The sequence below is a fragment of the Rousettus aegyptiacus genome, unplaced genomic scaffold (assembly GCF_014176215.1).
Source record: "Rousettus aegyptiacus isolate mRouAeg1 unplaced genomic scaffold, mRouAeg1.p scaffold_m13_p_5, whole genome shotgun sequence".
Taxonomy (NCBI): Eukaryota; Metazoa; Chordata; class Mammalia; order Chiroptera; family Pteropodidae; genus Rousettus; species Rousettus aegyptiacus.
The window spans coordinates 7,403,831-7,474,130 of record NW_023416308.1 but is presented as its reverse complement, the minus strand read 5'-3'; the positions used below and the strand labels follow the sequence as shown (position 1 = coordinate 7,474,130).

The 70,300-nt window shown below is 50.1% G+C and overlaps 1 protein-coding gene and 1 long non-coding RNA gene across 7 annotated transcripts; one reads left to right on the top strand and one right to left on the bottom strand.

The window, feature by feature from the left end:
* Positions 1-18,396: 18,396 nt before the first annotated feature.
* LOC107517129 lies at positions 18,397-24,912 on the bottom strand. 3 transcript variants are annotated; one of them, XR_004950996.1, is made up of 5 exons: positions 23,741-24,912; positions 22,682-23,354; positions 22,330-22,481; positions 19,259-19,423; positions 18,397-18,983 (listed from the first exon to the last, which is right to left on the bottom strand). It is a non-coding gene; the product is annotated as an uncharacterized LOC107517129 (long non-coding RNA). The 3 variants fall into 3 exon arrangements; XR_001598455.2 differs by having other exon boundaries at positions 22,794-23,354; XR_004950995.1 differs by having other exon boundaries at positions 18,397-18,980; positions 22,794-23,354.
* On the top strand, positions 23,388-67,593 carry TBX5 (T-box transcription factor 5). Of its 4 annotated transcripts, none has more exons than XM_036221412.1 (9): positions 23,388-23,571; positions 27,708-27,892; positions 29,576-29,670; positions 31,843-31,962; positions 32,605-32,752; positions 36,358-36,510; positions 43,594-43,685; positions 56,763-56,989; positions 65,833-67,593. In XM_036221412.1, exons 2-9 carry the CDS (start codon positions 27,746-27,748, stop codon positions 66,408-66,410), a joined length of 1,560 nt encoding a protein of 519 aa, XP_036077305.1. In that variant the 5' UTR covers positions 23,388-23,571; positions 27,708-27,745; the 3' UTR covers positions 66,411-67,593. The 4 variants fall into 4 exon arrangements, with proteins under 4 accessions (XP_036077305.1, XP_036077306.1, XP_036077307.1 ...); XM_036221413.1 differs by lacking the exon at positions 23,388-23,571 and adding an exon at positions 25,002-25,192; XM_036221414.1 differs by lacking the exon at positions 23,388-23,571 and adding an exon at positions 25,359-25,995 and having other exon boundaries at positions 65,836-67,593.
* Positions 67,594-70,300: the final 2,707 nt, after the last annotated feature.

Below are 70,300 nucleotides of genomic sequence, written 5' to 3'. Positions count from 1 at the left end.
CTGCGGTCATATTAAAAAGAAAAAATAGGGTACTGTTTACAAATTTAGGGCTGCTGCACAAATGGTAAACTATCTATTGACTTTTGAAATGACTGCTTCTTGATGAAAATGCATTTCCTTTCATAAGTGGCTTCGAGCATCATTTACTTAAATCGACTCCTATCCTGGAATAAGATATCCCACCTTGGGTAGAAGGCGTTTCCCTTGCATCCTTTGCAGAGAATTAAAGGGTGGTAATGGAGAGCTCTCTCTCTGGCTGGGGTCTGCGGTTTAGGGGGTGTGGTTAAATGTCTCTACCTTATGGTGACAGTAGCGAGCGAACACTGGGTTCTTCCCTGGAGATGTGTTTGGGAAATGACTTCATAGATTTTTTTGCAAAGATCATCGTACAGTTGGATGGCGAATAATGCTTTTCTTTTTTTGGTCATTAGTAAGTAAAATCTATCCCTCCTTCCTGCCAGGGGGAAAAAAAAAGCCCCCAAAATAGGAGGGTGACGAGATTACAAATATGCTGATTGTGGGCTTCTTCTCATGGCCACATAAGCAAAAATTGCGTGGCCTTTTTCTTTGGCCTCGTAAAAAATTATTTAAATACAGAAAAGTACATAGATTAATATCTCTAATAATACCTGTGCACTTACACTTGGGAGGAGAACGCCTATTAACATGTAGTCACAGTCACTTCGAATCGTTTTTTTTAATAACAGAAGTAAAATATTATAAAGTTGAAGTGCTTTTCCATTTTCTGATCTCATCCTCCATCTCTTCCTCTCCTTAGAGGTAGGTAATCACTACCATTATTTCAGTAAATATCTGCAGTCCACATTTTTAGACTTTTATATAGAAATATGCACTTCTCCATAAGTGATACAAAAACCTGGTTTGTATTTCTTAATTTTCATGAACTTCATACTATGCACAAAGTTCTACAATTTGCTCTTTTCATTCAACGTTATCTTTCTGAGTTTAATTTGTAAATAGATATGTCATTGCAAATATTATATAAATATATTTTTAATTCATTTAAATTGCTACGTGGCAATTTATTATATAACAGCAATCATCGCTAACACATACATAGCATTTTCCACATACCGAGCACTGTTCTAAGCAGTTTAGGTAATAAATTTACTTAATTCTCAAACCTATGAAAAAGTTGCTATTGCAGTCCTCATTATCTAGATAAGGAAACCGAGGCATACAGAGTTAAATAACTAGCCCAAGGTCATTTTCTCTGTTGATGGATATTTAGATTTTCCCCCTTTTTTTTTTCTGCCATTATAAACAATGATACAATGAACATCTTTGCACCTATTCATATATCCCGGTGATAATTCTATGCACAAGCGTTTCTATCGAGTAGAGACTCCAAAGGCTTGTTGGGACTTCGAGCGTATAGGACTTCGAGCGTATATACTGCTGTCTTTACCAAACATTTTCAATGTCACACTTGCATGTGAGATTTTGGGCAGCCCTTACCTTGCTGACCTTCGGTTTCTTCCTTTGTAAAATGGAGACATAAGGGCTAGCTTGTAAAGGTTGAGGTGGAGATTAAAGGAGCTCTACGTGGTAAACACTCAATAACTAGTAGCTGTTATAGCTAGAAATAAGATTATTACTGTCGCATTGTACTGGGGCAATTTTGACCAGATCCTTATCAAGGATACACATTCCAAAGTTGAAAAATGATCTTTAGGACTCAGCTAACAATGCTGCTGAGTTGTTATTATTTTATAGGCTTGAAAATAAGCAACAGGGACTTCTGTTAAATTTTTATATTGAACCACATCAAACAGCGCAGAGTGAGAAAAATGAAACAGGGACTTCAAATAGAACAGGGCCAGTTGATGGCGGCTGTGTGACCCTAGGCAGATCACACGAGCTTTCTGGGTGTCTCGTCCTCCAGAGCTCAAGGAAAAATAATTATATTTTCTTGCATTGCAACAGGCTGCAATGAAGAAACAAAGGTGGACAGGTTGTGGGGTGAGCGGCGGGGGTGTGAATTATGTGAATCCTTTTTAAACGATTGAAAATAAAAGATCTGAAGTCTACATAAATATGTTATTTTACATGCCTAAGATACAGATGGAAATTCAGAAACCATTTTTCTGCTGCATACATATCCCAAACGTTTCAGACACTTTATCTTAACTTCTGAAACTGAGAGATTAAGGGAACATATTATATCAGTGTGTTACAGAATTTTTCTCATATTGCCGTGTCGACTTCTGGTTTATGAAAGTATTAAGGCTTTGTCTTCCTATGTAAAACGGTTTAGGCAGGAGAAAGACGGGAGGGAGAAGAAACTATACAGATGCAACTCAACCACACGGTTGTTTTGCAAACAACTGGTTACTTGATGTAATTCAATTCACCGTTTTCAAAACATGGTGCCTGACCAAATTCTGTGTCTTTCCTTTGTCTCTCTGCCACCACTGCCAAGATGTTTAATCTCCCAACTACGCAGTTGTGTTTAAAATTTCTTCAATCAGTTATCAGCCAAATTCAGCTTCTTTTTATGTCAAAAATAGCTCACTGGTAGCTTGAGTAAAGCCAACTGGCTTCTTTTCAAACTGGTTCGTCTGAGGCTTGGGGCCACAGGAAATGCTCAGGTCCTGCCTGTAGCCGGGACCCCATTGATGTCAGTTGGAATTGGGCCATTTTCATTTGCTAATAAAGCCACAGAATCCATGGCGAAGAACTGATGAAAGATGTTGGCTGCCGTTAGGTGCAGGGAAAACAATGCACCATATCCTTGGGGGAAGGGAGAGAATCAGACACGAACTTCACCAGCGGTCCTAACGGTCTCTCTCTCAGGCAAGTCCTGGTGGCATAATGGCTGGCTTAGTTTTCCAGAGGCTGGTGATGTGGGAATAAATGGGGCTGGAGAGAGAGAGAGAGAGAGAGAGAGAGAGAGAGAGAGAGAGAGAGAGAGAGAGAGAGAGAGAGAGAGAGAGAGAGAGAGAGATTGGAGGCAAATGATGACCTAGATGAGTTTTTTTTCTCCTTCTTCTTCTTTGTATCAATCAGCTAGGAGAAGAATGGAGAATGGACATTACTCAGGGACAAAAAAGAGAGTTTGCATCCTCTGGGGAGAAAAGGGTTAGCGTGCTCAGTTGTGCTCCAGTATGGGGAGTGCTGTACCAGGGTTGACAGAAAATCGACTTTGTTACTGTCGTTAGCAGGGGATAAAATATGGTTTCAGGAGATGTGTGTGGGTGTCAAGCTGACAGGGAGTGGACTGTGGTGGCTTTGCAATGTGTTTTCATGAATTTGTATATTTCAGAAGTCAATGCTTCCCACGGTTCAGTCATGGTCGAACTCACTTCATCGTTTTTGCCATATTTGGGCACTCTTTATTCTATTTTCCTTTTTATTCACTGTTCTAAAGCTAAATATCTACTTTGGACTCATCCTAAGCATTATGAGTTTGGTGGGTTAGTCTGTTTTTTAAAATATAATATACATTAAAATTGATATATAAATATTGATCTTTCTTCTTTAAAGTTCATCTGGCTGCCTCTAAAATCATCTTGAGAATGGCCAAAATATGGGACACTTTAGAGCGGCGGTTAAGAACATAGGGGTTGGTGTCAACTGGACCTGATTTAAATCTCAGCTCTAACATTTAGCAGCTGTGTAGCTTCGTTCAAATTACCCCCTTTGAACCTCAGTTTCCCCATCAGTAACACAGGGACCATGGTGCCATCTTTCTGGGGTTGTCGTGTGAATTAAATGGATTGGGCACGTAAACTGTTTGTACAGTGCCTGGCGCATAAGTTCTTTGACGAGTAAGCAAAAACATGTTATGGGCTGAATTGTGTCCTCAGAAAAGTCCTCTGCTGAATTTCTAACCTCCGGTATTTCCGACGGTGACTGTATTTGGACGTTAAGTCTTTTGAAGAGGTGATTAAGGTACAATGGAGTCACGCAGGTGGACCCTAATTCATTACGACTGGTGTCCTCATGGAAGGTGGATTAGGACATAAACGAACGCAGACAGAGAGGAAAGGCCATGCGGAGACAAAGGGAGAAGGTGGTGGCCGTCTAGGAGACGAGGAGAGAGAACGCAGAAGAAACCGGCTCTGCCGACACCTCGATCTTGAACTTCTAGCCTCCAGAATCACGAGGACATACATTTTTGCTCTTTAAGCCACCCAGCCTGCAGCGCTTTGTTATGGCAGCTCTGACAAATTAATATAAAGCATATTGAGTATATATTCACGGGAGGCCCTGGTTTATAGCCCTGGTGATTAGCCATATACAGACATGGACTCAGGTTCCATTTAGATCCAAGATGATGACACAAACCACAGAAAATAATCGTGGAAACTGGATGGAAGTAGTGCCTTCTCGTTGACTGCTTGGCAGAATTCACAGAAACGTTGTCATCCAGGAATGTGGTTATCACACGAGAAGGGTGACTAATCCCTCATGATGCTAACCATCATAATTTTTAGGTAAGGATTCTAGGATTCTATAAAAAATAAAAATAAAAAAATAAAAAGAAAAACAGTCACTTTTAATCAGGCTGAAGTGTTCTAAAGAGCTTCTGGCCCCGAGCCTCGGCTCAAGATGCAGTTAATGTTGTCAGATGTTTCTGATGGCCTCTCAGGCTTAAGAAATTAATGTTCATCTAAGAATCTGTTTTCAGCTACTCTCTCTTGGCAAATGTCATTAACTCTCCCCACCTCACAACCACATGCTCTTCCAATCACCAAGTAGGCTATTTATATGATTTAATGAATTCCAAAAACATTTCTTAATTATCGTTACATACCAGTCTCTAGCCATTTTATTCCTCATAAGCTGTGAATGCGGTTGGCAAAGTAGGGTACGCAGGGTCATGTACCATCCTTCGCCTTCGTGGATGTGTGATGGTTGATCCCTGTAGAAACAGCGGTTAGCAAAGAAGGCACGCGAAAGAGGATGAACTTGGGCTGTCCCCACCAGGCCAGAAGGAGAGGTTCGTGTCGTAATAGCTGGTTATGTGTCCACCTCCTTGTTTGACCATGGTGAGACCGTCAGACGTAGGGGATCCATCTTTGCACGCCCGTTGCCTAGCACAGTGCCTGCAACAGAGTGGTCCCCTGATACAGCATCGCAATAACGGTCAGGTCTCATGCACGTCTCAACTTACTTCACCGAACTGACAGAAACACAACTCACACTGGTTTGAGCAAAAATGATTTTTAAAAGGGGAGGATTCTATCGGCCCATTAAATTGGGAAGTTTGGCTTCAGGCATATTTGGATCAAGGACCTAACAATGTTTCTTCATCTTTTGGCTCTGTTTCTTTCTCTGCTGGATTCATCATCAGATAAGATGTTTCCAGATAGTCACTAGATGCTCTAGGCTTATAGCCAACTACGCTCATAGCACAATCACGTATGCGTGCGTGGTCTCTCTCTCTCTCTCTCTCTCTCTCTCTCTCTCTGATGGTTTAAGGAACCATTTGAGTAAGTTAGAGATATACTTCCCTTTTACTCTACACACACCAGTAAGTATTTACTAAAAACAAGGCTGCTCTCATATGTAATCGCAACACTATTAACAAACCAGAAAATACGATATTGAGGCAAGAGTCTCAGCAAATCCACATTTCATTTCCATCATTCGCCCCAATAATGGTCTTTATGGTTGTCCCACCTCCCCCCACCCCCCACCCATTCAGAATCCAGTTCAGGATCACGTATTACATTTAGTCGACATGTTTCCCCTCCTTTAATCTGGACAAATTTCTGAGCCTTTCTCTGCCTTTCTTGACTGTGATGTCTTTGAAGTGTACGGGCCAGTTGTTTTGGAAAACGTCCCTCTATTTGGGCTTGTCTGATGTTTCCACGTGCTTTTTTTTTTTTTTTTTTTTTTTGTGAGCATAATGTTTAATCCTTTGGAAGGTGACGGCTTTTTCATTAGACACCTAATATAACATTGCTCCAAGCCTTTGGTTTCTGTGAACTCATGGAAGTGGGCTTTGAAGGAAGCCCATCCGAGTTTCCTGTGTTACTGGCTCATGGTTTCATGATGCTTGTTGGCCCAGCTTTTATGGGTGCTGGGTTTTTCAAAGACCATGTGACTTTTCAGAGCTACCTTAAGCCCACAGGCCATTTTAGGTCATCTTCAGCTAGGTGTGCGTCCATAAATCTGCTTACAGATTTGGGTTCCTCTTAAGATTTGTTCAGGAAGGCAGGCTTCCTGTAAAAACATAAAAGCCTTTGTTTCCCTTTATTTAGCCATTTACATTCAAATCATTACCATTGCTCCATATTCCAACTTGTCCGAATTTACTTCATACCCTTTAATCCGTTCCAATAATTGAAGGCTTCACGTACACCAATTATGGTGAGTTCTGAAACGATTCTTTGTTAAATCCAATCGCTTTTATTATCTGAGCCTCAAGTGTCCTCATCCACTAACAGGAGGCATGATGGTGCCTACTTCCTGGGTTCTTGCGAGAATTAAATTTGCGTTAAAGTAAGTCACACATTTAGTAGGACGCCTGACACAGCATTAAATCATGTTCTGTGTCTCCAGCCGCGTTATTTGCATGTGTCTGTGTATCTCTATTCACCTCTCCATATGGGTAGAGTCCACTCTTTACTTTGTAAATAAAGACCTGCGTGGTCCTTTCAACAGCATTTGAGAGAAAGCTGGGGATGAGGCGGCCAGCGCTGAGTGGTGCAAGCCCCTTATTTATCTGTGGTTGAGGAGCGTGCCGTCAGAGTATGAGCTTCTTGAGGACAGAGATGTTTATTGATTTTGGTCACTAACTTCAGCACCAAGAGTGGTGTAGACAGTGCGCACTCGGCCGATATTTATTTAAATTACATGCTCCTGCTGCTTGATAGCTCTGGAAGTTGATTTTGGAATAAGATGGGGCTAGAGCATGAAATGAATTCCATGTCTAGCTCAGATCTACACCTGTTAAATCGCTTTCATTTGGTCCAGAGAAACTGGTAGAAAAGAATTTCTCAGCCTTAGACCAGCCGGGCATTAACTAAGTACGATGCTGGAGCAGAAGGGAGTGTTAAAGAAATAGCAGTGAACTAAGGCTTAGTAAATCCAGCCCCATGGACTCTCGACTGGATTCACCACTTATGATTCTAATTATACTCTGTCTCCAGCAATCGTGTGTCTCCCCTGTACCAGGCCCTGCATTAGCCTTATCTGTCATCCTTGGAATCATCCTACAAGGTGGGTGTTCACAGTTTCATCTTTTCAGATAAAGTCATCGAGGCTGAGGAACAACCTATTCAGGATTGACTTTTCTTCCCGTTAAAAGGCCCGAACCCTTTGTTGTGGGTTAGGAGAAGCAAATTTTCTCAGCTTTACACATGGACCACAGAGAGGAAGAACGGTAATTTCCCTACATCTGGTGGCCCTCTGTCAGTGGTGTGTTAAGTGTTCTACATGAATATCTTACCTAATCCTTTAATCCTCTCAGCGATCTTGGAAGGGAGGGTCTAGTATGTCCATTTTGCAGAAGAGGAAACCGAGGCTCAGAAAAGTCGAGTGACTTCCTCGTGGCCACCCAAGTCTGCTTGCTCTGAACTGTGATGCCCAAATGCCCTTCCCAGGGGCTTCGGCTACTGAGCTCCATCGAAAACATGTCTTGGCATCGAGAATCCCTTTCTCACCTCTTGTCTCGACCCCACAACAAGCCTTAGCCAAGGAGGTATTGGTTTATTTTCACGTCACACAAGAGTGGGCTAAGAACTTCATCCCTTTTCCTCCACGTCAATCAAATGAGACGTTAGATAATGCATGGGCCAGGACATGCTGCCGTACTGGCATCTAAAGAAGCGTTCACTGAATCCACGAGTGACCATGTGAATATGCCCATCCAAGCCACTGTCCAGAGTTACCGAGCTGTGGAAAATGGGCCGTAGCTGGTGCGAGTGACCACCAGCTCAACCCTCTGGCCACCCAGCTCCAAGCAGATGGTAATGACTTTCAGCCAGAATGTGGCCACAGAGATGAAAGGCCCTATTTAAGATTTCCCAACCCTTAAGCAAGCCACCTTGACTTTAGGGCCACCCTTTGAACTCCCTTCATAATCCAGCAGGAGAGGAACTATAAGTCAGCCCTAAGTAAGACCGCCCCCCATTAGTGCTTAATAACCTCCTGGGGGTCTCTTGGTATATTGCATCCCCCTACTGTTTGCTTTCTTTTTAGGGGTGTGAAAAGGGAAATAAGGCTTTGATATAAATAAACAGAGACTAATATTCCTGGGAAAAGAGGATGTTGTTACCGTGATCCATGCGGGCTGTGCAAATATCTTTCATCATTGAAAAGTAAGTTGTTCCAAGTAAATTACCGAGGTCTCATAGGAGATGATGGGTTAACACACATTCACTGATTGTCTCTTCATATAAATCGAGGCATGACTACTTTATGAGCTCTAGGGGCAGGGGCGGGTGGGTGGTAAAAACCTGGACTGGGACAGCCTACAGCTGCATTGTCATAAAACGGTGTCTAGATATCTCTAGGTGTTTGAACCGACACCTTTGCTTTCGGGCTTTGAGGGGCTGTTACAATCGCAGCTTCGTTCACTGCCACTTTCCAGACGCTTCCTTGCGAATACGGCACGAGTGGACGTCTCATGTGGAAGCTTCCTTTTCCCAAAGAAACGTGTCCGGCTTCTCCCCAGAGATCTGAGTTGGGTGATCTGCAGCAGGAATTTAGGGTGCTTTGTCTTGCTCGAGTCTCAGCTCCAAGGATGTACGCCACAGTGTGCGTGTGTCCTTAAACTATTCTTCAAAACTGAGATTAAAGCGAGTATCAGGGAGAGAAAAATGGAGGCTGGGGGTGGGGGGAACCACTAACAGTAACTGAGCATCCAGTAGGTTGCAAGCACCGTACTTGACACATATTAGTGAGTCAGTTAACTATCTCCCGGATACGATGAGGTGAGTCCTGAAATTATCTTGATTTCAGATGCGAAGGAACGGAGGCTCCCAGAGTTTATTAACGCACCAGGGCCACCCAGTCTGTAATTGCCAGTGTCACTGGAACCCAGCCTGACAGACCCCAAAGTGTACCGCGTGGTTCGTCAGCGACAGGCCCGCCACCTTTGTTTCTTCCGTGTGACGTCACTTAATTCTTGTCACACCCTTTTCTCTCCCAACAAGCCCATGTAACGGCGGAGGAAGTGGACGCGCGGAGAGAATAAGCCATTCATCAGGGTCACAAAGCGAGAGGCAAACCCCAATTTGAAACATGCGCATCCTGGTTGCTTTTCTTCTCTTTTCAGAATGTCCGCCACGTAGGCATCGCTCTCATGACATCTCTCTGGCTCATGGCTGTGGATTTCAGTTAAACAGATGCTGGAAATGTGCCTATAGGTCTGGACAGGCTCTGTGGGTGAGCACAGAGGGTACAGCCTTGTTACGTCCCTCCCCCCTCAAATTCATGCATCGAAGTCTTATGTCCCTGTACTTAGGGATGTGACTTGTTTGGATATAGGTCTTTATAAGGTAATGAAGTTACAATGAGGTCATTGGGGTGGCCCTAATCCAATATGACTGGTGTCCTTATAAAAAGGGGGAAGTCGGATACAGACGCACACATGGGGAGAACGCCACGTGAACACAAAGGCGGAGATCAAGGCGATGTGTCTACAGGCCGAGGAACACCGAAGACGGCCAGCAAACTTCTAGAAGCTAGGAGGGTGGCATGGAACGGATTCCCACAGCCCTCAGAAAGAACCAACCCAGCTGACACCTTGGTGTCGGACGAGCCTCCACAACTGCGAGACAATAAATTTCCATTGTTTGAGCCACTCCATCCCAGGCACTTTGTTACAGCAGCCCTAGGCTATTGTCACAGGGAAGGGGTACACTGAGGATGGTCCTAAGGATGAACTTCATCCAAACTCGACTGGTCCTCACTGCAGACCGTCGCTTCTGCAGCGGCCACATCTGCGTCTCTGATGACCAGGGAGAGTTCAGGGTGGCTCGTTTCAAACCTCCCCTCCCTTGAGCAAGCCAAAGGACACGCCTGATTAGAGTCAGGATTCTCTTCACTTGAAAAGAACGGCTTGAATTTTTACTAGCGCATCTGGGAGTATACGCCATACAATATGTTTACCAGCATCTATGTGCACATGGAAAGCATCACAGAGACGTTTATATATATCTGCTCATTTTTTAGTTACAGGTTAAATAACAATTACAGATCTCGGCCAATGGTTGCACCAAATGAATCACGATAGCTAACATTTATGGATCACTCGCCTGGTGCGTTTCATGTATTATCTCATTCAGACCCTCACAACAATTCCGTGAGGGGACACGATTATTATCTGTTTTTCACATGTGAGAAAATTGACTCCGAAGAATGTCGAGCCCTGGCCCGTTTTCGCAGGCGCCCCCTGGTGTAACAAAATGTTGGCCAGCGACCCTAGGCTTTCCATCCCTAAAACTCTTTTAAGCCCAGGAGAAAGACAACTTCTCTTCCCAACGTGTCTGGAAAAATCCCGCAGTTACTTCTGATTGGCTAGAACTGGAACACGTGACCGCTGTTGAACCAGTCATCGTGGCCGGGGGATGAAATATGCTAATTGGCCACCTACTGGGTAATGACAGGGGGGAAAGGGCCATTTCCCAGGGAAAACCGGGGTGCTGTAACCAGAGGAGGAAATGGTCACTGTCCCCTGGGGTGTGGCAACTCGTGCTACGGAAAAACTTGCCTAGGATTTGTCGGAAGGATCACTCGCCCCGCCTCACTAAGCCCAGGTCTATGTGTTTTAGATTACCAGGAAGTTGCTTCGGTGTAGACCTGGCTCTGCAGGAACGAACGCTCCTTGTCCGCTCCAGTTTCCATGGTTTGAAGCCAGAAGCACCAATCTCTTTCCGATGTTTTAAATACCCGCCCTTTGAGATGAAAGCCAAGGCCTGAAAATGTGCAACTGGAACCTTAGAAGTCCCTTTCTTTGGCCAAACCCGGAATGCGGGGAAAGTCAGGGTTGGATTCACTTCAGGGCTCTGTGTCAGGCACCTACTGCCACAGTAATGCTGCGTAACAAATAGCCACCAACGCCAGCGGCTACAGCAATAGCATTTATTTTTGCTTATGAATCTATGGGTTAGCTGGATGGGTCTCCCAACTGGGGCTTACTCAGGTGTTTGCGATCACCTGCGGGTCATCTGCAGTTAACTGGGTGGCTCTGCTGATCTTGGTTGGGCTCTCTTACTTATCTAGGGCCTTGGCTGGGACAACTGGGCTGCTGTCTCGGCTTTGCGTCCAGTCCCCAACAGGCTAGTCCAGCTATAAATGGAGAAGGACAGGAGAGTAGAAGTGCACAGGATGCCAAGTTGGTTACTGTCCTGTGGCCAAAGCAGGTCCCAGAGGCCACGTTTAGAGTCAGTGTGAGAGAGGGCCCCCCAAGGGTGTGGGTGCAAGGTGGCGTGCCAAATCGGGTCATTAAATGTGATCACTCTTTCATAGGCTCCAAATCTCTTCTTTTAGTTTCCTGATGAGAGGGTAATCAAGAAGTCAGAATGGTGTCACAGAATACTCTCGCTCCTAGCCGCTGCCTCTGGCTTCATCGACCCCCAAAGCCAGGACGACAAAGCCAAAGGTCTCAGTCTCCATTCAGTCTTTCCGCCGTCCACTCGAGCGGTGTTCAATGGTCCGGGAGCTGGGGGACAAGAGTTACACAGTACCTGCCCCAGAAGGGCTGTCTGTCTCCCGAGGGAGAGCCAGACTGAAAGTCACTAGTTACATCTTCGGTTCTTAAGTGCCTCGCAGATATACAGGAGGTCCAGCAGCCAAACTGGGGTGAGGCAGGGGGTGTCTCTGGGACCTTCAGATCAGGCCCCCTACTTCTGTCCTCACACGGCCTCTCATGCCCCAGAAACTCTGATGAGTGGAAGCCCAGCATCTCCTTTCAGATACTGGAGGTTGGCACCAACGCTTTCCAGGGGACCAGTTACAGATGTGGCTGCCACAGCCGGTTCCCATCCTCCTCTCCCGCCTCCTCCTTCCTGCCACAGGCTGCATCTCCCATAAAACCTGCCTCTGCCCACCTCGAGAGGAGTAGCATTCTTCAGAACGATGCATTTATCGAGCCTTGCTCTAAGCCCAGGCCAGAGGTTTGACGTGTATTATATCACTTCGTTAGCCTTCACACCGCCACCTGAGGCTGGTGTTCTAATGAGGCCCGTTGCACAGACTGAGACACTGAGGCTGTGAAGGACAAAGAGACCTGCTCCGTTCATGCCACCGGGAAGTGGCGGGGTCCGGATTTGAACTCGTGGTGACGTCTAGGAGCTGAACCACCAACCCAGCTTCCTCTCCACACCTTTTCCGCCCTAGTTCTTTGCTCTCTCTTCAGTCCCTGGTCACAGGTCGGGTCTAGATCTGCTCTAAAAATGTAATACAAGAAATACAGTACAAGAAAGCCCTTCTCCATGAGCCCAAGAGAGAAATGGAGAGACTCCAGCAAATGCTTGTTAAGCGGATTTTTCTCTCGGCTCCCGAAATCTCCTCTCCCACTAGGAGCCCAGTTTTCTTCTCTGCCCCTGGGAGCCTCTACCCAGGGGGACCAGGGTGGGCGACAGGCCAGCAAGATCAGCCAGAAACAGCTTTCTCTTTTCTGCCGGTGACGGGTCCACACCCTGGGTGCATAAATTCTTTCTTTTATTTTTATTATTATTACAGCTCAGGGTCCAGCTTGGGCCATAAATGGATTTAAGAGGCTGCTGGAGTATAGAATTTAATATAGTTGGCACCATTAAATAGTGGCATAGCGAAGCCACTTGGGGAAGTCCGGGACCCCTCCCTCGCCACCGCCCCTCTGCCCCGTGCCTTCTCACCTACCTCCTCATCCTAAATTCTCCCGGTGAAGGTTTCCCGCGGGCCCGCCCGAGGGGGAAGGGCAGAGGGGAATGGAACAGAAGCAAGAAGGCCAGGGAGGGCGGCTTGTATCACCTCTCTCAGGGTGTCCGCAGCCCCGGCAGAGAGGGCACTGGGCAAATGACCAATTAGGGACGCTTGGGGAGATGGGACAGAGCTTTCTATAGATAAGCGTGGTTTTTATCAGCCTATAAAAATACCACTTTCATTTATCTGCTATCTACTTCTCTAGGCTCCTGGGAACAGCGGGAAGGGTAGACAAAAGAAAGGCCCAGAGAACAAGGGAGGGACGGCCGGGGGTGGGGGGCACTTGGGGCAGGGAGAGAGGAAGCAGTTTAGGCTTTGAGGCTCAGAAAGCTAAAAATATGCTGCTGGGTTTTGTTCCCTCCAAGCTTATTGCCAGTTCAGACTTCTATTTTTATTTTATGCATGGAGCGGGGCGAGTTCTACAGTCTTGTACGTTTCACTGATTCCTTATATATGTTTTGTCAGTCCTTGGCTCTGAGTCCATCAGCTGTAATGCCTTTGTAGATTTCATTCAACAAATATTTATCTAGCGCCGACTGTGTGAAAAGCGATGGGCACCGTGTCAAATGAGACAGCCACGATCTTTGTCCTCAGCATCTTGGAGTCCAAGGTGGAGACGGATAATAATAAATAAGCACATAACAAAAACGATGGGAGGCGGCGGCCATGAGGAGAGTGGGGAGCGGAAGGCACAGGGTGTGCAAAGGTCCTGAGGTGGCCACAAAGGTTGGTGCAAATGAGGCGCAGAAGGAGGTGGATGGAATGGGGAGACAGAGGGGAGGGCAGGAGATGAGGCGGGAGGGGCAGCTGGGATCCGGTTCCTGTGGCTCCTGCGAGGCCTTAAAGATCCAGGAAAGAGTTAGGGTTTTATTTTAAGACCTTTGCAATGCGCTTCGAAGGGTCGTGAGCAGCGATGGGACGTGACCAGGTGCCTCGTTTTTGCTCGGGCATCGTGGGGGCTGGACTGGGCCGGGGGGTGCAAGGCTGGCAGTGACAGTGATGAGGGTGGGGGTGTCCAGCGTAGTCTGCATCGGGGCAGAGGATGGGGTTCCAGTCCCAGCTCTGCTCCGAAGATAGGCAGTTCCCTTTCCTATCTCTGCACCTCTAGCCCTCAGTTTCCCTATCTATAAAATTAAAGAGTTGGACTTATTATTGCTAAGGACCCACCTCTGGGATGGGTTTGCGTCAAAGCCCTGGGGCCTCCGTGGGGGGTGCATGGGCAGCTGGCAAGGAGGTCGGTGTATCTGGAGACTGGCTTTTCCCTTGTCTGCTGCAAAAAAAATCACATGTCCTTCCTTCTGAACTGGTGATTCCCAGCCTGGGTGGGGGTTCTCTCCAGGGGAACCTCGCCATGTCATCGTAGAATGGTCCCTGATGGTGCCCACCCAGTTGCTTCTGCCAGATTGGACAAGGACAGCCCGACTCAGTGCCCCGAAGGGGGCCCAAGGACACAATGACTGAATTCGAATCGCGAATGAACGAATGCGAATGTGGCCGTGCATGAGAGCATGTGTGTGCGTGCAGGCACACATGGCTGGTGCGTGTGACGCAGGGCGGAGAGCTGTAACTGTGTGTGTGGCTTTCTATGCGTGACTTTGGGCAAACGCGACTGCTCACGATTGCGTGTGTGACTGCGTTCATGTCCACATATGTGCAGGCGTGAGCCTGTGGGTGGCTGTGTGTGACTATGGTTGTGTGTGTGTGTGTGCGTGACTCAGTGTGCATATGTAGGTGCGTGTCTTTGTGTGACGAGCATGGGAGTGTGTGTACGCGACTGAACAGGTGTGTATTTGAGGGTTTTTTTCCGTGTACGTTGATGTGAGACTGCATATGGGAGTGTGTCCGTGTATTTGTTCGTGTGACAGCGTGAGTATGTATGTGTATGTGACTGCGTGATGATGAGTGTGGTCAGCGCTGTGTGCAACGGACTGCTGTATCTACACACGTAGTGAGTGACTCTGCCTGATGTGAGTGTGTGTGCGTGTGTGTGTGTGTGTGTGTGTATATACTGTTATTGTCGCCCTTGGCTATGCAGCAGGTGACTGTGCATAGTTGTGTGTGCTACATGTGACTCCCAAGTGGTTGAGTCTGGGGCATCTTGTCGCTTGACCCTTTGGGGACAGAGGGCCGGGCCAGGGCTCAGGCAAGCCCCTTTCCTCCCGGCACCATGGGGCAGAAGTGGCAGAGGCCAGAAGCATTGCTGCTTTTAGCGCGGGGCTGGTGGACGGCTGGGCTCAGAGTCCCCAGGGCCGCAGGGAGCAGATCTACCCCGTGGGAGCCCACCAGGCCCACAGACTTGGGGGACAAGGTCAAAGGCTGCCTGGGAGTGAGGCACTTGGAGCAGCCGAGCTGTAGCACCCGATCCCTTGAGACCAACTTCCAAAAGTAAACATAATTAGGGTTTAGAGTTAAGGCTGTCCTGGGGGTAGGTGCACAGCTGGGGAACGACACAGTGTGCTTGTGCATTAACTACCCCAGCGCCTTAATCCCGCGTGCTCAGGAAGTAACTGTGCACTGCCTCCCATCAAGGTGATATCTGGGCACATTTCTTGACCCTGACATTTCTGACCTGCCAGGGGTCTGGGGCTTATCCATGCTCTGGAAGGTAAGGAGGATCTCTCTCTTTTTTTTCCTTTCCTTTTCTTTCTTTTCTTTTTCTTTTTATTATTTTATTTTTAATTTTTTTTTTTTAATTTTATGACACCGTCCCCTCCACTCTCAGGCACCTTTCGCCCAGTTCCCAGGAAGTGACTGAGGAATTTGTATCTAAATATAGACTCTGGTGGCCCCAGCGCCTGCAGGCAGCTCCTCCTTAGGCCTCCCGTCTGCGAGGCAGAACTGCCTTCCTGGAGACCCAGGCCTGCTGGCCCCCGCGTGGAGCTGTCGGTAAAAAATAATAATCATAAAAGTGGCCAATAAAAATGCAGGGGAGTTGAACACTGGGTTATGAGCCCAGGGCACCATTTGACCTGTGGTGACGTTTGGGTGGTGGCTGCCTTGCAGGTGACACACATACACACACACACACACACGCACACACACACGCGCGGGCATTCCACAACCACACCCGGACCCACTCGAGCCCGCACCACACACACGCGGGGCCCACACATACAGAGCGGACTCACAGGTGTTTTCACATAAGGAGGCACACAGAAACAAAATATAGAAATATTCTTAAATGGCCTCTCTCAAGGAAAGACACACAATGACACACACACACACACACGCACACACGCAACAGCAGAGCCGGGGGGGGGGCACTCCAGGTCCCTCTGCTAATGACACACCATCATCCAGGGAGACTTGAGGATGAGGTCATATTCAGCCACACAGAAGGAGCCACACAGCCCACCTGTCCAGGTGCATAGTAAACCCGTGGCTGGGATGGGGGGCTGGGGAATGAGGGAGGACGGCCCTGGGCGGAGTGGTTCAGGTGTTCGTGGTCAGGCACTCACTCCTGGGTCCTGGGCACTCACCAAGACACTCTGGGAGCCAGGAAATCCGGCCCTTGGGGGAGATCTGGCACGTGAGAGGTCTGGGAGAAACCCCCAAACAACCCAGCCTGGTGTCTGTGGCCAGCATCCTGGGATAGGGGGGTGTGGAAGTCCCCAGGGATGCTGGAGATGGAGCAGCCACAGGAAGAGTGCATTTTGCGTGAGAGCAGGAGGAATTGGTCCCTGAAAGACCGTGGGGTCCTTGGTGGAGGAAATCAAAGGGAGGAAGTTGGAGGGTGGGGACCCCTTGAGCTTCCCACTTGGGCATTCCTCCCAGAGTCTGGATCTCAGAGGCCCCAAGCTTCTAAAAAAGTCCTTTCTCTTTCTAACTTGGACTTGTGGCAGCCGGCACTGTGTGAGCAGCCGAGTGGGACCGCTGTGTGCTGTAGGGGCAAACAGGAGACAGGAAGAAGGGTCTAGAAGCCAGAAAGTGCGTTAGGGGAGGGGGGCTGAGGGGAGCTCAGCTGGGAAGTCTGAAGGACTGGCACTAGGCTTAGGTCTCTCCAGGTCCCAGGTCTGGGACCCCTAAGAGGTCTGGAACCTTGCTGAGACCCACCACTGGGACTTTGAGGTGACAGGGTCCCACCAGCCCTAGGAAGCGTATTAGATCTTCAGTGGCACACAGGCAGGAGGCCACCAGAGAGAGAGGGAGTCCAGGCCTGGGTGCTGCTCTCCCTCTCCCTCCACCCTGAGAACCGAGCATCTGGGAGAGGATCGATCGCCAGGACCCCAGGACCCCGTAGGGCCAGGATCCCATAGGGCAGCCCCATCCTAGCGTGGCCTCCACGCCTCCAAGGGGCACTTAGCAGGCTGAGTCCACAGCCCCACGGGCAGCTCCACTGCGGGAGCCGCTGTGATTGCCTTTCGACCTCTACCCGAAGGCACAAAGCCTAGGGAATGGCGAGGAGCTGGTGCATTTCCAGCAGAGGCTGTGTGACTTGGGCAAGTCCTCACCCTCTCTGAGTTTAATCATTTGCTTAAAAACAAAACAAAACAAACAAAACAGGCAAAGTCTTCTCTTTTCCCCTTTTCATCCCACCCACCCAATTTCCCTCCCTCCAGGGAACAATGGGTACTGGTTTGGGGACAGAACAGCTCAGATTTGGAGAGGAGAAGTTAAGGTCTGCCTATCCTCCCCCTCTTCCTGTATAGGCTCAGACTCTGGGGCTGTGTACGCCGAGAGGCCCTTTTCCAGGTCCCTCTGCTTCCTTAGTGGGAGTGAGGAGAGCAGGAAGAGACATAAGAAAGAGAGATCGAAGCCTGACCCCACAGACCCAAGGAGCAATTGCCTTCCGTTTCAGACTGAATGTACCGCTAGTCGCTTAAAAAGTGTCCTCTGCGCTCACCCAATGCAACAGACCTCTTCCCAGCCCCCTTCCCTGCGTTGGCGGAGAAGCCCTGCTTTGTAAAAGAGGCCCTTCTGGAGTCCTTCTGCCTGGGATCGAATCCCACCAGTCCGTGATGGGGCCAGATCTCCAGGGACCACCTTCTCATAGAGCTATTGAGAGCTAAATAAGCAAGTGAAACCGTGTTTCAACAGTTCTTGGCCCGCATAAACGTTGGTTACGATTGCTCCTCAAATGCTAACAGATTTTTGAGCCTCAAATATCCACATTTCTCTCTTTGCGGCTGTGTAGACACAGGCAGGATGCTTCTGAGAATATGAGTGCAAACCGCTGGGGAGGACAGGAGACGGGGGTCTTGGGTGAGGTTGAGGGCACCTCTGTGGGCTGCCTGGGACTCAAGCTGGAGTCCCTGAGTGGGGCACTACGGGCCCGTCCAGAGCTCCGGAGGACATTGGACGGTCCATGAAAAGGAGCAGAACACAAGTTCGGCCTTTCCCGACCAGCAGGGAGGCAAATGAGGCCCACAGCAAAGAGCGAAACAAGGAGGGGAGGGTCCCAGAGGGTTTGTGGCTCCGGTCCTGTGACCGAAGACCTCTGAGAGCAGCACCCAGGCCTGGACTCCCTCTCTCTCTGGTGGCCGTCAATCAATCACTGTCAAGTCGCTCAGTCGGAGCCGGTGAGAGGCCTCGCTCTTTCTCAGAGTTTGCTGTCTCCAAAATGGAAACAGAAAAATCAGCCCGTATTGTCATCTGCCCACCAGCAAAAGAAAGAGGGGTACTCCTCTCCCCCACCCCCTATACACACAGGTTCAAGAAGAAGGCCACGCAACTCCCCCGAATGGTTATTTTACTGCGATTTCTATTGCGACCACAATCAAAAACGTTTTCTCGAAAAGGAGGAGTAGCATAATTTATTCTTTCTCTCAATAAGCCCGTTTAGTTCCACCGGGTAGTTCCCGACTTTTCTCTTTCCATTCAGAAGTTATTCCAGGCAGGCGAAAGGGTCGCTTGGACCGAGGTGGGAGACCTTGGTTTGAACGGGGGTGGACTGTAGTTGCGTTGAGGTCGCACGACTCCCGGAGTCCCAAGGCCCCGGCCGAGACGCGCGGGATGCGCGCTTCGATGAGCATGTCGCGCCCGCGGCCTGCGCGCGCGACCCCGCGCTCATCGCTCTGAACCCTGAGTGGGGGCTTTTTTGCTCCACACCCGAACTTCCCAGGCAGAGATTCCCACTGAATCTCGAATTTTCTCTTCTGCTGAAAAAAGAAAAAAAAATAAGAAAAGAAGATGAGGAGGGGTTTTTTTGTTGTTTTTTTCTCCAATCCCTGCCTCGTCGCACCCTCGGAGGGGGCTCCGGAAAGCCAAGGGCCACGAGCGGAAGCGCCTCGTGGGCCTCGGAACGCGCCGCAAAAGTGCGCAAATGTCCCCGGGCCGCCGGCTTGTTGTTCGACGGGACTCCGGGGTTGCCATGGTGACCAGGAAACCGAGGGCCCTTGCGGAAACAAACTCCAGGAGCTTTTCCACCACGAACCTCTGTCATTTGCACCCCCCAGTGTTTTCCGGGTGTGATTGTGCCTGGGGAGCCAGGCGTCCTGGGTCCCCGCTTCCGGACCCTTCTGTCGCAGCGGCCCCCCAAAGGCCGGAAAAGCGGCACCACGGGGCCAGAGGAGACTCGCTGCGCGCTCGCAGCCCCGAGCTGAAAGGGAAGAAAAATTAGAGGTCTCGACCAAGCAATCGTTTTGGTGACGGATCCCTCCAGTTTGGGGTTTGGCGGCCCTCCTCACCCGCACCCCCACCCGCCTCCCTTCACCTCCTCAAGGTCATTACTAGAGTTTTCACTCGAAGCTCCAGGAGGGGCGGCTCCCCTTCCCTGCGCGCGCAGGGCTCTCGCCTAGCGGGGCCTGGAGCCTCCTCTGCAGGCAAGTTTGTCCCCAAAGAAGAGAAGTAAGGGATGAGGGCGTTAGCCGTGCAGATGAAGATGGCTATTCTAGAATCCCATACAACAGCTTTTTAGGTTCTCTCGACACAGGGAGGACCAAGTCCGAAAACCTGGTCAGATCTTAGGAATTTCCAAAACCACGGGTCTGGCTCATTTTGGCCATCGCGTGAATGTTACCTGAGTCGTGGGGACATAGCAAGCCGCGCTTAGTTACAGGGCATAATTATTCTCACAATCCCTACCTCCTTTGTTTTCTTTGAGTTCTGACTCTGCGGTGTAGACAGAGAGGAACCATCGCCCCTTCCCCCTTAAATAAAGAGCTTTATGAAACATCGGATCGAATTCTCTCCGGTGGGGACGCCTGGCCCTGTGAGCCTGGGGCTGGCTGGAAAGGGGCCGGCGAGCAGCCAGAACTGGAGTCGTAGTTTCGTCTCTGGTTTTGAATCCGGCCCTTTGAGCAAGCTTAACACGTGTGGATTTAATTTCCCTCTCTTTCTTGCTCTTTTCTCTCCCCCCCCCGCCATGAGGGAACAAGAAAAATAGTCTGCCGTGTCGACAGCGCGACACCATTCCCTTTGCCAAAGAAAATTTGTCTTTCCAGAGCCCCGGAGAGCAGCAGGCTCCCAAGTTTCCATTGCACCCTCCAGTTGAGGGAGGGGGTATCCAGACAGGCCCCCCGCCTGCATCCCAGACCTGGAGGTATTAGCTTGAGTCTCTATCTTACCGGGTCAGAGGCCTGGAATTCAGTATATTTTCTCCCACATCTTTGGAGGCTGTGAGGATGTGCTGATCACGCAGACCTGGTGACTACACCCAGAGGCCCCTCGATAGTTTCTGGCCAGCAGATATGGCTGGAGGGCTCAGGCTCCGTGCAGACCACAGGATAGGTGGTCGCTCGAGGTTCTCCCAGCTCAAGACCCTCACCCTTCTCTGCCATTGGGAACCCCACGTTGGAGCGGGCAAGGAGAGAGCTCCTTTGCATCCTAACCGGGGCTTGTTCCCACCTTCTGCAGCTCGCAAACCTCCAGCCTTGGTATCCCAGCTGAGCCTCCTGAAGGATGTTCCACATCCATTTTTCATTTCATGACCCTGACCCCCGGAGGGGGGAAAAAAATCTCATCCACCAAACTTAGGGGAGTGAATAATGATCAGTAAAATAAGTAGTAATAACAATAATTGGTGGAAATATGGGAGAATATTGGATAGTCAAATAATAATAACAGCAGCTAGTATTCTTTCCAGGTACATCTGGGAAAAGGGGAAGCTAGGAACCGAATAACACATCGGGAAGGGAGATACTGCAGTCCTGGAAAAAATATAATAGAGCCAGATTTAACTAGGCAGGAGGGAAAGTGACCCCCTGAGAAATGAGGGAAATTCCCACCCTCGGTCTGACCCTCTCTTTCGAAAAATGAGTTGGTCAAAGTTTAGTTTTGTCATCATTTCTATTGTTATAATTCTTATTTAATTTTTCCAGTCCCAACTGCTCTTCTCCCTACTTTTTTTTGCCCTTCAATGGGGACCCGAGTCAGGCGGGGACACGTCCGGAGAGAAACAGAGAGGGAGTTGGATTCCTAACCCAGTTTTCTTCCGAGAGGAAAGAAATATGGTGGTTTTGGATGCGACTTCCTAAAAACAAGGCAAGAGTGAAGGGAAGACGTCAACGGCCATCCATCCTTGCTTTTGTTTTGGGGTTTGACTTTTTAAATAGAAACCTCCGCTCTCTGATCCACTGCAGTATTCAAATTAGGGCAGATTTTTTTTTTTTTTCCGAAAGTGAGGAAAACAGATTTCTGGAGAAAATCGAGCTGGCAGCGGGTGGGAAGAAGCGACAGTTCTCCGAAAGAAGGAAGGGATGAGGGATGTTGCCATTCGCAGCTTCTCTTTTCTAGTTTGCTGCCCAATGTTTGGGGAAAAGGATGAGGATTCTCAATTCCAGTTGAGGTCTTTATTTATCCTCCTCCGGGTGCGGCCTCCGGGTGTGGGAAAGCGGGTCTGGGAAGCTGAATTTGATTGAGGAATCCTTTGTGCTCCCGCGGGCGGGTTTGGGGGCCCGCACCAGGGATTTGAGAGAAGAGAGTCAAACGGAAAGGAACGCGCCCCGCTCGGGGTTTCGCCTTCCCCTTCTAGCCCTTTTCGGGGGCCGAGGCCTCCGTTTCCAGCCCACCTCGGCTCATAGGTCAAATAAGAACTCATCTGGAGCCTTGGGGTGAAGGATTTGGGGGTGTGCTCTTGGCATCTGGGAGCAAGCGCTGCACGCGTGGGCCTCGGATTGGGGAAGAGATAACTATGAATAACTTGGGAAACGAAAGCGAAGCTCAGGGAAGCCACCGCGGCCTGGATGAGGCTGGGGACACGGGATCTGCGTGCTGGAAGTTGCAAAGTGTGCGACACAGCTGGCTCGGATGCCCGTGTCCGGCGCTGGAAGTCCCTGCCCGCTCTCCCCGCGGGCCTGACCTTAGCTTCTGGGGCGGCTTGGCCGGCCGCGTTCCTGCGCTTCTCGCCGCTGCTCCAGCCCCGGGCCGACCAGGCCTGGAGCCAGGCCAGGCTTAGAAAGCCCTGGGGGCTGGGAGCGCGCGAAAGCCAGGATCGAACCCCGAAGCTGGGGGCAAGTTCAGATTCCGACGGCCGGCTCCCTCGGGGCCCCTCGGTGGGGAACTTACCCTTCCGGAAGGCCCGGCGCTCGCTGGCTCTGTGCTGGGCAGGCCTAGCTCTGGTCTCCGCGCCGCCAGGGCGTCTACGCAGCACACGATTCCCAGCCGAGCCTAGCGCGTTTCCAGCTGCGCGCAAACGCTCGCGCGCATCCTCCACGGGGCTGCGTAGAAGTTATGCCCATCGATGAGACCCAACAGAATAATGATCGATATTACACAACAAAATAGAGCGCCTCGTCCCTCTGCAGGCCCCGGCGCTATAATTTTTCTCCGCAGGAATAACCCCTCTCCATCCCCACCCCACCACCCGCTCGCACCCCGCCCCCGCCAGGCCGCGCTGGGACGAGTTGCGTCCGCCGACCTAACTCATTCGCAGAATGGACTTTTTCTCAGCAAGAGGCATTGCGGCCGGTTCTCAATCTTCCTCCCAACGTCTCTATCTTATTTCCCCTCCGCGATAACCCAGTAATTACTTCTAGGCAAGTCTGCAAGGGCACACTGAGTTATCGCGTCCCAAACGTAACCAGCTACAGAGGCGCCGTAATAGTCATTTGCCAAGAGCTTCTCCTCGGAAAACAAAAAAAATAATAATAATTTTTAAATAATATGAAGACTCTCTCGCCCCCTGCAAGAGACCTCGTTCCCCCTGGAACAACTTGATTTCTTTCCAACCGTGGGCTGAGGTGGGTTCCCACCTCCCTTCGCCAAAAGGCCCCCCTCCCCCTCCCAAAGAAAATCGATCTTGGCTCTATTTGTGTCTGAAGTTCGCCACCCCCATTTCCCCAGAGGGCTCTGGGTTTGTTTATTTCTTTATTTATTCCCGTGGCCGAGGCATCCGGGACTTGTGGCTGCGCAGACCGAGGGACTGATAGGCGAAGACGGAGAGAAATTAACCTCCCGCCACTGCCCCCCAGTCGAGCGTGACAGCGCGCGGACCAGTTGCGTGACTCGTGACGTCTCCAAGTCCTATAGGTGCAGCGGCTGGTGAGATAGTCGGTATCGCCTGGTTGCCTCTTTATTTTATTGGGGTATGCCTGGTAATAAACAGTAATATTTAATTTGTCGAAGACCACAAACCAACTTCGAGCTGGGAGGTACATGCTACTCTTGACAGACGCTGGAAGAAGGTTTGGCCTACAAGGGGTCTCTTTTGGGGGTCTTTTCCAAACTCTTCACCTGAGCCCCCCCCCTTCCCCAGCAAGGCGTCACTCCTGGCTTCAGCGCTGGAAAGAAGAGGTGGGATTTTTGGAGGTGAGTGTCTGCCCTGGAGAGCTCTGAGGTGGGGGGTGGGGGAACAGGTTTCTCTCAGCTCTTCGCCTGCCCAGGGCCCTTTAGCTTTCCACCCCAACGCGACCCTGCTGAATCCCCCCCGCCCAGCGTTGCTGCTTTTCACCCTCGAAATACGAATACACTCTCTTACGTTTTGCCTTCGAGTGTCACCTGGCATGAACAGATTCCTTCTCGAGGTTTCAGAATCCCAATTCCGCTTGGCGGCTCCACACCATCTGCGCTCCACAAACCTAAGCGAATCTGGCCCAGCCATGGGGGAGTCCGGATTTTCCCTCTCGGGAGGGGCCTTCAGGTTATTTATGGGAATTTATTTTATCCGCAAATCTCTGAGAATTTAAAGGGATTGGAGAGGTCTTTCCGGAATTCGCTTTCCTTTCGCCGGAGAGGCAGACGTTCATGCTCATCCTGAAGCCATGTTTGTTTTCCGTCTTTGGCCCCGGGGGTCGCCTTCTTAGCAAGCGTCAAGTCCTCTGAGCTGGCATTTTGGAAGGGTGAGGGCATTCTCACAAATAAATGAACGCGAGGCCGTTCGAAAACAAAACGGGAAGGTAGAGCGAGACCGGGAGCAAATGCTCGCATTGGCTTTCTCCAAGGTCGTCCTGCGTTCAGGGCTGGACAATCCTCTTTGGAATTCTGCAACCGTGTGTCAGGCCTGCTCTGGGATTTTAGTCCCAGCGGCCACAGAGGGTCACACCGAGGCGGCTGCTGATCCCCAAGGCATCTCTCCTTCCTTCAGCCCTCCACCCAGACCTTGGCCTGCAGGTCCAAGTCTAATCAGAGCCCCGGAAGAGCACAGGGCCAGGGGGTGCAGGAGACAGGGGTGGGCCACAGGACAGGCACCCTGGCATTTGTTATTCCAAGCACCAGCACTCGCCGCTCCGGTCTGGGTCTGCTCAGGCTAAGACCTACCGACTGTGTTTAGCTTCTAACGACCTCTTCATCTGGACCCTCAAAATAATACATTTCCAAGAAGGGGAGGGCATGGAGGGGAGCTGAGGGGGGGCGCTGAAAAGCCCAGCCAGCCCCCAGTGATTGTTTGATTATTGTAATAAAACCGGGCACTGCCTTGTGTATACCTCCAGCCAGGGAGGTCTGGTGGCCCTGGGGTGGGTGGGGGGCCGATGGCAATTTCTTGGCATCTTTGATTTCGGCCTCCATCCCAACACACCTTCACCCTGCCTTCGCCCTGGAGTCAGTCACTGCGAGTCTGGGTGATGAGTGGGGAGGGGGAGAGATGTCAGGGCGGCTAGCGGCGGCTGGCTGGGCCAGGCGGGGTCACGCCGCTCTCCGTCTTGAGGTCAGCGTTGGAGAGAGACTGCGGGCGGGCGGGCGAGGCTGCAGAGGGGCCGCGCGCGGCGGGTGTGCGCTCGCGTTGTGCGTTCGGACTCCGTTCTGCGCTCAGCCCGCCCGCCTCGCCGAGACTGCTTCCCCGGCAGAAGCCGACTGGGTTTTGCGATGATTTGTGCAGGATTTTTTGCAGCCACCGAGCCGCACTCCGAGCAGCAGAGATGGATGGACGATGGGAAGGGGGCGGAGAGGAGGGGGTGATCTCCAAGTCTGGGTTTGGGAGTCGTGTTGTGATGTGAGTGTTTGGGAAATCTAATGGAAAATGTGGTTGGGGGAGGGAGTGGGAAGGGAGAGGGAGGGAGGAAGGGAGGGAGAAAGAGAGGAAGGGAGGGAGAGAGAGAGAGAGAGAGAGGGAGGGAGAGAGAGAGAGAGAGAGAGAGAGAGAGAGAGAGAGAGAGAGACAAAGGCAGGCAGCGTGCAGTGGGAGCTAGTTGGATAGGCAATTCCAGTACTTTGTAAGCATTAAGGCAGACCCACGTCACCAAGCTCAGCTGAGTGGGCTTGTATTTCTCAGAGAGAGGGAGAGAGGGAGAAGGAGAGAGAGAGGGGGAGAGAGAGAGAGAGAGAGAGAGAGAGAGAGAGAGAGAGAGAGAGAGTAGCTTACCTCGGCTTCCACAACTTTAACCTTGAAAGCTGCACTCAGAGAGGACTTGGACCGTTCCCACCGCTCTCTCGTGTCTCCCAACTTTCCCTTTCTGGGGGTGCCGGGGAGCAGCGGCACACTGAGCTTATCCTACTGAGCGGGCCCCGGAGGCCGCTCCTTTGCGTTCTTCAGAGCGTTTCTGGCGCCTGCCAACTTTAGGCAGCAGCAGCAGCGGCAGCAGCGCGGAGCGGAGGAGGTGTGCGTTGGAGGTGGGCCGTGGCTGCCGAGGCTCCAGCGGTGGGTGCGCCTTCGTAGGCAGCGGTGGCCGCTCGCCCCGGCACGCAGTCCCCCGCGTAAACCCGGAGCCACCATGCCGGCGCCCCCGCCTCGCCGCCCGCCTCCTTGCTGCTAGGAGCACAAGGGACGTGGTGAATGCACCGGCTTCGCCAAGCGAGGTAACCTTGCCCGCAGAAGGCCCAGGAGGCTCGGGAGGGAGTCCGCCCCCCGGCTTAGTGGGCTCTGGGAGGCGCGCCTGGCAGGACCGAAGCCTCGCCCTGGGTCCTGCAGAGCCCGGCTCGCAGGGATTCCGCGCGCCGGGGAGCTCCGGGCGCGTGGGGACGAGCAGGCGGCGGCGGGCCGGAGAAGCGGCCTGGTTCTGTCAAACCTCATCTCGTTCGCCCTGGCCAGCCCCGAGCTCCCCAGGACCGTGGCGGGGGAGCGGGGGTGCACGTGGGGGACGCCGGCCCCGCTTTCTTTTGTTGTGAGGCGACCGCGGGGCTCCCGTCACCGCCTCCCGCAAACCCCAAGGGCTTGGTGTAGGGCGCGCGCTTGGGAGTCAGGCCTGAGCAGCTGTCCTCGGCCGCGTTTCTGGGTCTCAGGCCGCTGCAGCCCAGAGTGGGAGCTAGCTTTCGGCTGGGCGGCCGCTACGGTTTGGGGGGCATCCCTTGCTCCCCGTCGCCCGTCTTCCCTCCCGGGTTTCGAGGGAGGATATTCCCTGCTGGGGAGCGAACGTGCAGGAGAGTGGAAGGAAGTCAGAGCAGGAGGCAGGCTCGTCCGGACTGGAGCGGCTCTGCAGCTGTTAATTTTGCGTGTCCCGACCTCCCCTGCCCGCAAACCCCGCACTCTGCCCGCTGCGTCGGGACCGAGGCGGCCGATGGCGCGGCGGAAGCCCAGGATCTCGCTGGGACCCATTTTGTCCTCGCATTGCCGAGCTTGGGCCTGCACTTCCAGCGAGCCAGGCCCACTTGAAGCTTGGACAAGCTCCCCTGGGCCTGGCCGATCGACAACATGCCCGTCACCGGCTGGAGCGCGGAGAAGGCAGGGGAAGGCGCCCGGGTCCGGCCCCGGAGCTCCCGCTGCCGGCGCCCAGACGCGCGTCTCTCTCTGACCGGCTGCGCGGCGCTTTACCTGCCTGGTCGGCCTGTTTGGCTCCTTGTTTTGTTTTTAACGTTACTTAAGGTAGGGGGGAGAGGGGAGGACTCTTAATGTTAAAGGACTTTTAATTTTAAGGTCTGTAACTGACAAAAGATGAGCATGAATTCTCTTTCGGACCCTGTTTCTCGATCTGAAAAATCTTTCCCCTGCTAAGTTTTTGGTTTTGCAAGAGACGGGTTATTTCAGACATTCCGCCCGCTGCAGAAAACTGTTCTGGTTGCGAGTTTTCGTAAACAGAGCTCTGATGATCTCCTGTAAATTGGAGGAAGGGAAAAGAATTCTCAAAAGGACACTAGGTTTTTGTTTTGTTTTGGTTTTGGTTCATACCCAATGGCTTCCAAAAATACCCAGGCCTTATCTTTATTGGCTCTTCCAGAAGTCCAGACAAATTTGACGGGCAGCTGGCTTATCAGGGGGGGAGCCTGGGCAGGGGAGATGCGGGCCTTGCCGCCTCCTCCCGGCCTGACGCGGGGTCTTTTGCAAGAGGTTGTGCGTGATCATAAAGTAATAGTAATGGCGATAATAACGGGACCTTCTGCGGCCCCCTTCAGCTGGGGACAGACCTGCTGGTAGCTGCAAAGTGGGAGCCCAACTGCTCCCTCTCGTCAAGAGAACTTGGCTTCCAACCTCCTCTCTCTCTCTCTCTCTCTCTCTCTCTCTCTCTCCCCCTCTCTCTCTCCCTCTCTCCCTCCCTCTCCCTCCCTCCCTCCTTCTCTCTGCTTCCTGTCCTCAGTGCAGGACCCGGTGCGGTCACAGGGCCCCGGGCACACCATGGCCGACGCAGACGAGGGCTTTGGCTTGGCGCACACCCCCCTGGAACCTGACTCCAAGGATCTACCCTGTGACTCAAAACCTGAGAGCACGCTAGGGGCCCCCAGCAAGAGCCCATCGTCTCTGCAGGCCGCGTTCACCCAGCAGGTAAGGAGACTCGCACCTGGGGGCTCTCTGCAGACACAGAAGCTCCTCTTTTGGGGTGGGGGGGGCGGTCATCCACTCCCCTAATTGTCCCCTTTCCCTTTGATCCCCACTCGGTTCCACCTTCCTCGGCTCCGTCTCCCCAAATACCAGTCTATTCCAGTCCACTGTACTGTGACAATCGTCTTTACGGCCACAGGATTTGGGCAATAATACGTTTAAGTTGTTAGAGAAGCCTTAATTTTCTGGCTCTTTGGGGCCGCGCTGAGAAGCACCCAGATCCTGCCTTTCCTGGAGCACTCGGTGTAGACTCAGGCCCGAGGTCCTCATTAAGGGCCAGGTCAGCGGCCGCTTCAGGCCGGCTTGAGCGATGGCTTGACCCCTCTTCAGATCTCCCGTGGCCCTCGCCTCGCCCGCCTCCTCCGTGCGGCCGCCCAGCCCCGCCAGGCGCACCATTTGTCTTGCCGCCGGGGCCTGGAGGGCTGGTGCTCAGGACTGTACCAGGGGGACACAGGGAGCCGCGGGCTCGCCTGGCTGGGAGCTGGGCCGGGTGCCCTGGGCGCTCAAGGTGGCCCCTGTAGACCTCGCCGATTTTCAATAGGGTGTTAGATGGCGCAAAGCGGGGTGGCTTGACTCGAAGAAATACTTGCACATAGCTTCAAACGCTTCTGAGGGGATTTCGATGTCTTGCGTGGCTAGTTCCTACCTCTCTACTTTGCCCTTCACATCTCAGGAAAATGCGTAGAGAAGCAGAGAGAGAGAGAGAGAGAGAGAGAGAGAGAGAGAGAGAGAGAGAGAGAGATAGGTAGGGAGGGGGCACGCAGTGGGCATGCAGTTCCAGAAACTTAGATTTCTTTTCCCTTCGTAGAAAAGTCAGTCCGCTCATTAGATGGTTATAGATTGTTGCAAAAACAAAGACTCCGTATGTGATACATATATATATATACATATTTTGCATCATTTTTGTAAAATATCTCTTAGTTGAAAGCGGAAATGTCATATAGCTTAGGCTGTGCCCGTAATTAAAACAGCTTGGAGTGAACAAAGCTGGATGTGCGAGAGCCTAGAAGGTTTATTAATTTCAGGCAGCCGAGAATAAATTTTTGTTTTGGACTTGTGGGAGCCTATTACTGTAATCCATAAATATTTTTAAATCTAAAATCGCGCCTGTGTTAACATTCGCGCCACCACGGTGAGAATAAACACACGCGTGTGAGGCGTTTGCACATCCGTGTGTTTGCGTGTGGACATCTGGGTCTCCACACGCACATCCTGATCGGTTTTTGAGATTGAGGCGTTTTGTTTTGTTTTTTTTTTTCTTCCTTAGTGGGATCTTGGCTAAAGGGGGTTGAGACCGGTCTTTTTTTTTTTTTTTTCTCTCGGCCCCGTCCTCCCCGTGGGAGACGCTGGAGCACTGTCATAGTTGGGGCTTTTTCTGTAGTCTTGTGCGGGTGGCGTTAGGGGACCGCCCCTGAATGGAGCGTATTCGGAGATTCCTGTGTGGTGGCTGCTGCTGCTCCACGGCCCAGGCGGCTCCGCAGCGGGCTGGGGACAGTTCCAACCGCTGAGCCCACAGGCTCCAGTGGGAAGGAGGAGAAGTCTCTGTGTTTTGGGGGGGAAGTTTGGGGAGCGAAGGGCCACCAAGCGTAGGCTTGTCCATGTGACCTTTTTTCCTCCTTCCTCTAGGGCATGGAAGGGATCAAGGTGTTTCTCCATGAACGAGAGCTGTGGCTGAAATTCCACGAAGTGGGCACGGAGATGATCATAACCAAAGCTGGAAGGTGAGCTGGGCGCCTCTGGGAGGGGGGCGCGGGGTAACCGTGGGAGAGATGAAGAAGGGAAGGCAGCTCGGGGCCCAGAGGGACGGAGAAGGGGAGGAAGGAGAGGGGACGGAGAATGGAGAGAAGAGAATAGAGGGGAGAGAGAGAGAGAGAGAGAGCGCGCGAGAGCGAGCGATAATATTTTGCTGACCCGACTCTGGTTATAGAGGCGCAGAGACCCCCCACCCCCCACCCCAGGGGTAAATACCTGCAAGGCCCAACCGCGGAAGCAGACATTTCTCCCAACTGGGCATTTCTTCCACCTCTTATATAAGAATCGAGAGCGGCTTGGGAGGCTGTGCGTGCCGTGTGGACGGCTTAGGAATGAGAGAAAGAGGAGCAAAGCGGGAGAGAACGGGAGAACGGAGAGGTGCGGCGAGGGCCCGGAGAGGAGACCCGGTGCCAGACTTGATCCCTCGCCCCTGCCCTCCCGCCTCCCCTCCCTGACCTTGCAGTCGGCCCAGAGTCCCGCCCGATCTGCCGAAGTCTGACTCGTGGAACGTATTCGCTCCCTCTTTCATTGTTTATAGAAAGCAGGCGAAGCCTTTGAAACTGAACCGGGGCTCGGCCGGGCTCTATATACAGACTCCGATAAACACGGCAGTTTCGCCAAGACACTCACCCTGCAAATCCTCTTAAAAGCTCGCTGAGTTTTAGCTAGAAACGCTGGGCTTTCTAGGGGTGGGGGTGGGAGACTCGAGCAGCTCAGGGTGTGAGCGAGAGCGCGCGTGTGCCCAGGCCTGGGGACGTCCCGGCCACATCCCTACCCGTGCAGGACCGGCCCTCCAGTGACCCAAAGGGCAGAAGGCCCCAGGCTGCCTCAGAGAGGCCGGTAGGCCCAAGCCACAGAGTGTGTGAAGGGGGAGGGTGGAGCCGCCTCTCCAGACGCCCCTGATCCTCCAGCCCAAAGCCTCCCGCAATAAACTGACAACAGTGACATTTATTATTATTTGAAATTAAACAATGTCTGCTCCCCGGCTCGGCCTGGGCGAACTAGGACGTGCGTTCTGTTTACATCCGAGAGCTAAGGTCTTCTTCCCATTCCTCCTACGAGGCAGAGCCACGGCCGGGCCTCCTTTACCCCGCAGCCTGAGCCGAGAGGATTTAACTATAAAAGGCCTGTGAGGCCTCCCGGGCCTCCGCCTCCGGGCATGCTCGCTCGGGGAGATAAACGCTGAGGCTCCTGCTCCAAGCCAGGAAGGGGGAGGCCTCCGCTCGCCCCTTCCCGCCATCCCTGGGCGAGCCAGCGTCTAGCAACGAACCCTTTCGCCCCAGGCCAGCCTTAAGGATGCTTGCTTTTCGGGGTGCACACTCTTTTCGAGGCAGAAGGCGACTTTGGGGCGCTTCCGTGCTCGGGGAGGGAGCGGGCACAATGCAGGCAGTTCGGGGTCACCGGCTCCCCAATCGCCCGAGCCGATGGAACCTCCATCCTTGTTCAGGCCTTTCTCAGACCCAGTCTGGACGGGTTTTGAATTTCTTTGCCAAGAGTCAAGGAGTGTAGACTCCCCAAGGAAGAGGGCCAGGAGCCCTGGAGAAGTTGTGGAGGCATTCAGGAAGAAATTCCCGCAGGAGTCCGGTGTCGGAGGTCACCAACCGAGCTATCCTCTGGGGTCAGAGGACTGAAGCCAGGGCAGGAGGTGTGTGGGCGTCCTGGGACACCCTCACACCTTGGTGTCTTTGTGACATGGCAACTCTGCCTAGGTCCGCCAAAGCACCTGGCTGGGCAGAGCGGGAGACCAGCTTTTCAAAAATTTTTATTTATTTACTTTTTGACTAAGAAGCCTCCTCCTGCCTCCCCCACCCCCAATAAAAAAAGTAGGCGTCTGACTCTGAAACGAGCATTTAGCAAGAGTCGAAATGAGGGTCCCTCGCAGGCTGTCTGCAAAACCTGTTCTCTAGGAGCTCTGGCCTCTGGGTTCCTGTTTTCTTCGGAGATGCTCACAGTTACCTTTCCCCTCCCCATAAGCCCAAGGGAAACCTGGGGTGGATCTCCGCAAGGGTGGAGTGGGGGCCGCTTTCCCGCGTTTCTCGGGGACTCGCTCCTGCCGTGAACATGTACGGACACGTTCTTTAGAATATCGGCTTTAATTCTCCACCCCACCCCCGCCCTCTCTCTCTCTTTTCCTCTCCTAGACGGATGTTCCCCAGTTACAAAGTGAAGGTGACTGGCCTTAACCCCAAAACGAAGTACATTCTTCTCATGGACATTGTCCCCGCCGACGACCACAGATACAAGTTTGCAGATAATAAATGGTAGGCACCAGACTGGCAGGTGAGAAGGGCGCTCCCCCGACCGACCCTTAGACATTTTTTTTTGAGTCCCTACTGTGTGCCGGAGGAGTTTTCGCTGCCTGTCTTGTTGCACCCTCCTGACCTCACCCCGAGGGAAGGAAAGAGCGGCCATTAGTTCCCATTTTAGAGACGAGAAAACTGAGGTTCAAAGAAAGTAAAGTGCCTGCGCCTAATGCCGTACCCGCGGGCTGTGGATTTCTAAAAAGGGTATTGTTACCACGCGCTGGAGGTATTTGGGGGTATAAACCATTTACAGTGACTTTTTATGAGTTACCCGCTTTGAACATGCCTTTTTATGAAATTGCAAAATCGGCCCGTGGTATTTGAGTAAAACAGGCAGGAGAGGAGAGGCCCATTCCTCGGGTAGCTTGCTCTCGCGGCTGCCAAGAGCTCAGAGGCTTGAAGAGGAAGCCCCCTCTGAGAGCCCGCAAGGAGTTTTCCAAGACTTTTTCGCACATCCAGGCTCCCAGAACCCGCCGATGGTTGGGAGGCAGCGAGAGGCCGCGAGGCCCCACGCGCATCCCTCGGCAGCCCCGGGCCGGTGCAGGGACTGCCGGCCCCTCGGGGCGCTAAGGCCGGGCGGTTCGCCTCTCCTTGGTCTAGGTCTGTGACGGGCAAGGCGGAGCCCGCCATGCCCGGCCGCCTGTACGTGCATCCAGACTCACCAGCCACCGGGGCGCACTGGATGCGGCAGCTCGTCTCCTTCCAGAAACTCAAGCTCACCAACAACCACCTGGACCCTTTCGGGCACGTAAGTGCCTCGTGCAGCCCCGCCTGGCATCCTCGGCTCCATGTCCTCTCCTCTCCCTCCCTCCCTCCCTCCTTCCCCCTTTCCCTCTCTCCCCTCTCTCCCTTCTTCTCACCAAGCTCCTCTCTCTTCTGGGCCGCTCGCACCCACCCTTCTCCTTCCCTCGCTCCGTTTCGCCCCCTTTATCCCTCTCCCCACCTTCCAGATCTTCCCCATTCTCCTCTCTTTCCTTTTCTCTTATTTCTCTCACCTTCTAATGCAGCTTCCCGATTCCTCTCCTGCGTCTCTGTCTCCGCCTCTCCCCATCTCAGACCTTTGCCTGTCTGCAGTCCTCCCTGTGGTCCACTATCTCATTCTTGCGGGGGGGGGGGGGAACGAAGGTGGGACCCCGGTTCCTAGGCCTGGGGCTCGTGCTGCGTCCCCGCCGCCAGCCCCAACCCTCCACCTCTCCGGAGGGGTGCGGGACATGGGGTGACCGAAGCTGCACATCCGGGCCTGGATGTGTTGAGGCTGGGAGCTGGATCTGCACCCCAGTCCTGTTTGTGATTAGGGGTGGGGAGCTGTGTTTCAGTCCTGCAGGGGCGGGGGGAAACATGTTCCCACTTACCCAGCGGGCACTCAGCGCAGATGGCATAGAGACTGGACCAGTGATGGGAGCCACATACCTTCCTCGCCCCCTTCCAAACTCTGCCTTAGCGTTGGGATGGTCCAGCTGAGAGGGAGACCCCCAGGCCACCTGCCCCATCTTTTACAGATGGGTGAACCAACCCACGGAGGTGAACTCTGGTGCTCCGGCCCCTTTTAGCTTGATACTCTTGGGCAGACTTTTTTTTTTTCTCCTTTTAACTTTCCTCTCCCTTCACCGTTCCCAAAGCAGATAAACCTAGACCAGAGACCAAGACCTGGAGTCCCATTGGCCCCAAGGGTGAGGGGCCTGGCAGGCCCCCTGAAACCGTGTAGGATATTGAGTGCGCAGATCCCACCCTCCAAGAGATGTGTGTAGCTTTTAGCAGATGCTCCACAAGGCATCGCTATTTTTTCCCCAAAGAAAAACAAAGGAAAAATAAAACACTCGATTGGGGGAAATGTCCCCAGATCTCTTTGCTGGAAATAATCACCAGGACAGAACACTGTCTTTGAATCCGGTGTTTAGAACCCTTAGCTTGATGATTCCACCGTTATCGTTTGTGTTAGGGCATCTGACCCCCTAAACAGCTTAGAGAGGAGGACTGGGGGGCTGGAAACAGGCAACCTATGTAACTGCGAGTCCAGGAGAAGGGAAGGGACTTGTCCAAGGTCATACAGCTTGTATTTGGGTACAGGATTTGAGGCCAGGTCTCTAATCCCCAAAGTGGTCCCTGTGCCGCCATGTTGTCTTTTTTAGAGAGAATGGGCAGACCCATGATCCCCAATTTGGGGACACGAGGGGAGATGGACGTGAGTGGATTTGACCTGAAGGACAGTTTGCGGAGGTCCAAATGGGACTTGAGGGGCCTTAGGGTTGAGGCGCGGAACCCGCGGGGGCCTCCCGGGGCGAAGGGGCGGCCGGACCCTCCACGGATCCGCGTCACGTTGCCTTTGCGGTGGGGAGATTGAGCTGCTGGCCACCGCTCCCTTTCTGCGCGGTCGCTGTCGCCGTTCCGTGTAAAGCGAGATGGTTTGTCCACAGCGTCCTGCTTGCTGAGGCACCCCAGCGCAGGAATGACCTCGAGGTGGTCATCCCTGCGGGTCCTGAACCGAGACTGTATTGTAGGCCGAGCGCTGGGGAGGGACGGGGCTATTTAGTGAAGGTCCCGCGGGCATCTTCCGGCTGGCTGGAGCCCTTCTGAGGGCCGGGACCTGGATGGCGGGGGCCTCCGTGCGACCTTGGAGCCGGGATGCAGGACCGCCCCCCAGTCCCATTGGGGCTCCTGGCTTCCCCCGTGCGCCTCGGGGCGCGCCTCTAGGGTCGGGCGCTAGCGCGGACTCCTGGGGACCGCGCGCGCACCCCGGCTTGTCTGGGGTCCTTCGCTGCGGGCGAAGAGGGAGCAGCGCTTCGAGCCGCTCCGCTCAGTCCAGCTGCCACGTATTTCCGCCCCGGTCTCTCCGCACCGGGAGCCTCGAGCCCTCGTCCTAATGAAATTAGGAGCCATTAGATCGCCCTCGCGCTGATGTCTCCACGCTGTCCCCGGCCGTCAAAGCAATTTGGCTAAGCCGGGACGATGGCCCCGCGTCGGCGCGGGGCGTCGGCGGCCCGCGGGGCCCGGCTGCGTCTCTCTGTCGCCACGCCGCCCGCGCCGGCGTCGCTATCGGCCGGGGAGGCGGCCGGACCCCGGCGGCCGGAGATTAGAGCCGCGCGGCCGGGGTTCGGGGCGGCGCGGGGCCCTCCCCCTCCTCCAGGCAGGTCTTGAGCGTTGGCCCAAGTACCCTGCCCCAGGATCATCAATGCAAATAATCAAAGACACAGACCCGGCCTCGCAGCCCCCGCTTGCGGTCCTGGGGAAAACGCAGGCCAGATTTCCAGCCCGCTAAGCGTGGCGACTCGCCCCTGCGGTGGGTATCAGCCAGAACGTTTTTGGTAAATATTAGCGGTAACAGCCTCCCAGGAGCGCGCAAACTCAGGCGTCATCGGAACAACAAACTCAGTTTACTACGAAGGATGCTGCTCTGCGAATAGTCCTGCCCCGCTAGGGTGTGGATCCCGGAGGCCCCCCCACCCTGCTACTCCTGATAGCGATTCTAGTGGTTGTAATAACAGCGCAGCTACAGCAGTCAGATCCCACCTTGTCCCTGGGAGCACCCCAAACACGGAGAAGGTTGCAAGGTAGGCGAAAAAGATCACGTCCCCCAAAGTGGATGTGGCCCGTGCTGTCCGGGCCCAAGTCTGGAGATAATTCCAATTGTGGATCCTGAAATGTTGACAGAGTCCCCGAAAGTCAACCTCAAGCCAACCAGGTCCTTGTCCCACAGGGAAGGTGGAGTTGGTGCCTCCCCCACCTCACCCCCGATCTCACCGTCCTCAGGGTCCCAGCCCCCACCCCATTCGCCTCCTTTTTCGTTGACTCCACTTTGTACATTTTCCAAACAAAGGGCCAAGCCCTTGATTTTTATTCCAGTTTTGCAAACGCTCAGATCTCTTCCTTTGCATCTCTTAGAGTTTTCTTTCCTTTTGTAGTGCGGGGAGTTATTCGTATGTTTGATTGTTTATTTGTTTGTTTCTTCTCCCTTCTCATTCCAAAATCGTCACCCGGGCGTGCCCTGGGGCACCAGTTTCTTGCTTCAGGTTCGCAGTGGTCCCGTTGGGGGCGGGAAGGGCCCGACGCAGGGGAGTTAATTTATTAAGCAAACTTTATTAAGAATTCTGATTTACTGCCGTGTGTGCTTTGGGTAGATTCCTGGAATATTACCCTGGCTTTTTCAGTTGGAAATTGTCATTTTTGAAATGTTTCTTTTTAATGAAGTCACTGGCCCCTTTTCAAAACAGGAGAAAAAAAAAATCGGGCTCTTTTTCGAGAGCCTATATAAGGAGGCTAATTTGGGGGGGTGGGGTGGGGTGGAGAGCCGGGTTTTATCTGGAAACAAAGGGGTTTTCATTTTTCTTACAATCTCATTTTCTTTATTATTTTTAGATTATTCTAAATTCCATGCACAAATACCAGCCCAGATTACACATCGTGAAAGCGGACGAAAATAATGGATTTGGTTCAAAAAATACTGCTTTCTGCACCCACGTCTTTCCTGAGACGGCATTTATCGCAGTGACTTCCTATCAGAATCACAAGGTAAGCCCGGTACCCGGTGCCAGGGAACCAGAGGGCCTGGGCCGCCTGCTCCTTCGCGGGACTCTGCGGGGTGTCCACACAGTGGGAGTCAACTTCTGTCCCCAGGGGCCTGGAATGAGACAGAGCCTCAGCCTAAGAATTGTAGTTGTTTGTACTATATTCACTGGGCTTCACAGACTTCTCTCTCTGTCTCTCTCTGTCTCTGTCTCTCTCTCTCTGTCTCTCTGTCTCTGTCTCTCTGTCTCTCTGTCTCTCTCTCTCTCTCTCTCTTTCTCTCTCTCTCTCTCTCTCACACACACACACACACACACACACACACACACACACACACCCCAATTAGGAAAAAAAAAACTCGTCAAACCATAGATGTCCACGTACTCAAGAAGGCATTCCACTGCACTCATGAAATGATCAGTAAAATATACATCACTTTATTGCATGACTCCACGCTCTGGGGTGGAGGCCTGGGGCCACCCATCCTGGAGACACTTTTCCAGTGGGGTCAATCAACTTCTTCTTTCCACTCTGCCTTTTGGATGCATTTCAAGTCGAATCTGGGCAGGTGGCAAAGTTACCGGAAACCTTGGGTTTGGATTTTCCAGATGCTTCTCTAATTGGTTTCAGCAATTACTGCCCCTGGACCACATGCTCAAGCATGGTTTGCACTGTTAAAACAAAAACAAAAACAAAAACTGAGCAAGCTGTGCCACCAGCAGCCTAGACCACCACTCCTAGGACTTAGACAGGATGCTGCAAAACCACAGCCTGGGCTTTGTGTGTCTGTTTGGGAGTGCGGCGCCCACGTGGCCAGTGAGTCGTTTGGGAGAAGGTGGCTGCAGTTACAGGGTAGAAGCGAGGTGATGCCTGAACGATTGTGTCAATGTCAGAGCCCACGCTGTTTGAAATACAGGCCCTGCTTCAGGCATTTTGAAGCTTGACAACTCCATTGGAACATACGCCCCAGAACTGCACGTTCCGGGAGTGTTATTTATTCTTCCTCACGAGAACGGGTTCGTTTCGACTTGGCGTGGTTCGTGTCTGTTCTTCAGAAACCTGAAGAGTGCATGTGGATTCGTCGTACCGGTCGGGGCAGCAAGACTGAATGATGCCTAAGGCTGGCAATGAAAGGATCTGGAATCTAACGTGGCAAGATACGGGGGCAGGGGAGGGGCCTCGGCCACTGCCGGGCTGTAAACTGCGAAGAGTATTCGCAGTGATTTGGGGTTAGAGGGCTGTTTGTAGGGGCGAGTGGGGGGGCTCCATGTGGGATCAGTGAGAGTGGGTCACACGGAGAACCGGAAGAGACCGACGTGAAATGACGTGAAATGGCGGCATCTCTCCCCCTCCACGGCGCCTGCCCCACCTGCAGGAGGGGACATGCGGGCTGAGAGGGCACCCTCAAGTCTCCAGTCACCCAGAGAGGGTCATGCCAGTTCAAACAGGGTGTCAGCTAAGTGAAGTCAGGGCAATTACAAAATGCTGTGGGCCATCTCCAAATTCGCATTGTCAGTGACCAGGCCAAACTGTGATGGATGGATGGTCTCTTGCAGGCCACAAGGCCTGTCTGGGAACCCAGGTCTCAAGAGAGCTGCTCTCCAGAAGAAAGCTCCTTCCCCCTACAATGTAATTACTTTTTAAAAGGGAAAGAGAATTTTTCTGAGTCCCCCACCCCCAGAAGAACCAACAGGAGCCAAAACGTTAAGGCTAAATGTCTTGAAAGTTGCAAGATTATTTCAGGCTAATTTGAGTCTGGCTGCTAGAAAACCGTTTCTTCTGCGGTGGCCGTAAACTTATGTTTGACTTTGTGGTGACAGTCACAGGGGGAAAAAAAATGGAAAAAATGCAAAATATATAGGCTTAGAGGGTCCAAAAATATGTAGGATTTTTTTTCTTTTTTCTTTCTTTCTTTTTTTTTTTTTTTTTTTCCAAGAAAGCTCAGGTTCATACAGAAAGGACAGGAAGTGGTGTGCACAGGACAGTGACTTGCTAAAGAAACCTGTGGTTGTGCTCAGATCCTTTGGGGGAAATTCTAAGGTCTGTGTAGTTAAGATCTTAGGGTCCATCAGGTGTGGGTAGATTAGGGAGAATTCCCTCTCTCTTCGTTTACAGCTCTATCTGGGCATAATTGTCATACGATAAACTACAATATTGGAAGTAGACAATTTGATAAGCTCGACTCATATCCAGGAGACATCACCATAACCACTTCTGAATATACCCAACCTAAATTCCTCCCCCCCTCATTTAAACAATTAAAAATTTTGAGGTAACATTGGTTAATAGCGTTATGTAAATTTCAGATGTACAACATTATAATTCTCTGTCTGCTCTATCAGATTTCTGTTCTTTAAACACACGTCTTCTCTGGTGAATAGGTTTAGGGATCTACGTGAATGAAGAAACGCTTCCCCAATGGGGTGCGTATGTGTGGGTCTTGAGCACGAACCAGGAGACGGTGTGTCAAAAATGTTCACGGATCTAAAAGTGTGCATCTCCAAATATGCATTTGGATATTTGTGTATCCCATGACCACACAAAGGGTTCACACACAGGGTTTGGTTCTTTTCTTTTGGGTTGGTCCAGGCAGCCCAGTTGAGCTATACACACGGGTCTTTTTAGCCAGCCTGACATCCGGAAGAAGGATTTCATGGGAGATGACTTTCCGTCACTCTCCCTGGTATGAGGTTTCCTGCCCCCCCCCCCACCCGCTTTTTAGTCGTATAGAGCCAAAGGCCGTACTTTCTCTGTCAGGAGAAAGCCTAAAGCAGTATAGTTTCCCAGTTCAAGTCCAGGGCTGCTGCAAATGTTCCCTGCATGGATATATGATGTGTGACTTAAATCAGCGGGCCAGGCTGAGCGTGATTTGTGGACTCTGTCTTGTTCCTTTATTGTCCCACCTGGACCGGGTGTTGAGACTCCTGACTTCATGGGTAGAAGTCACCTGAGCTCTTACTCACCGTCTCATGGCTTTCAGGTGGGACTCTGGAGGCAGACTGCCCGGGTTCAAATTTGTTTGACTTTGGGCAAGTGACTTAACTCAGTTTTCCACATCTGTAAAGTGGGGGTAGTGAGAGAATTACTTGTTATTGTCGTTGTAAGGATTACAGGAGATAATCCGTGGTACATGTAGCACAGGCTGTGGCCCAGGGTGAGCACAGAAAGTTGGTGACAATCGCGTTGATTGACTACCTAATGGTCAATTTGTTAACGGGGCAGCTCCATCCAAAACGCAGGCTCTGGAAAACTCTTTCTTACCCTGTTTCAGAACCTGAAAGACTGAGGTTTTAAATAAGTTCTTATTGCTCTGTGGTTGAAAAACCACAAAAGGTTAGTCTTTGTGGTTTCGTTAGTTCATTCGCTGATCATGTGGTCAATTCAAGGACTGTTTGCCCAGCGTTATGCTTTGGATAAGTGAGCAGGGAAAGAAAAGCCATCCGGGTGATTAAATTGCAAGAACAGTTTGGGAAAAATACGAGCCACCGATTTTTTGGTCAGAAGGGCTCAGCGCCTTCACAATGACCTTCACTGCGAGGACGCAGGTACCAGGTGGAGGCAGGTAGGTGGCAGGGTGCATTTCTTAGGCTGCAGTCACACGCCGTGTACCACGGGGCTGCTAATGCCACGGCGTATTTCCTCAGCCCAGCTGCGACCCTAAGCTGGATTTGGGAGTTATTTCCCCAGATGGTTGACAGCTTGAAAAAGACATTTAAAAACTCGAGTCTTCCCCCAGCGACGTCCACTCTGTGAAACGCGTTTTTGTAAGGTTCTCACTGCGGTTGTCAGCAGCTCCCGGAGCGATCCCTAGAAATATTTAGGTGTTAAAAAAAGGTCACGTGGGAGCTTCATTTCCCCGCTGCTGCAACAATGGCTGTGTATGCGAGCACGTCGACCCCCGATATTAACTCACTTTGCCATTAAAAGGCATTTTCCTCCTGCTTAAATCATTGTGTAAGGAGCTTGTATTTATGAGGTATGAGCTTTCTGGTTGGGACCAGGAAATGAACCCCTAATAGAGAGACATAATTAAGATTTTTGGCCCTCGTGAGGGTTTTTTCTTTTCTTTCTTTTTTTTTTTCAAAAGCAAGAATTCACAACAATTATTCTCATTAATTTTTACAACCTCTGTCTCACTGGTTGGAGCTGGCATTTATATTTGTTCCCCCCCCCCACCTCCAACCCTCCCTTGGATATCCGGTTTTATGCTCATTTTGGAGGGAGTATGTTTGTATGACTAATGGAAGTCACTTTCGGGGGGGCCTGCTGATAGAATTCAGAGGTCCCCGTGTCTCTGTGTGTTTGTGTTCCGTGAGTGAGCTAGCTGACTAGCAGCACATTAGAAAGGAATTTCAAGGGCAGGGTTATCGTATGTATCAAAATGAAGATGACATTTTGATTACGCAGTAAGATGGACATTTTCACCGGAAGCTAAGCTTGTATGTTGACATTTCTCGGGGGAAATTTTCATGTCCTGTAGGCGTCTAGACTCAGTCTCCGGAGCAAGACATATGTAAGATCAACACACCTAGGTGTCTGTACAGCAAATGGTGCTTATCCTATGCAATCGTATTTTTGGAAGCCATGGTGAGCAGTGTAAGAATTCGGTGGAAGTAAACTGAGGTGTGAAGAATGGGTTTGAGCAAAAGATTTTGCCTGATGAAATATCAAAACTCACCCTTTTCATGTTTTCTCTATTTTTTTTTTGTCCTTAAGCTCTTGGCAGAGCAGTGACTAGTGGACTAGACATTAATTAATTCAGTCCCAAGGCCACATCCCCATTTGTCTTCAATACTCTAAGGGACTGGCTTCAGTGACTGGGGCTGGGCTGAGGGACTAGAGAGAGGGGCAAGGATTCCCTCCACACCCTTTGACGGTGATCTAATTTTTACTTAGCTTTCTGAGACTCTTTCCTTTTTTAGAAAATGACCTTGAAGAAGTGGGTCACATTTTATTGGGACAAAGCTGGAGTGGCAAAAATCACTCTGGTAGATGGGCTTTTACCCTCAGGATAGAACTGGATTTGGGAGAGCACCTTCTAAAGACTGTATTTTAAGGGGATTTTGTAGACGTTTCGACTCATTCTGAACTGTCGAGTCGAAATCAGAAAGCTGCAGGAAAGGGTACCATTGTTTTAAAAAATTAGGGAGGAGGGAAGGTGTAGATACATAAGTACCCATGCGTGTGAAGAAATGGTTTTTAATCGATTTTTTTAGAGCAGTGTTAGGTTCCCAGGACAGTTGAGCAGAAGGTACAGAGAGTTCCCAATGCCCCTGGTCCCCGCACACACACGCACAGACTCCCCCACTACCTGCACGCCCCACCGGAGTGGGACAGCTGTCCCCATCCACGAACCTGCACTGACCTGCCATGTCGCCCAAGTCCGTAGCGTACGCTGTGGCTCACTCTTGGTGGCGTGCGTTCTTCGAGTTTGGACACGTGTGTAAGGACACGCACCCACCGTTGTCGTGTGACACAGGGTACTGTCGCTGCCTGGAAAGTCCGCCGCGCTCTGCCCGTCTGTCACACCCTCCATCCTGGCAGTCACTCACCTATTTACTGTCACCACAGTTTTGCCTTTTTTTGTTAAAATGTCATATCGTTGGAATCATATATTTTTAAAATGTTAAATGTACATATATTTCTATTGTGAATGCAACAGTAATTGTGTATTCATTATAGAGTCTTTAGAAGACCTCCACAAGCAATCTCTCTTCCAGAAAACAGAACATACGAGAACGCCTGCCCCTCAGTGGACAGATTAGAGGGTGCCTTTGTTAATTACTCCTGGTCCAGAGGTTCTTAAAGGCTATAACTGTACTACTGGGCGTAGATGCAATGGTTTTTTTGGGGGAAGAGGGGTTACTTGAAAATGATAGACTCATAGAAAGTTCTCTTTCGATTCATCCATCAGGGAGAGAGAGCTTTAGTCCAATCCCCATGTGTGTTAAATACAGCTCTAAAAGTGTTTAATCTTCCTTTGCCACGAGGAGAAAGTGGGCCTTGAGTTGAGAGCCTTCTGCGGGGACCAGTAGAGAGAACTGGATATATGTTTTCTTTTTCTTGAACAGCAAGTGATTCTAGTTCGACATCTAGAGAAGTAATATAATGCTTTGTATGAAACAAATTTAAGTAAAAAATGGTTAGATTTTAAATAGGAATGTTAAGCAGACCAGTGTACAGGTGCCACACAGATCGAACTTGATGAATGCTCCCCTGGTGACTTATCAAAATGCGATTCACTGGCAGCGTTCTAGAAACTACTTCTAGCAAATGCTACGTAGACGCATTCTCTTCCCTGGGTCTGGTAGCGTTCACGCATGACAGCAGACTCCGTGTGGATGGTTTACACTGAAGTTCTGGACCTCTAACCAAAGACCCGGTTCTACTGCTGAGTTTTGCACATTGCAACAAAACTTTCCAAGAAGAGGGCTCTCTCTTTCTTACCTAAAAAAAAAAAAGAAAAGAAAAATTAAAAAAAAAAATCAAAGAGCTTCGGAAGCTATTGGATGGCTACTGCATATGTTATATAATTCTATTTCATTAGACATCGTTTATTTCATTAGACACCGTTTTCCGCCCCAAGCAAGCAAAATGTGTGTGTGAGACTATGGACTGAACACGAGATGAGGCATGGTAGGATTGTGAAAGCAATGGTCAAGCCCTTCCACATGGAGATCGCCATGTGGCAGCGTGTGCGACACCGTGCCGAGATGCACGGTTTTCCAAAGGGAAGGCAGGGACCAGCCCGTCGAGGCCTCGTTGGTGTTCGAAACACACAGTCCTGAGCTTCAACAGCCAACAGCGAAACCCGGCTGTGACAATGCGGAGCATGACTTTAATTAATGGGGAAGCCAAATCTAGCTTTTTCCCTCTCCCCTCCTTTTTAAAGCAATATGATTGAGAACATTTTTTCTTTTTTTTTTAAAGCTTCCTCCCGAAGCGGTGGGTCTCTTTGACGCCACCGGCTTAATTTGCTCTTCTTGGTGGCCAGAGGCTGCGTTTCCATGACGCCTTCTTAGCTCACGTCCTGAGGTAGTGTAGCAATCAAGGGAAAACCAACTCTCTCTCTCTCTCTCCTTCCTTCAGATCACCCAATTAAAGATTGAGAATAACCCCTTTGCTAAAGGGTTCCGAGGCAGTGACGACATGGAGCTGCACAGGATGTCAAGAATGCAAAGGTAAGGCAGTGGGTTCCTCGCTCCTTCCTCGCCACATACCCCCAAATCAGCCAGGCGAGCCAGCAGCAGCATGGCGCCTCCCTGCACCAGCCATCCTGCACCCATCAGGCGCCGAGAAACGGGGCCCCGTTAGCCGCTGAGATAAAGAATGAGCCTTCCCGAATCCCACTTTCTGATAACCCCCACGTGTGGTTTCCTCGATTGTGCAACCCAGAGAGTGTATTTTCTGGGGAGGAGAGAAAGTACAAGAGAATTTGGCATCCTCCATCTGCCCGGGGGCGGGGGGGCAGAGCTATCATGTCCCCCTTTTTCTTTGCCGTCTCTGTTCTTCTGGTGACATCCTCGCGCCTTTTCTTCCCATAAGTCACAGCCGACGAATGATTTTCTTCCTGGCAACAGCTCTTGGTAACTGAGAGGGAAGTTAGCGACTCGATGGTGAAAATACAGACAAACTCGACACTATGTGGTGGTGTCTAGGGCACTGAGGGTTTGGGAGCTGGTGATAAAAATCGCTCGGTATTTTTATATATCCTGTGGTCGCAGTTGCTGATATGATGAATTGAAGGGGCTGTAGCAAATGTATATAGTGGGAATTGGGTCTGATTTTGAAAGGCTCGTGGAAGCATTGCCAATTTTGTCGAACTCTCCCTACCTCTTTTTACGCTTCCCAAATAAGTTACCATACGGCAAGGGAATTAGAAATACATCTTGATCCCTTTGACCAAGAACGTTGTTTTTTGTTTTTGTTTTTTGTTGTTCGTTTTATTTTGTTTTTGTTTTTTTGTCCCTTTTGATGGGTTTTTGTGTTTCAAAATAAAATGAGGTCATTCGGGAAGCTTTTCTTTATCCTTTCCGGAAAAGCGAGAGTCGGGCAGATGGACAGACATACTCATTCAGAGGAAGTCAAGAGACTTGAGAAAGGGGAAAAAAGGTTGTGGCTTTGTGGTTTCAATACCGAGTTTAGAGATACACATCATGGAAATTGTTTTTAGATTGCAGGCTTATCAGATTTAACTTTGCATACTTTTAGGGAGTATAAGGCCAAAAAAAGGTGAAGGGGAATAAGGTAGAAATTTCCAGTTATACATTAAGTCACGGGGATGTAATGTTCAGCATAGGAAATATACTCAATAAGGCTATAATTGTATGAATATACTCGATAATGCTATCGTAATTGTACAGTGACAGAGAATTACTAGATTTAGTGTGATGATCACTTCGTTAGGTATATGAGCGTCGACTTTGTCGTACACCTGAAACTAATATAATATTGTATATTAACTATATTTTAATAAAAAATAAAAATAAAATAATACGCCGTTATCTTTGGGCATATACACATGTACTCCACACATTCCTGCTGTCATAATTGGTTTCCTCCACGATCGTGGAGTATGAAAAATGCTTTTTGTGGCTAAAACAACCCAGTTGTTAAGTTATTATTTGAAAAAGTTGTGGCATTAAGTGTCTAGGTTTTGAAATTGGAGTTGGATTTAGTTTATGGTCAGCGGAAAAGTTGATGACAAAGATCACGTGCAGCTGAGCGGGGTCACACTCTTCGTGGCCCAGTTCTCATTACTACGGTGTTCAGACTCGCGTCCCAGTAGGATGGTTTTCTGTCATTTAGGCAGCTTAGCCACTGAAGACAAAGTCTGGCCTCCGTCCTCTTGCGGGTTAGGGTCCAGGCTATGTGGAGAGGGACACGATGGAAGCCACCCCATTCCAGCCGGCAGCTGAAGGGTTTTTCCTACCCCACCTCTTCCCTCCTTCCCACAAGGCCAAGGGCAGATGGGGAAACGGATTTAAGGTGTTGCAAATCACCCCCTCGAACTTAACCAGTCACCAGGTCCTGCCGATGCCACCTTCTTAACGTGTCTTGGAATTCACCCCCTTTCTCTTACCGGCCCCCACCATCCTTGTCTGCCGCAGCCTCCTAATGTAGTTAGATTTCACTTCAATCATGCTTCCCTCCAGGACAGTCTCCAGGCAGCTGCCAAAGACATCTTTGTAAAACGCAAGCCAGACGAGGTTATCCCACACCTAGAACGTTCCAGGCCTCCCATGGCCCTCAGTATAAGGCTCAGACTCCTTCAAGTGGTTGATCATGCCCTTCCCCTCTGGCCTGGCCACTTCCCCTCACGTTGTCCCTCTCCAGTGCCCCCTCTCTGCTTCGACCATGCTCCAAACCTATGTTCTTTGCATTATTTTTGGCCTCAGACTTTGCCCGCTCCTCCTTCTCTTGGTCCTTTCCTGCCCATCACTAAGGTCTGTAGCTTTTCATTCCTCCAAGAAGCTTTCCCTGGCTACAGATAGAGTCCTGTCTATCCCCACGACCCCTCCCCACTCTCCTGGAGTCAGGCCAGGGCCCTGCCCTTTGAAAGCTGATTGGGCGGCTGATAGACATGGAAGCAGAGACAGGTGGGACGTGCATGCGTTTGAGAGCTCACCTGTCAGTGATTCCGGGGACTCTTCCCCAACGTTCTAAACACAGCTGCTTAGATATTTAGGCAGCTGACTCTACTTTGGTTTCAATTGGCCGTCCAAACCACCTCCCTCATTATCGCAGATTGGCGGGCGTTTGACGAGGTGTCCTTCCTGGGTAGATACTGCAGGTGGAAGGCACGGTAATCACAGGCACTTCGTAATTGACATGGTGGAACAAAACGCTTCGCCTGAGAGCCATGTGTGTCTTTGTGACTGTGTTAGGAGTTGTGTTAGGGAGCAAGAGGGCTGAACTAACCGGTGACCAGGTGGGAGCATTGCCATCTGCTCAATTCCCTGGAGATGGCCCCGGGGAAGGACGGGGAACTAAGCAGAGTACCTCCAACAGAAGGCTTCGGAGTCAGACAACCCTGGGTGCGGTCCTTGCTCTGCATTTATCCACATGTGGCCTTGGGCAAATGATTTAACCTCACGGAGTCTCAGAGTCCTCATTTGTGAAATGGGCGTAAATAAACATGGCTTCCGCCTTTAGGGTTCTTATAAGAATGATATGAGAGGGTGCCTGAAAAGGCCTTGGTTCCTCATTCAAGCTCAGTAAAAGGGCATCTGATTTGGGGCAAGACTCCCTACTACTCCCCATTTTGGCCTTGTTCGGAATTCATTCTAGACTGTGGTCCCAGCTCCCAGGTTGCAAGAGGTAGTGACAAGCGAGAAGGTGGCTCTCGGGAGACGTCCGTGATAACAGCCGGGCTGGAAGGCAGGCTCGCTGTTAATCTTCTAATCCTGTTTCCTGTTCCACACACACCCGGTGACAGCTGGCTCAGGGAGAGAAGCAGGAGGGAGAAATTTCCTCTGATTTCAACAATGGGAAGGCAGGAGAGGGGCGGGGTTACGGAGGGCTGAGCCTTGACTTGCCGTAGCCCACAGAAGTAACTTTCGGATTCGCTTGGCCAGCGTCTGGGCACTCACCCCACTCTCTCTCTTCACCTAACTCTCCGCGTTTGGAAGAATGCAGATGATGTCTTAGTTATTCTCCAACATTCATTTATGGTTTCTAGTTACAGAAGCAACAACTGCTTATTATAAAAATGGGAGAGCTGTGGGAAGGCACAAAGAAGAAATAACATCATGATGAAAATCCCGCCTCTAGCGGACTGATTAAAATAAGCGCCAGGGTTATTTTGAACGGTCAGTCTGTGGCTGAAAGAACAAAAGAAAACATCTAAGCCTAAATATCGGTATTTTCCAAATTGCGGTCCTCCTACCCCGGTGACAAACGAGATGATTTTAGAGGGCGCATAGATACATAGACGCGTCAGACTGATTTCGTAGACATTATTGCTTAGGATGAAACTAAGTTCGAAGGAAGAAAGGGAGGGAAGGAGAACAGGAATTAGCTTAAGGCCGATCATTTAAAGAAATATATGAACTAAATGACTGTACAGCCTGTACCAAGATTCGGTGAATGTCGTCAAGGTGATATGCAAATGACAGAAATTTGGGGGAATGACACCTGAATGCTCGTTCTAGTAAGAAAGTGGTGGGAGCTTCATTGCTGTTTGGAATGATCAGGACTCTGAGTTTTCATAGAACGCTGTTTTTTTGTTTTGTTTTGTTTTGTTTTGTTTTGTTTTGTTTTTGCTCTATTCTTTAAGATGTGCTCAGACCTGTTCTGAACTTTCTAGAGTTCAAAGATGCCTGGGCCGGGGGCATGTGGATGGGGGAGATGGAGAATGTGGGCCCTGGGCCCTGTAGGAAGAAGGGGATTTGAACCTGTTGGGAAGAAGGGTTTTTTCTGGGTTCAAGTGGGGAAGACGTGGGCAGGGCTCCAGAAACCTGGGAATATAGAGTAGGGGTCAGGTTCGGAAGGTCTCGTAGACGCATGGGATTCCAGCGACAGAAGGGGCCACAGGGGACAGCATCTACTTCAGCCTTCCAAGCCCATTTGCAGACGGGGAAACTGAGGCCTGGAGCATCATTCATTTATTCAGTTTTTGATCTGTCAATTTATCATTCTGCTGACACACATTTATTATTAAGTGCCTACTATGTGCCGGGCAGGGGGATGCAAGGGAAGCAAGGCCCACAGTTGGAGAAGCAGGCCCTGGAGGCGGGGTCTAGTCAACCACGCTGAGTAGCTCCAGGCTCCCTGACTCCACTGGGCCTCTATTTCCTCATCTGTAAAATGGGGATAATTATGGAACCCATGTCCAGGGCTGCTGTGTGGATGAAATGAGGTGATACGTGTATCCTGATTGCTGTGGCTACCTAGACAAATGACTCCCAGACTCTCCTTGGGCTGCCTGGAAAGGCCTGGGCTCCGAGCTATGCCATCAGCTCTATGTGTGACCCTAAATCTATGACAGCCAAAGCCCCAGAGACCCCCTTCCCTCAGTGCATCCATGGCCCACTAAAGGGACAAGGAGGTGCAGGTGACCTCGGTGCTTCCACAAAGTGCCATCAAAAGACTCCGGGTTTCACCCAGTTCCAATCTGCCCTGCTCCGTAAGTGCCGATGATGAAAAGATCAGGCATCGCTCGTTGCCACTGCGTAAGAGGTGACCCAAGAAGTGCCAGGGACACATTTTTGTTTTATGCGTGAGTTGTGGGTCAGGCACTTGGGAAGGTCCTTGCTTGCAGTCAGGTGTTGGCCGGGGTGACAGATTTCCAAAGGCATGACAGGGCTGGACGTCGGGGAGGGCGCACTCCTGTGACCCGCGGTTGATGCTGGCTTTGGGCAGGGACCTCGGCTGGGCCGTGCCCTGGAGCATTTGCATGTGGCCCCCCCAGCATGGCGGACTCTGGTGGGGAGGGGGGCGGGCTCCTTCCACGCCTGGCCGGCTGCCTCTAACAGAACCAAGAGGGGATCCCGTGGCTTTTGCTCCCGTGGTTTGTCACTTCCGCTGCATCCTGCTGGTTGAACAGCCTGAGGGACATACTCAGGTGGGCCCAGCTTCGAGGCGGAGGGGCCTCCTAGATGGGAGAATTGCAGTGCGCCCACACGTTCTAACACTGCCCCGGCGGGCACGGAGCGCTGGGCACGGTATCCGGCCCAGACTGACCCTCGGTCCGTCTCAGGTGTGGGACAGGTTCCATGCCCTCGTGAAGCCAGAGGCCAGGCTGGTTCGCCTAGGGTCGCACAGCTAGTGAAGGTGCGGAGGTCTGGCTGTGACCTTGGTTTGTTCAGGGTGGAGCGAATCCCCCTTCTGGCCCATCAGGCTGCTATTTCTCCTCTCGTAGTGACAGATGGACCCCAGAAAAGGGACAGGCAGCAGCACAGTGAGTGCCCCTGGCACCTCTTGCTTCACCTTGAGTGGCGTATCGCTGGTCTTTCCACCACACGCCATATTTATGGAGCTTTATCAGGGGCTAGCAGACTGTGGCCCTGTCGCACCCGTCACACCCGGGGAACTACGATGGCCGTAGAGCTCCTCACGGAAAGACTGAGTTCGCCTCTATTTCTGCCGTCTTTTTTATTGGGCTACTGAGGCCCTGGGGGGCAGCGGTCTCTGGAACTGGCGAACCCCGAGGCTCCATTTTGGCTGGTTTGGGTTTTGAGCCCCGCTCCAGCCAGAGAGCAGACAGGGAAACTTAGAGCCCAGGATGTTCTAGACTAAATAGATTTGTTTGTCCGTCCCGGTCCAGGGACGTCTCTACCTTTAACGTTGGCAACTGACCATTCTCACCCACCTCTCCAGTATCTATACTCAGTTCCTCCATCTTCTTCCTCTACGGTTTTTTAATCAGGGTCTCAGATCCTATCTGAAAACCCGATTAAAGGACGGGGCTCTCTTAAAAACTTGACATGTAAAATATCAAGGAATTTCATGGGATTCATGGGACCCTGAAAAGGTGACAATCCTTCTGTGGGAACTCACCCTTCTTCTCCAGCTTTTCCTTCCCGATTTTAAATTTGTGTTGCGCTCCTAACCTCAGATGGTCATTTTTCAAACGGAAGACTTAGCACCCTTGTATGTTCAGGCTTGCGGCTAAAGGTAATCGGAATGCCCAATTCATGAGGAGTGATTTCCAAGAGAAGGTTCTGGAGAGGGCATCGACTACCCACTTCTTGCTGTACTTTTGGTTGGCCATGTGGCGTTCCCCCTGGGGAAGTGTCAATTTATGTAAAACAAGAGAGGGCTTGTGTTTGGGAAGCGGAGGTTTGTCCCAAAGGTCCCACGTTGGCTTGTGGCTGTCTGGAGGCTTCGGATGCTCAGAATCGTCCCCTCTCCTTTTCCTGTTCATCTCTTACAATGTCCCCACCTCTTTCCTCCCCAACCTCCTGCCCAGGTTTATCTGCTCTTCAGGGACAGTGTCCATGAGCAAATCACTCGCTCATCCACGTTTAAGCAGCGTTTCTCAAACTTCCGGGCAGACATCACTGTTCCCTAGGGATACGGGGCTCGTTTAAAAAAAAACAGATCTCTAGGTCTCACCCTCGGAGGTTCCGAATTAGTGGCTCCAGGGAGGGGTCAGACACTGTGCTTGAATAAGTTCTCTGAAGGAGATATCCCCTGGTCACACCTGGGTAATCCCTTGGCCCTACAGAATGAGCAAGGACATGCAGGTAATGTGTGACCTTCCTGTGCTGGGCTGTTTTATAAATAAAAAAAGGAGCCCTTTCCCCCGTTTAGTGCTCAGCTTTGGCTGACTATTAGAAGTGCCTGGAGTGCTCTCCAGTGTTTTAGTGTAAAAACGTAAGACATATAGAAAACGTGGAAAAATTGTACAGCGAGCATACTATACCCGCCACTGAGGTTCTACAATTAACATTTAGTCTGCGCATATCCATCCATCCGTTTGTCCATCCTTCCACCAGTCCACCCATCAGCACACCCATCCATCATCCGTCCACCCATCCGTCTGTCTGGCCGTCCGTCCATCTGTCTGTGTACCCATCCATCTTACATTTTTTTGATGCATTTCAAACTAAGTTGCAGATGTGAGTGCATTCCACCCTTATATACTTCAGCATGTATATCATTAACTAGAATTCAATTTTGGTTCATGATTCTTTGTTTCAGGTAAAATCAATATACAGTGAAATGCAGAAATCTCACGTACGCCATCTGCTCTTTGACAAAAAGCACATACCTGGGAAACCCACACCCCCATCATGACATAGAACATCCCCCCACCCCAGAACGTCCCCTCGTGCCCCATCCCAGTGAATTCCTGCCTCTACCTCCCCACCAGAAGCAACCAGTGTTCTGATATTTTTTTACTGCATGCTAGTTTGGTCTTTTACAGAATTTAGCATAAACAGAATTGTACAGTATATGCTCTTTTGCATAAGGCTGCATTCTCCTGGGGAGCTTTTAAAAGTCCCGATGTCCAGGCCCCAGTGCAGAATAAGGAAGGCTTCAGACTCTTGGCAAGGGGGGCAGGGGAGAGGGGGCTCAGGAGTCAGTATTTAAAAAAAATTCCCCAGGTGATTACAGTATGCAGACATTTTTGAAACCCACTCCCCTAGACAGATTCTCCATCTCTACTCATCTCCACCCTAAGCCCTGTTTCTCAACTACTCAATTCCAGTTCCCACATTGGAAATTTGTTTTTCTAGAGAACCATTCTTTTGTAGGTGTTCTTTTCTTATTTTCCTTGGGGGAGAAGCTAACTGTGATATCAGTACACAGAACACTTAGCATTCCTGCAGGAGTGTTCCCCTTGGGGCGACTTTGCCAAGGGCACTATTCGAACCAAAGGTCACCAAGAAGAGGCCCTTGACTGACTTCTGCATGGGCGAGGGGCCCCCACGTAATCCCCCAAAGAACAGAGAATCCTCCTCAACACAGTCTCCTTGAGTGGAGGAAGTAGTTTGAGAAAGGTCAGTGAGACTCGGCTCCTCTTCTGGCGTCCAGAAGAACCGAGGTCCAGTCTCTGAATCCTTCTCTCTACCTTCCCACTCTCCCTCCAAAACCGTAAAAAAAAGAAAAAAGAAAAAAAAAAGCCTGCTAAAACTAAAACATGGTTCAATCTGTTAAAATTGTCAGTTTTACAGAACTAAACTAAAATATCGAGCTCTTCGATCCTGTACTAGATGTGTGGTGGTGCTGCTATCAACCCGTTAGTTCAGTTTGCAAAGAAGTTTTAAATCTGTAGCTTCACATCCAGCTTTTACTTCCGGAGTTCACATCCGTGGCATGTGACGGGGGTCTTGGTGGTCCATTTTGCAAACAGAGAACACCGTCATGAGCCACCCGCCCAACTGGTCCAGGACGTTTCCCATGATTCCAGAGCCACCCCTCAAGTGTCACCCAAAACTTTTATTTATTTGTATTTTTTAAACCGCAGACCCCCTTCTGAATAGCTTAATGCCAGTATGAAGAGCTCCCTGGAAAAAGATAGAGGCTCTAAATATCAGATATTGGGTGGTGGTGGTGGTGGGGTATAGACCATCCAGAGCCCTCCCAAGGTAAGAACTTCTGCTCCAAAATAGAATAATCTGTGACTTACAAGCAGGTGTTGGTTGAGCAGTGTGTCCCAAATATACACTAAGCCTATATATTCTATGCACTATATCATTTTACAACCCTCAGCGGTGATATATCTTATTATTCCCATTTTATAGACAGAAGACTGAGGCTCAAAGAAAGGAAGAACCTGGCCAACACCACATGGCCACGTTCAAGTCACATCCATACAGCTTGACTTCAGAGCCCCAACCTGAAACGACCACCGTGATATTAAACTATCTAGAGATTTAACAAGGGGGCCCCAAGGTCTCAAACCAAAGTTGTCATATGTGAGGTGGGGGTGGGGGTCCTCAAGACCAGAGGAGGAGGTATCTTTCAGTTTCTCGGTGCTCCTCCAATCAGACAGCCTCGGTTGAACCAACTGTGGGAAATGTGGGTAACTTCTTGCATCTCCCTGTTCTCACCAGTGAGCTGGAATGGCCAGCATTCACCCTCTCCTTCTCCAGCCTGCTGGTGTGGCACGAACCGAGTGATCAAACAATGGTGGATGTAAAGGAGCGAGCAGTTATTAATTGCACTGAGCTAAAACCCCGCCTGGGGTGGACCGTCCCAGGTCTTCACATGTCCACACAAGTTACATCAGAATGACTTCCCCAAGCATATTAGAAAGTTAATGAACAGCGGAAGCTCTCGCGGGATTACGGGGCCCCTTTGTAAGGTTTAATCTAGCAGATCACAGCGCCCGCAAAGGGGAAGACTCTGCTCCCCGAGACCAGAGCTGTGCCCCAGTGCACCGCTTTGGGTGTCTGAGAAAGGCTGCCAGAAACTGAGTGAGCATCGGCAGGGCAAAACAACAACAAACCCCCCCACCCGCCCTCGGCTCACCAGCAGCCCGGCCACCTGCTCCCGTGAAAAGGCCAATTCAGTCAGCTGCAGTGGAAAAAGGTTCTCAGAAGCGTTCGTTAGCTGGCGGCACGCTGTGGGTGCAGTTTGGCCGCAGATTTCAATATTCCCTTGTAACGTTTTACAGCCCAGACCCCGGCGACAATGGCGTCATTCATCACGCTCGCTCACGTGGAACAGAGTGTGAGAGGGGGCCGAGCCCGGGAGAAGCCGGTCTGTGCGCGCTCCGACACCCAGGGTGAGCCGAGGTGCTCAGGACCCTCGGCCGGTGTCCCGTGAGGCCAGAGCAAGCAGAGTGTGTCCGCAGGATGTGGTACGGCTGCCGACTCAGCAGAGCGCAGTGAGATTTGGCAGTTGGTAAACCTAAGAGTCCTCAAACAGTAGGGCCGGCAGATTGGTCGAACTCGATGTTGATTGGTGTGGCCAATAGCCAACTCCGTTATCACCAGGGTGCTTTTTAATCATGGGTGATCATGTTGCTCAAGCAGTGGGTGCGAGGGCAATGAGTCCCCGTTATCAGGTATAAATCAGCAAGAGCTTTGAAGTAGTACTGACCCAGGGTAAAGCTCAACTTGACCTCTTTCTGGCTGTGTGATCTGGGGCACGTTGCTTGGGGCAACATCTCCGAACCTCAATTTCTTTACTTCTACAATAAATCTAGTTATACCAATGAAATGACGTTTTTGCTAGGATCAAATGAGGGACAAGCATGAAAGTCAACCAGTACGGTGGCTGGGACCTTAGGAGACGGAACAGTGTGGAAGATGAGAATGAGGATGGTGGTGACGGTTGATGATAACGGTGACGATGATGATGGTGATGACAATGATGGCAATGGTGATAATAGCGATGAACACGCAAGAGGATTCCAGCTTTCTCATGCCTTGGAATCTTCAATGCTGCTCTCAAGCTGTAGAGGAAGATCCTTAATCTCTCCATCACGTGGACTTTAGAGACTCTTGCCGTATTACTACTAACCGTGTTCCTTTGATTGGTCCAGCGGTGAGCCCGGACGAAAATGACCCGGATGTCACTTGATTGTAGCGTTGTCTTTCCCTTTGCCACTGTCATCTCATACTGATCAAGAAGTCACTTCACCCTTCCAGGACCCTGTCTTGACACCTGTCAGATGGGCTCGCGGACGATGTATTTCAGGCACCGAGAGAGAGATGTGCGTGATCGACGGCAGGGATGATACTTCGAGCTCCTAGGGGAGAAGCAAGCTGTGAGGGGCAAGTGGTTATTGAGATGAAATGGCTCTCCCGTTTCTGTGAGTGTCCGTAATCAAAGGCAGGGTTGCCCTTTCCAGAGAGTCGTTTTGCAATTTGGCAACGCTGAAACAGAGAATTCCACGGAGCCCATTGATACATTCTCTTGTAAACTCCCTCATCCAACATTTTTGAGAGTAATTTTCTTTAATTAAAGAAAAAAAAGCCATCCCCATTAAGAATATAAAACCAAAAGAGATTCCCTACCCTTTTATTTTATTTTATTTTATTTTATTTTATTTTAAAAAAAGCTCTGACAGCCCAGGACTTCAACTAAGCAGACCTAAATAGAATTGCCAGTGAGATTTGACAACTTTCATGTTTTATTATTATTATAATTCTTCTTCATTTTCCATGACGTAGCTTGAGCCGCAAAGAGAGCCCTATAAAGCTAATTTCATTCCTTTCAGCCTCCCGGCCCCAGGGGGAGGTTCTGAGTGGTGTGGCTGCTCAGGATGGCTCCAGCTTTGATTTCGAGATGGCACATGCCACAGGAAAGTTTGGCTAGGAGGCCCCTGGGTGTCCTGAGGGTGTCTGGAAGCTCATGGAAATTTAGCAGACACTTTGTGTCCCCTGCCTGGCTGCTCTGATGTGTTTTTACTTGACAAAGGCAGGGTGGAGGTCATTACACCCCTGAGGGGTGGGAGAGGAGCCATGAACCTCAAACCCCTGCTCCCTTAAAAGCATATTGTGTTTTGCATGTTGATGAAAATAATTAGGAGACTGTGTAGAAGTGATCAGAGGACTGTTGGGTTAAATTTCTGACTGTGTCTCATTCTAGATCTGTGATCCTGGGCAAGTTGCTTAATCTCTTTGGGCCTCAGTTTTCTAATCCATAAAATGAGGACAAGAACAGTACCTCCTTCACAGAGAGGATGAAATGGGATAATACAACATCTTTCAAAATGTGTCAGGTGTAGTGGTGTATGCATGCGAGATGATTTCAGGTGTACTCTTTGATTTCAATAGGTAACTCTTTTAGCTGTATTAGAGGACCTATACTTAGTGTCACGAGCCCATAATTTTACAAATATTATTACTCAGAGCAAGGCTAAACTTATTTAGATAAACACTTAATTTAAAAAACGCACTAAGTTAGAGAAGAGTTGGTCTGGACCATGTTAAAAATCACAACCAAGTTTGAGATTTACCAGTACATATTTCTTCTGGAGCAGGGATTATCAATACGTTTATTGTGGTGGCCCTCGCTGGCAGTCTTGTGAAGCCCGTGGGTCATTTCTCAGAATAATATCATTAAATGTAAAAAATAAAATGCATAGATCACGAAGGAAACCAATTATATTAACAATGACGATGACAGTGACGGCTGTCATTTGTTTGCGCACGGTGTACCAAGTCCTGTCCCGTTTTTCAAACGGATTAACTCATTTCTTCCCTCCACACTCCTTCGAACTGGGGATTTTGATTATTCCTAGTTTACAGACGGGAAAAACCAAGGCGTGGAGAAGTTGCGTGCTACGTCAGGGGTGACAAGTACGGCAGCTCAGAAGGAAATGCGAAGGCACGAGCAGCAAACCGTCCAGATCGGGGCGACCTAGGAGCACCCCCCGTCTATCCTAGATGCCCAGCCACCCTTCTTTACTGGCGCCGGACAAAGATGTCAGCCCTCTGTTAAAGGTGGAGGCGCAGGAGTGAAGCCCGAATGACCGCTCGGCTCTTCTAGTTTTTGGATTAGGGAGTTCAAAGACATAGATAGACTAGGTTGAAATATTGCAAAATACTCCATGTGTTTATTGACATCAAGAGGGGTTGTTAGCGGGGGGTGCTTAGTTACCTTTCCACGTACATATAGAATCTACTTGCCTAATGTATAAGGCATGAAAAGTTAGTTCCCAAATATATGTATCCAAGGCATATGATGCCCTTGAGTAAAATTGGATCGCTTTGCTCATCGAAGACCCCTTTCGTTTCTTATTCTGTGAACTTTCCTGGTGGATTTTTTTTTTTTTTTTTTTACCCATGGCTCAGCCATCGTGGCGATCTATACCAGGGGACCAATGTTGTGTTTCCCCCTCTCCTCTCTTTCAGTAAAGAATATCCCGTGGTTCCCAGGAGCACAGTGAGACAAAAAGTGGCCTCCAACCACAGTCCCTTCAGCAGTGAGCCCCGAGCTCTCTCCACCTCATCTAACTTGGGGTCCCAGTACCAGTGTGAGAATGGTGTGTCCGGACCCTCCCAGGACCTTCTGCCCCCACCCAACCCGTACCCACTGCCCCAGGAGCACGGCCAAATTTACCATTGCACCAAGAGGAAAGGTGAGTTTGACACCCCCCTGCCCAATGTGCCTTTCTCTACTTCTTTCCTTTCCTTGAAAAAAAAAAAAGTACTCATAATTACATTCATTTGTTTGAAAAATGTAAACGATACAAAAATATAGAGAGATGACGAGAAATTCAAACCACGCCAGTAAAACTAAAGGCTTCCTAGACATGCCCACCCCATCCCCCCATTCTAGCCCCTTCCTCAAGGAAGGCTTATTTGAAATGTTCAGACCTATTTTCTTCATTTGCACACGTGCACATGCACAAATGAAAATAGATTACCTTAAACTTTTAACAGTCGATGTCATACAGTATGTATTTTGCAACTTGCATTTTTTTTTTTTTTTAAACTTCAGAATATGTTGTGGATTCTTTTCATGGACTGGAGCTGCCTCCTTTTTAAAAAAAAAACTGATAAAGAGAAAGTATTGCTTCAAAAGGGTGAAACGGAGTTTCTGTTGTCACTCTCCCTAGCAGGCAGAGAGGTCCCTTCATGTTCCTGGTTGTTTCCTAGACCAAACTGCAGGAAACTTCCTTCTCAATGGAAGGAAGTTCATGTGCCGGGATTTCTCCCAGGTGGATTCTGAGCCCTTCTTTCCTTTCCAGATCAAAATCAGCAACAGTGCAAAAAAGGAAGGAAAGAAGGAAGGAAGGAAGGAAGGAAGGAAGGAAGGAAGGAAGGAAGGAAGGAAAAAAGGAAGGAAGGAAGGAAAGGAGGGAGGGAGGGAGGGAGGAAGAAGGAAGGAAGGAAGGAGGGAAGATTCCTTCATTTTCTGTACTTCTACCTACCTTCTTCTTTCTCGACTCCTTCTTTCCTTCCTATTTTTTTTTTATTATTAAATAAATCACATTTTGATTTTTTTCCCCCTTTGCATCCCCTTTTTAAATCTACTAACTAGGCTGGTGTCTGGAACACTCAGTTTCCTTTGCCAAATGAGGGATGGACGACTTTTCCTGAGTCATCTGAGTCCAAAGGGACCAGATTAAGGAAGAAAGTTTCTGGCGCCATGTTTTTCCAGCCAGAATCGAAGCGAAGCACATGGGCAGTGCGGTCAAGTTCAGTTTACGAGAACAGTTGCTTGGCGTGAACTGCAGACAGGCACACCGAGGACAGGGAGAGCGGTGGGGCCAAGTTCGAGCCTCAGCTCTGCCACCAGCTTCTTGTGTGACCTCAGGCGGGTGTCCTAGTCGCTCTATGCCTCAGTTTCCTGCTTTGTAAATAGAGCTAAGTTCTCCAAAGTACCTGATAATTGTTAAGTACTCAGTGAGTGGTCGCCATGATTGCATAAAGCGGCAGGTGTCACTCCAGACAGCAAGTCCCAGGAGGAAGTGAAGAGCAGGCTGCTCCCCTCGGTGGGCCAAGTAGCCTGGTGCTTATGCCCGTGGTGTTCAGAATCACACAGCTGAAACGAATCCTACCTCTGCCATTTGCAAATTGTTAGGATTAGGAGCAAGTTCCTTAAGCCCTCTAAGCTTCATTAAAAAAAAAAAAAAAAAGCTGTAGATTTAGGCTCACGATTGGACCTGTCTCATAGGCTTGGTGTGAAGATGTCATGAAAGCATGCTTGTCACATGTTTAGCCCAGGATTGACTTAATAAGCAGGCCCAAATTTTAGTTTTCAGAGGGGCCTGTCGAACCTTGCAGCCTCAGAAGCCAATACGGTGCCTTTAAAAATCCGGTGTCCAATGTCTGGACCATTAAAAAAAAAAAAAAAACTCACTAGTAAGAACCAATGGAAATGGAGGCTTAGGTGGCTTTCTTTGGAGCTGGGGTTACGTGAGGAAACTAACGGTTTGACTATTTGACATTTACTAATCTTGCGTTTTGAAGGAGGGAGGAGCTGTCTTCGGTCCAAGCCTGGGCTGGGGAGCTGACCTGGGTGAGGCTGAGGTTTCCAGACTTACCTGAAGCCCATCCAAGCTCCCTGGACCTCAAAGGCCTGAACAATATCACCCCAGCAGGCCCCCTGGCCCAACTCCCAGCACGTCCGCCACCAGATGGGCTGGAGACCAGATGCCTGCAAACATGTCTGCCTCGTGAGGCACGAGCAGAGGTTAAGAATGTTTCATGGAGCACAGGTCCCTGCATGGCAATTCTGTTTTATATAATTTTTAAGGGTGCCCTGCCTAGGTTCCAGCCCTCGACCTTTGCAGTAACACCATTAAGTGGGTGTTATTATTAACCTACTTTACAAATGGAGAAACTGAGGCACAGGAAGGTAAAATCATGTGCTGGTGGTTCTGGAAGGTGGAATTTGAACCCGCTCCTGGTCTGCAGACTCTGCCTGGGCCCTGAATCACCACCCTATACATTTACCTTTGCGTATCAGCTATGATCTCAAAATTTCATTCTCCACTAGCGACCTGCGCTCTTGAGCCTGGGTCAAACGTGCTGATTAAGACCTCACCAGGTTTGAATTAGGGAGCTCTGTCTATTAAATCAATGCCAGACCAAAAGACGAGGAGGGAGAAGTTAAAAAGAATCAAGGCGCTTTTTTTTAGGTTCAGTATTTATAGCAGCATCCTTATAAGCGCATTCTTGGAGGATGCGGTGAGAAGGCTTCGAGTGTAAGGCCGGTGAACCGCTTTAGATTATGTGAGCTGTTGACTTTTCCTGGGGTACTTCGTGGGATCCTCCAGGGAATTCAAGGTGCACTTCAGGTGGCCTCTGGGGAAGCCGGAGTTGATGGCTGGTGCATTGCAGGACGTCCCAATAGCTGGCGCTTTCCAGCTGTGTGGCCCTGGGCAGGTTGCTGCAATTTGTCGAGCCTCAACTGTCTCTACTGCGCAATGGGATAATGGAAGTACCTACCCTGCAGGGTTGTTACGGAATGAAATGAGATTACCCATGTAAAGCACCTAAAACAGTGCCCGACACAAACAGGTGCTCGCTGCGCGCTAGCTAGCCACCGTCCTGCCTTTATGCGGCCCACGCTGTCACAAGCAGGTCGGACATCAATTATAATGACATATAATTGCATGTACTTTTTGACGAAAATGGTCATCGAAGGCTACGAAGGAGATAGGCGAAGTGCTGATGAGAATGAAACAGGGGTGTCAGACTAGGGTGGGGATCAGGAAAGGATCGAAGCTCAGAGTAGACGTTGGCTAGGAGGGAGGGAGTGCCCAGGAGTGGAGGGAAGCATGTGGGCAGCCCCTTGGGGACGGGGAGCGAACAAAAGCCTGGGTGGCTGGAGCACGGTGAGAGGGGCGTGTGGGAGATGAGCCGGTGGGGAAGGCAGGGTCCTGCAGGACGCCGGTTTGAAGGGCTGAGCATTTAGCTTAACGCCCACGGGCAGCCCCCAGAGGGGTTTACACCCGTGGGTGACAGGATTAGGTTCTTGTTCAGAAGCGGTCCCTTTGCCGAGATAGGAGGGGACTAGCATTGACACCGGAGCTCTGTGGAGAGGCTGTTGCAGGCTCCGGGGTGGGAGTCGATGGTGGCTCAGACCAGTCCAGGGTGTGGGGAGAAGAGCCGGAGAGGTGGGTGGAATCAGGACTTAGTAGCTGGCTGGAGATAACCCAGTGATGGAAACTGAGGCTCAGAGAGGTCGAGTAACTTGCCCAGCGTCACCCAGCCGGTAAGCGGCCCCACCCTAGGTCCACACCTCCATCTCTGCTGTCAGGGCACATGGGATGTGTACCCTGCAGGACTCCTTTCACCTCTCCAGAAACCTCTGCCCTTCTCACCTCCCTCCGCCCCCAAAAGAAAGCTCCCAGGGACAGGGAACATTCCAGCCAAACGCTGTCTGTCCTGCCGGCCTCGGAGACGACAAAAAGCAATTCATCATGAGCCTCCATTGTGAAGTGATAAGGAATCAGTGGAGGTTTCCTTCCAGTTTGGGATTCCCGTTAAGTGATAACTCCATGGGTGGCTTTGCCCTCGGCCCCTGCCTCCCCTACTTACTATCTGACTTCCCCTCATTGTCTGTCTCCTTTCCACCCAGAGCCTCGGAGGCCCCGGCAACGAAATGTCAAAGGGCCAGGCAGGCCAGAGGGCTTCTTGTGTTTGGACCCAGCTGTCTCCAAACTATCTGTCCCGATGGATGGAGCCGGGAAGGTCTTTTATCAATGCCACTCAATCACAGTCGGGACTCCGGGCCTGGGAGAGCACTTGTCTGTCTTTCTTTCCCCCCGCCCACCCTGACAAGCCCTCCCCACCCCCTTAGAAACCCAAATCAACCCAAGTAAAGATTTTAGCAAAGCCATTTACTGCATTGCGTAGTCACAGAGAAGTCAGAGGTGGGAGGGGAAAGGGAACTGGATATAGTGAAGGGTTCCCAGGGTGCATTTATTCAGTGCTATGTGCTTTCTAGAGCAATTTCACATGGCTTTCTTTGCTGGATCCTCACTGCAATCTTTGAGCAAGAAGAGATGCCCTTCGCCCCCATTTTGCAGCGGGCAAGCAGAGGACTAAGAAGTTAGGTTAGATTGCCAAGGCTATGTGGCTGGCGAGTGGCAGATCTGGGATGCAATCATCAAATAAGTATTGATTGAGCACTTACTTTGCACTGGGCACTGTGCTGGGTGGTGGGAATCAGAGGAGGGCAAGATGGCAGAGGCTTCTGCTCTCACAAAAGTTGTATTCCACTGGGGAAGGTGGATAATAAGCAAGGAAATTAATTTAACGACTTCAGATAATGACCAAGTGAGACTTGAACTAGAGCCTTTTGATTCCTAGTCAAGAATATTTCTGTGATACCATCCTAGTCATTTCTACTTTAAGCTAGGAACTAAAATGCATGCATGCATCCATCCATCGACCCACCCATCCACTCATCTACCCGTCCATCCATCCATCCACCCACCCATCCACTCATCCACCCCTCCACCCATCCACCCATCCACCCATCCATCCATCCATCCACCCACCCATCTATCCACCCATCCACTCATCCACCCCTCCACCCATCCACCTACCCATCCATCCATCCATCCATCCATCCACCCACCTATCCATCCACCCACCCATCTATCCACCCATCCATCCACCCACCCATCTACTCATCCACCCATCCACCCATCCACCCATCCACCCATCCACCCATCCACCCATCCACCCATCCATCCACCCACCCATCCACCCACCCATCCATCCACCCACTCATCCACTCATCCACCCCTCCACGCATCCACCCATCCATCCATCCATCCACCTGCCCACCCACCCATCCACCCACCCACCCACCCATTCACCCATCCATCCATCCATCCATCCATCCATCCATCCATCCATCCAGGTCAAGGTTACCACCTTTTCGTATTCTCTGAGCACTAGTTTGATGAAAACTGAAGGGCTAGTGCCGCCTAGCAGAAAGGGCACTGTTTGGTGAGTCGGAGAGCCCGAATGATAGTTCCACTTCCGACTTGCTGAAGGTCACTCAGCAAAGGAGTGGCTGCGCACCACTCTACCTCTGGGGTGTCTGTCTGAATGAAATCAGTTGCCAAGGGAAACGACCCATTTGGGAATGGGAACCATATTTGCTCAATGGGATCAGTGATTTGAAAGCAGCTCTGAGTTTTGCAGTCTGGAATCCACCCAAATACCTTCAAGTATTGGACGACCTTCACAGAGCCATCTGTCCAATCTTCCGAGGGGAAAAAGAGGGAAAATAACCCGGGTAATTTAGACAGATGAGATTTAAGCACTTACTTTATGTGCACAGAAGCTAGAAACTAGACTGCACTTACTATTAATGATCTCAATTCCTACAAAGGAATCAGTATTATCCTTATGTACAGTCAAGAACCGAGACTGGAATGGTCCCAGCGGTTCGTCCAAGGTCACATAGTCAGTAAGAGCCAGAGACATAACTCTGTGCCCTAAAATCTGTGTGCTGGATTCATCATTAAAGCCACTTTTTTCCAGCATCAATAGCATCCAGAAAAATGCCAGGGACCAGGATTTCTCCCAGTGCTATGCGGTGATGGGCGGGCAGATTCAGGAAGCGCTTTACTGCTCTCTTAGGTACTCAGCGAGCCATGGACTCATCTCATGAGGGACTTGACACGTGACACTCCAGCCCCTTCCCCAACTTGGTTGGGAGGGAGAGCTTTGCCGTTGATGAGTTATCAGGCTCCCAATAAAAAGACAGGAAGCAAACCATAACCAAAATAAACGCAGAGGTTACATCCAAAGCATTTATCGCAACCTGACATTTGGATGCTTGCTTTGGAATTTCTTTACAATGTGGTGAGGTTCGCGAGGAATTTGAGAATGCTCGGGACCCGCTTTCATCAATGAGCCAGCATCGAGCTTTTCTTAGGACTCTGCATCAGATCTTTGGGACATTAAAGACTGGAATGTGTAATTTTACGATTTTCCAAAATGGGCTCCAGCCTTTTTTCATATTATTCTTCCTTTTTTTTTTTACTTGTAACAAATCTGGAAGGGGATCAGAAACTCAGGAATGGTTAGTGTGCCTTGTGTTTTTTTTTTTTTCTCTTGCCAAGGGTACCCTGCAGCTGTACTTTCTATTATTGAGCAGGGGAACGCCCTAGTTAAATGGAAAACCCAACGATTCTGATTCCAGCAACAATGGGGACATTCAGATTTATGGATCTGGGGGCGGGAGGAAGCGTGGAGGGCAGGAACGGAGGGAGGAGGTGACGTACACATGCAGACACGTTGTGCGTAGCCATGTGCCTGAGACTCCAAGGGAACGCGTGGTCGAGAGGCGAAATGTGTGGTCACTCACCCTTCCGGACGTCTTCAAACATCTGGCACGACGTAGTGAGGACACCTGGAAGAGCAATGGCGCTTTTCACTTTTTTTTTTTTTTTTTTTGGACAAATGTTTGGGCATCCTCTGGGTGCCAGATGTGTCCCAGAAGTTGTCTGGCTGAAATTCGATCTGCTAGGGTGGGCACAGCCCTAGTGTGGAGACGTTTTGTTTGGGAGATTTTGACTTACCTGCGACAGTCACTCAGAGAATGATGCAAATGAAGGTACCGGCCGGAACCCACACCCAGGCTACGCTACCCAAGCTGGGGAGCTGTTTTATAACCTAGTTGGAAGTCAAAGGGCTTACTGATGGGAGCTTTATATCTGAGGACCACCTTGCAATCACAGAGGGTTGGCGTTCTGTCCTCACTGCTCAGGGTAGGATGGAGCGGGACCAAGAATGTGAGCCGACAGCAAGACCATGACTACCTGTTGACTGCTCTATGCTCAGCACCTGGCACTCAGTAGAATCTCCTAGACAGCTATTAGGTGACTGGGTGAGTGGCACTGGGTAACAGAAATCCAGAGAGCTGGCAGTAAAGTGTGGTAGGCACTGTGGGACCTCGGGAAGGTCACTTTTCTGAGCCTCAATTTCTGTCTCTGTGAGACAGGAATGAGAGGGGCCACCTTGAGGAATTATGGTGAGATTAGAGGAGATCCCTTAGTAGGTGCTCAACAAACAGTAGGTATTTTCCCTCCCATCACCGAGTCCCGTATTCTGCCCTCACACCATCAACCATCACAGAGAGTGGCAGGAATGTCCCAGGGTTTCATTTTTCCTCACACTTCCTAAAGACAGATATATTCGTTAACATTTATTGATTAGAAAGAGATTGGAAAACGAGGAAAGGAAACCTTTGGTTTCGGGGGTGGAATTCCGGCTAAGGAACGCTGTGGTTCACACCTCGGTACACATCCCCAAATGTCACTCCTCTGAAGAAGCGCCTCGAGGTGTGTCATCGCAGACCCTTGAGACCGACCGGGAGCTGCGCTTGACGCTGTCACATCTGGAGATTTCCCTGCTCAGTCTTATTTAATGCTTAGCCACCCAGTAGAGGCGGTCTTCCTGACTCTCGACAACCCACAGATACTAAATCAAAAAGCCAGATCTGAACCCAGACGCGTCTAGACTTCTTAATCTAGGCGACAGGTTTTAGGGAGTCCTCAAACCCCTCGAAGTTGTGTACACACGCCAGTCTCCTAACCTTGCATTTCCATGTATTTTTCTAGGAGAGAGCCCAGCACTTCCGTTAGTTTCCAAAGGGGCCAATGACCCTGACGTGATTGAGGAGGACCCTTTTCTCAGGGATGGGGCTATCTCCGCTGCTCCACACCAGGGAGTAACTGGTGCGGCTTGTGACACATTCGTTTGTACTGACTCTGCAGATATTAACCGGGCTTTTGCTTGCCGCAGGCATCGGGAAAGGATCTGGGGATTCGTTCGGGCTCCATCCGTCTGTCCATGTGTCCATCTACCCTCCCGCCCATTGCATAGATATTTCTCGCGTGTCTCCTCTAGACACCTCTGTGTCTCCTTTCTCTCCTCTGTAAGATGGGGCTCATAGTAGAACCCACCTCGTGGGTTGTCGTGAAGAGTGAACGGGTTGCCTCACAGAAGGCGCTTAGTGCCAGGGGTTGGTTTTTACTGTTATCGTGGATCCTACCTTTATTGTTGTTGCTAGGTATGAACCAGGTCTGGAAATGTAGTGATGGATGATACAGACACCGTCTTGCCTTGGTGGAATTTACATGCTGGGGAGGAGGGAGGATGGTACTTCTAATTTATTGAGCGTTTCCTTGTACCAAGCTCTAGACTAATATACATGTTCCTATTTCTTTCTAAACAATTCGCTTTGTAGAAAAAAAAAATGCTATTATCGCCCTTTCCAGTTTTCGGGTAAAGAAACTGAGTTCAGAAAGGTTGAACTGTTTGCTTAGGCCACTGTAGCCCAAGGTCTTAACCATGACAGTCCACCTCTTTGTATCAGAATGGAGGTCGGGGCGAACCATTTCATACCCTCGATCCTTTGGGCCTTCGGCCAAATGGCTGTCTCCGCCTTCAGGTGTGGGGCGGCTGGTCCTGGCCTCACTAGCTCCCTTTCCTCCCATCTCAGCAGATGAAGAATGTTCCACCGCCGACCACCCCTATAAGAAGCCCTACATGGAGACGTCGCCCAGTGAGGAGGACCCGTTCTATCGCTCCAGCTACCCCCAGCAGCAGGGCCTGAGTGCCTCCTACCGGACAGAGTCGGCCCAGCGGCAGGCCTGCATGTATGCCAGCTCCGCCCCTCCCAGCGAGCCGGTGCCCAGCCTGGAGGACATCAGCTGCAACACGTGGCCCGCCATGCCTTCTTACGGCAGCTGCACGGTCACCACCGTGCAGCCCATGGACAGGCTGCCCTACCAGCACTTCTCTGCTCACTTCACCTCGGGGCCCCTGGTCCCCCGGCTGGCTGGCATTGCCAACCACGGCTCCCCACAGCTCGGAGAGGGAATGTTCCAGCAGCAGACCTCCGTGGCCCACCAGCCTGTGGTCAGGCAGTGCGGGCCTCAGACTGGCCTGCAGTCGCCCGGCGGCCTTCAACCGTCTGAGTTCCTGTACTCTCATGGCGTGCCAAGGACCCTGTCCCCACACCAGTACCACTCTGTGCACGGGGTCGGCATGGTGCCAGAGTGGAGTGAGAATAGCTAAAGCGAGGCCTGCTAACTAAGAGACATTTGCTAGAGAGAGAGAGAGAGAGAGCGAGAGCGAGAGAGAGCGAGAGAGAGCGAGAGAGAGAGCGGGAGAGAGGAAGAGAGGGAGTAGCAGAGAGAACCCCACGGACAAGATTCTCCATTTCACCCGATGTCCATGTCTACACTCGGGACCCTTAGATTAGACTACTGATCTAATCAGTAGCTTGAAACCACAATTCAAAAAATGTGACTTTGTCGTCTCATCTCCAAACTTAAAAACCAAACCAAAAAAAAAAAAAAAAAAAGAAAGAAAGGTGACTCCCATCCCCCCCCCCCATGACCACCACACTCACCAACCGGCCACAGTCACACCACCTCCAGACGTCCTCCCTGATTCGTTCTTTTGGTCTCCGGAAAGTCTTGCCTCATTGAGTGTTCTATCCTAATGTGGAGTTGGAGCCTTTTCCTGTCTTGGTGTTAATGTTGACGTTGTTATATAATAAATAATAATATATTTTTACCTTTCACTTTTCTTAACGGGACCCAGTCCCTTATTTTGGGGGTGGTCTGAGGCAAGTATGTTTCAAAAGTATGTACTTGTGGGGTTCCCTTCATATATGTCACCCCTAAAACCTAAATTTGCCACCCTCCCCTTGACTAAGAAATGACCTACCTCTGCCATGTGATGTTTCTGAAAAGGTTTTCTATGATTGTGTCCAACCTTCCCCATCACCACGGAGCCCAGTTTTGTCTTCTAGCGGAGTCTGGATAAGGTTGGACTCCAGCTGGCGTCGTATCTTACTCAGCTCTCCTGTCTTCTCAGCTCTGGGTCTTTCCAGCCATCTGTCGCTGAAACGTGGCCTATAGCTTTCTCGGCCGGAAAGCTTGCTTTGAAAAACTTAAAAAGCCTTGGTTTACATGCAGGCAGAACTGTGATAAGCAAGGAGCAAGGTCTGTGCTGACAAGAGTTGTGAAAAAAAGCCAAACTAAATATTCGTCCTGATAAAACACAAAGCCAGCCCCCAGCCTCCGAAGCTCCATTCCCGAGGACCTTAACTAGATGCGAAAGCAAAACCCTCCATTCCTAAAGAAGAGGCAAGACCTACTTGCCAACTAGTCCTTTCCAAAGAAGTCACGCCAGATGCCAACACGAAACTGTGGTTATCGAAAGCAGAAAACGGTATTAAAAAAAAAAAAAAGTATGTAAGTAAAACGTTATTGCAGGGTTCTTCAGATGTAATATTTTACTGGTACTATTTATTTATAAATAGGAGTTCTAATTAAATAATAACATGAAATGAAATCCAGCATGGGAGCTGGCCAAGAGCTTTTAATTTTATTGATACTCAAAACCAAGTTTGTGTTCTTTTTTTTTTTCCTTTCGAATGTGCTTTGCTTTCTTGATTTAAAAAAAAATTTTTTTTTAACTGACCCTAATAAAGAGAACAGGGTAATATGCGAGGCTGAGTATGTCCAAGTTCATGAGCGCGTGTGAGTATGTTTCCATGTGAGTGTCTTCAAGCAATTATGTCTTTTTATGTTGCTAAGGGCTGGGGGGGAGGGTGAGAATTAAGTACTCGTTTCGTATATTTGTGTGCCAATTAATGCCTAATAAATACCATGTGCTTAAAAAAGTACAAGGGACTTGAACACCCATTTTTTTTTCCTGTTCTTTCTGCTGATTGAATAGAAGGGAAATTAGGTGGAACAAATACAGAGATACGGTCTGAAAGGTGAATTTTTCCGCCCATCTGCTCTCTCCTGCTCATCTCGAGATGTTTAGAATCCCTTGCACTTGAGTGTAATGGAGCTGCATATAGGTACTCACTAACTTATATCCTTGAAATGGAGTTTTTTATGTTCCTTGAATTCGTGTCGGCATTGGAAAAGAAAATTATCAGGAATTTCAACTGGTCAAAAAATAGTATCGATCATGCTATATGGAACACCCAATACTTGGTTTTCTGAAGGATCTCTTTGAATTAATTGCTGGAATCAAGTGTTTTCCAGGTCCCAATGCAAGCAACTTTACGGACCATCAATGGATATTCACAAATTTAGGATTTGTGAGTTGGTCCTATATAACACATATAAGGCAGAACACAACAGCAAATTGGTGAGTAAATTAGTCCTGCAAATTTTTATTTTATCTCAATTATCAAGAACCTTCAATATGTCGCAATGTGAATCAGGAATAACTGGTATGTTAATTACAAATCATTCATTTAATCATGCCCCCCCATCCTCCCAGATCTTTCCTAGTCAAAGAATTCCTGAGAAGTGTTAATTAATGATAAAGAAATGACAATTCAGCTTTTTTTCAAGTACAATGGAGAAACTAGGTCAATGGTCCCCACAGAGAATGAATTAGCAAAGTCTCACTGAATAAGTTCTGACTTTGCTGTAAACAGGTATTTATTCTGAGGAGTTCAAAAAAAAAAGTTACTTTGAAAAAATGACAAGATAGTCTTATTCTTTCATAAGAACATTAGAAGAATACCGAATCGATGTCCCTACCCCAGTTCTCAGACAGTTGCCACCCTTGGAAAATCTCTCAAAACATGTCACTGCAAGTTTCATCAATCAGAAAAGGGGATACTCATTTCATAACAGATGCAGGTGAACCTCTTTGGGTTCCAAACGATGGTGATGAAGGATCTTTTTACTGTCTTGGTAGGATTAAGCTGTAATAGCCAAATATTCTTGTCATTGTATCACTGTTTGGATGTCAAGAGGCACAACACAAATTGCCACATCCCTGTAATACATTTAGTGGATGCTCGCTCTAAACTAGACGTGTCGTAAGTGCTGGGAAAACAATGGTGAGCAAGGTGGCAGAGGCTGTGTCCTCCTGGAATTTATGGTTTAGTGAGAGAAGCAGCTTAAGTAACCATCTGCATAATCAATCGGTTGCAAATGCAGAAAGAACTTTGAGGGCAGCACACGCGATGCTGTAATAGGATAAGACAAGGGGTCCTGACCCGGTCTGGAGGAGGCGACTTTTGAGCTGAGCCGTGAATAGTAAGTGAGAATTAACCAGGTGAAATTTTGCGAAGAAAAGCATTTCAGGCAGAGGGAACAGCTTGTACAAAGGTCCTGAGGCAGAAATGGTGATGGAGAGTGAGATGTCAGTTCATTTGTGTGTAGTCATCACCTAGTCTACATTTATTCATTCGTCTGACAAGCATACCTGAAGGTCCCACCTTGCATGGTAGACACCTTGACTCACTCAGGACCTACTGATTGAATTGGGCTCTCATCCAGTGACTTTTCCCAGCTGCAGAGGACAGACTGGATTTGTGAGCTGGTAGGCGTCTTTGTACTTCAGAGAGGAGGGCTATAGCATCCTCCTGGCTTTCCCGGTCCAACATTGAGCAACTGAGTGTGGGACTCAAAGTTCTGGGGCAGAAGAGCATCAGAACTTTCAGAGAGTCAGATCGTTAGTATTCTTGAGCTCAGAAAGGTTGGGAACACGTCCAGCATCACATGGCTGGTGTGTGGCTGGGTTCAGCATACAGCCTAAGCTGCTCTAAGCCTTCCTTTCCTCCTTCTCTAAAGGGAAATAGTCTACCAGCTTCTGATGACTCTTGGGAGGCTTAAATGGAAATGTCAAGTAACGTAACTAACATAGTAGGTGTCTATTTTCTATAGCAGATGTATATTTTTTAAATGATGATACCTATTGCTAATGAGAAAATAGGAAATCTCATAAATGGCTGGTTGGGATGGAAATAGATAAACCTTTTGGGTGAAATATATTAAAGGCCTTTAAATGGTGCCAATCATTTTATCTGATAATTCTACTTCAGGGAACTGGTCCTCAGGAAAGAATCAGGGGTGTCCATAAGTATTTCTTTTCTGGGAAGCTCATCATGATTTTCTGAAATCAAAAAACTAGAAATGGCC

Bases quoted from the DNA above. Each gene is read 5' to 3' on its own strand.
- TBX5 (XM_036221412.1), top strand. From the start codon at position 27,746: ATGGCCGACGCAGACGAGGGCTTTGGCTTGGCGCACACCCCCCTGGAA. The intron at 31,963-32,604 runs GTAGGCACCAGA...TCCTTGGTCTAG, and splicing joins AAGTTTGCAGATAATAAATG to GTCTGTGACGGGCAAGGCGG. The intron at 32,753-36,357 runs GTAAGTGCCTCG...TATTATTTTTAG, and splicing joins ACCTGGACCCTTTCGGGCAC to ATTATTCTAAATTCCATGCA.